Raw genomic sequence first — 60,948 nt, forward strand, 5'->3', positions numbered from 1 at the left:
TTGTGGCCAGAATGCAGGAGAACAGTAAGTGCCAGTAGCTAGATGGTCCTCATCCCACCCAGTGTGTGTGTGTGTGCACATCTTCTGGTGCACACATTTTGTGTGATTGTGTGCGTGCGTGTATATGTATATGCGTGTGTGGTGTAGTGTCCGTCGCCCCACCTCCTCCCCCCATGCCCCAGCTGACTCCACAGATCCCTCTGACTGGCTTTGTGGCCAGAATGCAGGAGAACAGTAAGTGCCAGTAGCTAGATGGTCCTCATCCCACCCAGTGTGTGTGTGTGTGCACATCTTCTGGTGCACACATTTTGTGTGATTGTGTGCGTGCGTGTATATGTATATGTATATGCGCGTGTGTGTGGTGTAGTGTCCGTCGCCCCACCTCCTCCCCCCATGCCCCAGCTGACTCCACAGATCCCTCTGACTGGCTTTGTGGCCAGAATGCAGGAGAACAGTAAGTGCCAGTAGCTAGATGGTCCTCATCCCACCCAGTGTGTGTGTGTGTGCACGCTCGCTTGTGTGTGTGTGCGCACGTGCACACATGTATGTATGTATGTATGTATGTATGTATGTATGTATGTATGTATGTATGTATGTATGTATGTATGTATGTATGTATGTATGTATGTATGTATGTATGTATGTATGTATGTATGTATGTATGTATGTATGTATGTATGTATGTATGTATGTATGTATGTATGTATGTATGTATGTATGTATGTATGTATGTATGTATGTATGTATGTATGTATGTATGTATGTATGTATGTATGTATGTATGTATGTATGTATGTATGTATGTATGTATGTATGTATGTATGTATGTATGTATGTATGTATGTATGTATGTATGTATGTATGTATGTATGTATGTATGTATGTATGTATGTATGTATGTATGTATGTATGTATGTATGTATGTATGTATGTATGTATGTATGTATGTATGTATGTATGTATGTATGTATGTATGTATGTATGTATGTATGTATGTATGTATGTATGTATGTATGTATGTATGTATGTATGTATGTATGTATGTATGTATGTATGTATGTATGTATGTATGTATGTATGTATGTATGTATGTATGTATGTATGTATGTATGTATGTATGTATGTATGTATGTATGTATGTATGTATGTATGTATGTATGTATGTATGTATGTATGTATGTATGTATGTATGTATGTATGTATGTATGTATGTATGTATGTATGTATGTATGTATGTATGTATGTATGTATGTATGTATGTATGTATGTATGTATGTATGTATGTATGTATGTATGTATGTATGTATGTATGTATGTATGTATGTATGTATGTATGTATGTATGTATGTATGTATGTATGTATGTATGTATGTATGTATGTATGTATGTATGTATGTGTGTGTGTGTGCACGCCGCTTGTGTGTAAAAGCGCATCGCACACATGTATGTATGTATGTATGTATGTATGTATGTATGTATGTATGTATGTGCACATCTTCTGGTGCACACATTTTGTGTGATTGTGTGCGTGCGTGTATGTGTATATGTATATGCGCGTGTGTGTGGTGTAGTGTCCGTCGCCCCACCTCCTCCCCCCATGCCCCAGCTGACTCCACAGATCCCTCTGACTGGCTTTGTGGCCAGAATGCAGGAGAACAGTAAGTGCCAGTAGCTAGATGGTCCTCATCCCACCCAGTGTGTGTGTGTGTCTTGTGAATGTTGCATGCCGCATGCCGCATGCCGCATGCTGTTTGTCTTCTCACTCGAGTGTCTGTGCCATAGAGGTGGCACACTTCATCTCTCCTCTAGCTCTCACTCCATTTGGTGCGCATGTGGGTGTGTGTACAGTAAGTGTGTGTGTGTGTGTGTGTGTGTGCTATAGTTATGTGATGGATGCCTATTGCCATAGTACTCCCTGCTGACCCACTTAGCGAGTGAGTGGTTGCCGTAATCCAGAACAAGGAGAGACTGCTGAACTTTCCTCACACACACACACATTGTAACAGTCTTGAATCATCCAGTGACAAAACCGCCTTTCATTTTGATAAAAAAAAGTGTGTGATGTTTACGTAATGCTGAAAGAAGCTTACTCTGCCTCTATGAGCGAGATTTCCCACATTTTATTTACCGGCTGAAACTAAAAAGCTCTTATTGTTTTCTGTTCGGGAGATTACATGTTTGAATACACGTGGAAATGAACACAAAAGGGCCTTGGCAATACATCATGGTGATATATCCATCAATCCATCCAGTCTAATTCATTCATCATCTCAAATCTTTCCACCAGAAAAGACTCAAATACACATGCTACTGGGGAATCAAGTTTGTGAGGGGCTGTAATGCTTAGCTGATGCAGTGTGAGCCATGCTTATAGAGACAAACTGATGCAGCGAGTCGAGTTTTGGATGAAAATCCACTGAATGCCAGCCTCTGGTGGGTCGGGTGAAAGCCAGTCGATTCATCGCATAGAGTTCCCACAGAAACGGAGGAAATGAGCCTGGCAAGCATTCAGGATATCTAGAGAGAACAAAACACCACCTACAGGGGGGTCAAAAGGCCCGTTTATCTTTAATGGGTTGGTGGGGGTTATCTGAACCTGCTCCACAGAATAAGATGCCGTAGATTAGAGTTTGAGGCATTGCTGGCTCTCCTGCCCTCTAGTGGTCAGAATCATAACACAATGGCTAGGGGATTAGGGAAGCATGTGGGGCTGGTAAGAGGTCAATCAAGAGGAGCCCAGTTAAAGGTTAATACAATAAAATATCTGAGTTGCAGATACAAGTTTAAATTTTAAAATCATTCTCCATCATGTGATTCTATAGATGTAAGTTGGTAAAGAAGAGTGAATGAAATGTAGGTCATCCGCAAAATACGCACATTTCATGTCTCTCGGAAAAGCCCCAAACCAAGAGTCTATGAAGCAACCTGAAGTCCTGCATGCCAACCCACTTCCTCAGGCCATAAGAGTACATTTCCCCACACTAACCCACTTAGAGCTCTCCATCAAATCACCAATGCATGGGGTTTCCTCCACATCTGAGTGTCAGAACTCATTAATCGACAAATGGAGGTTTGTCCATCAAACTACCATAAAAAAATAACCCACATGGTTTTCAGAATACCTGAATCCGAGAACACACTAACCCAAGTTGTTTCCTGCATGGTCCACTAAGTTGTTCCGCAAGGCAAGGGGCTGCATGCATTAGCCCTTCTCCCTCCCTGTGTGTGTGTGTGTATGTGTTTCATGATTTCTCGCTCACCGTTATTTCTTTCGGTGGCTTGGCAGTTGCCGACACCCCCACGCCTCCCCCGCCCCCTCCCCCGGATGAGATGCCCATGCTGGACGACTCGCCACCACCACCCCCACCCCCTCCAGTAGATTACGAGGACGAGGAGGCGGCTGTGGTGCACTACCAAGACCCATATGCCGACGGAGACCCCAACTGGGCCCCCAAGATCTATCTCGAGAAAGGTGAGATTTATTTTAATTAATTTCATGCTGCCGTTCTTCAGCATTAGTAGTGAAGGATACTTCAGTCAGTCCTGATGCCAGTATGACTGAACTTTACTACTGCATTGACACACACACACACACACCCACCCTTCCTGTTTTGTTAATTTCCCCCTTCTCTTCCTCAGTGGTGGCCATCTACGATTACGCCAAGGACAAGGATGATGAGCTGTCGTTCATGGAGGGCGCCATTATCTACGTCATCAAGAAGAACGACGATGGCTGGTTCGAGGGGGTGATCAACGGCACCACCGGTCTGTTCCCTGGCAACTATGTGGAGTCCATCATGCACTACGCCGACTGAAGGGACACACATACACACACACACACACACACACACACACACACACACACACACACTCTCTTCTGTCATCTCTCTCTCGCTGACCAAACTAAAACTATCTTCCTATTCCATGCTGAGTATAGAAAAGTGCATTTAGATATGATTGAATGTTTGTTCCTTATGAATGGCAAATAATAAATGAACAAATAAAAGTAAGAAAAATCTATAACTTTATTTTGGTGGTATGGGTTAATGGGGCAAGGGAAATACAAGTGTAAAGAATGTGGGTGAGGGTTATGCTTGAGGCCAGTGGGGCCAGAGCTTCAGACATAAGGACACAAGTAAGTTGTGTTTTATACAGACAGTGGCTCAGCCAAATGACTAACTTGGTGAATCAATCAAAATGACCCTAAGAATGCTATCCAAAATCTTGGATGGGGGTTTCCATTGACTTCAGATCCCTAGAGTGATTATGTGCCATTTGGGGTGGAACCCCACCCCTCCCCTATCATATTGAATTTTTGTGCCCACCCAGTTTCTTTTCTAATTTGATCTTCTCACTGGACATCCTTATATGTTGAAAGTGTTGATGTATGTATGAAGCATGCACAGTTAAAATGTCCAAAAGGATTTGTATTATATAATAAACTCTACTTTTAGTTCCATTTTTTTAAAAACAAATATAAAAAAACAATATATTTACACTGCTCAGTTTAGTTTTCTGTTATTCTAATGCTGTCATTTGGGCTCCCGAACAATTTTGGACTTTCTGATTGTCTGTATCTTCTTTAGACATTCTTAATTTGTATTTTAAACATATTTTATATAATTTTGAATTTGACCATTTTGTGTTCCCTGAAACCCACAAGGTTTTGGACTGTATATGATAATGAGGCTTTTTTGTTTTTCTTGTAATGTAAAATTCAGACGCTGGATTCTAGAGCATGAGAACCCCCTCTCTATCTACCCACCTTATTTCTGGGTGAAAAGCCACAGACGGACAAAATAATTTACTTCTACCACCTAAATATCTGTAGATAGCTTTAAAGTTCATATAGGCAAGAGTGTTAAGATGCTACCTGTCAGTACCAATCATGGCTATGCTGCGCTGTAATTAATGCAACATTGGACCCAAACGTTTTTTGCATTACCCTTCTTCTAATTGTTTCAAATCAGCAGGGGAAAACACTGCCATATTGCATCTCAGTCGCTGTGGAGACCAAGATAACTCCGATACCTCCTTTCAGTGTATGACTTGCAAATATCATGCTATTGTTTAAAGATTTATTTTTCTGTAATGGGCTGATCAGGTTGTGTGTGTGCAACCTCCTGCAGACATTACCGCTCATAGTATCCTCTACCCCTCTGTAGAAGTCAGAGCAGGGTTTTGTTACCTGGTGTCAACTTTAAGAGCGGTCTATATGACCTCAGAGGTGCGTTCAAATTTGTCAGTGACAAAACAGTGGCAAACGTTCTTGGTGAATGTTTTCTATGAACAGCTAAATTTGAACAAAACTGTTTGCAAACGTTCGCCTATGTTTGTGAATTTGAACGCACATCAGATCAAAGTTGTACTAAAACACAAAGACTAAAGACTGTAATCATGGCCTCCGATCAGCAAATGTAGTTCTTCAATGATTGTTTCCACCATACTGTTAAAGATTCTGTTGGAAATTCAAGTGCATCTTCATTTAGGCAAATTATTTTATTTTAACCTTTCAAAAATCATCGCCCTCCAGGCTCACATAGGCTCTACAGAGTTAACTGTGCTTGCCATAGGCCGCCATGTCAGGAGGATATGGCAGCTAATGCCTTGATACTTTTAACAGGTTTATGCTTTGTTTATGGTTAACATTCATTGTGATCCAGCTGGATTTTTTGCAGGGGCAGAAATATCAATGCTTGTGTCTCTGCCCATCAATTTGTATTTATAATATGTTAATTGAAGAAATTAAATGTACAGTCTTTTATAATAAATCCTTCTCCTATATAAAACATTGTCAACGTGTGATGACTGAGGACCACAGTAGGGACGAGATGAAGCTTAACTTAAAAAATATTGTTTATTTTTTTGTGTACATAAGGCCTTGGTGGTTGTTGTTGAGCACTTACAGACGAAGCACATATGAAACAACATCCTCCGTCAGACTTATTCTTCATGATGACAGTTTGGCCTTTTCTGTTTGTTTGGTTGTGGTGTGGACGGATATTGGGGCGACAGGCAACATGTCCACACACACAAATAAGCTCAAGTGTACACACACACTTTATCAGGGTGATACCTCAACTTGTCACATTTGGAATTACAAATGAACTTTAAAAACACAGATCCTACCCCCATCCCTTCCTATATGGCTGTACACCAAGACGGTTATGAGCATTGATGGGAGCAGACATCTGCTAATACAGTACAGTAACAAGCATACAATTGTCAGCAGTGTAAATAAATCTCATTCATTTTGCTCTCTCTGAACCTTTTTTGTTTTTTTAAGTGTTTCAGGAAGGAACCCTCTGGTAATGTAGCCACTACACCTCCATCTTCTCTCCTCTCCCTTTCCCCTTTGGCCTCTTGCGGTTCCCTAGAGGTATAGCTGCCTGGAAGGGCGCCCAGTGTTTGGAGATGGTAGTCAAGGTGGGGCGCCTAGGGATCACTTGTCTCGGGTCAGGACCAGCTCGGTGAGACGGATGAGGGCGTCGCGCTCGGGCGAAGGTTGCAGACGACTGATCTGCCTGATGGCCTCCTGGCAGTAGTGCTGGGCGAGGTAGTTTGTCTGCTTCACGCCATCACTCTGAGGGACAAGGGAGAGAGAGAGAAAAAATGAGACTGAAATAGGTCATGCAAGGTGAAAATAATGCAAAATGAGGGCTTAAAATAAGGAAAATGTCCGTTACGTATAATTATCTTTTTTCCATACTTTACGTATAAAGTAAGGAAAAAAGCTGTTACGTATAATTATCGATTTTCAAGACTTAAAAAGGCCCAGCTTACATCTGAAACCTGGCTTTGTGAATATGAACGTTAAGCTCTGCATATTTAATACTGTAAAGGTAAATAAAGCAAATGAGGTCATTGATGAGACATAGACAGCATACATCAGGGGCTTGCACTGTACTTTTCTGTAACCGCTGACGACATCGCCATCTTATTACTTAAGACACAAAATGAAGGTGATAAAGACAACATTTTTGTGCAAGCTAGACAGCCCTTGGCTCTTACCTCCATGACGTACTGCCAGGCACGGTCCACATCCCCACTGGTGCTAAACCGCCTCATGATCATGGCATGGAGTTCAGGGAACTGGAAGGAGGACAGAGAGTGCCCACACTGTCACATGCTCGTTACCTTACAGCTGTGTGCACTAACTCTAAGCCATGTGCTCAGACGCTGTTCCAAACACGTAGGCCGACTGGACACTCTGCCCTCACAGAGCACATGACTGAAAATAGGAATGTGGACCACAGCCAGACACACAGAGGGTTTCCTCTGTGTGTAAAGGTCGCTGGCCATTTAACCTTTAAACTTTGCCAATTCAATTCAAGCTCTTGGTCACTTAATACTAAGGTAGTGTTAATGAGGATAGCTCCTAGATTGTAAACTGCATGTTTATATATCTTAAAATTGTTTCATTAACGAAGCAGACATATATTTTGTATGTGTTTAATACCCGTTGTATTAAAGGTGCAGTCAGCGATTGTGCAGGAAGTCGCGTTCGTTTATGTTTATATTTAAATTTGTTAGCAGATGCAGTTGTCCAAAACAACATACATTATATTTCAACCAAGGACCAAACGAAACACGCCAGAGAGTATGCTCACTCCTACCTTCAGTATTCCCAGAGAAACTCCAAGTAGGGTTTTGTTTTTGTTTGGGGGACATGCTGTCCCCACTTTGTTTCCAGTTTTCGGAGCCTGGGCTGCCTACAGAGACTGTTTTTTTACAGTGTACTCACAGAATGGACAGCTAGCAGTCGTGAAGAGATGATTGCTGAATGTGACACACAATGTTATGGGCTTGAAATCATGTATGATCGGTGACTGCACCTTTAAAGGCATCAACTTTGAAAACGTAAGACCCCCCCCCCCCCCATCATCCTCTGTACAATTTAACTAAATTGAAACCAGATTGATTCCAGTGGCTGCTCACCTGCTGACAGGCGAATAAGACGGGCCCAGTGGCCAGGCCAAGCCTGAGGTCTGCTGCGGAGGGCTTGCCCAGGTGGTTGGCAGAAGATGTGAAGTCCAGCACATCATCTACCAGCTGAAAGAGGCAGAGGTGGCAAGGCATTCAGACCTTGATGGCAAACAGTCATGTTCAGTTTCTTGATTCGGTGTGTGCCAAGTTTGGGGTATATTGTAGAGAGTTTGAGGTATGTGGACATTTTTGGAAGTATGTGGAATTGTGAGTGTGTGAGAGAGATCAAGCTATAACAGCTATACACAATCTCTTCTGCTTATGTGGGCCTGTTATTCAGTCTCCTGAATTAAACATAAGCCATTAAAATGGATGATTGCATGTTGTGATGCTATTTAAAGTGTATTAAGAAACTTAAGAAAGCTTCTCTCAACCCTGCTCAAGTCGAAAACTACCGCCCTGTCTCACTCCTGCCTTTCCTATCCAAAGGCATTGAACGAGCAGTCTCCAAACAGGTCTCTGACTTCCTTTCACAGAACAACCTTCTGGATCCAAATCAGTCTGGGTTCAAAGCGGCCACTCTACCGGCTTGGCTCTGCTGTCTGTAACAGAAGCCTTAAAAGAAGCCAGGGCTGACCGCCGGTCATCAGTACTCATTCTGCTTGACCTATCGGCTGCCTTTGACACGGTTAATCACCGCATCCTTCTCGCTATACTTGCTAACATGGGAATCTCCGATTCTGCTCTCTCCTGGTTTGAATCCTACCTCACAGGCCGCTCGTTTAACGCATCATGGCTTGGTCAGCTATCTCCACCTCACCATCTCACCACAGGGGTCCCCCAGGGCTCAGTGCTGGGCCCCCTTCTCTTTGCTATCTACACCACCTCCTTGGGACAGATTATCCGTTCGCATGGCTTCTCATACCACTGCTATGCAGACGACACACAGCTCTATCTGTCCTTTCCCCCTGATGACCCCTTAGTTTCAGCACGGATCTCGGATTGCCTCTCAGGCATAGCTACATGGATGAAGGCACACCACCTCCAGCTGAACCTCTCAAAGACTGAACTGCTGGTCCTCCCAGCTAAACCTACCATACACCACAACATCAACATCAAATTTGACTCCCTGTCTGTTTCACCTACCAGGACTGCAAGAAATCTAGGAGTTGTTCTCGACAACCAACCAACTAAACTTCTCAGATCATGTTGCCTCAGTCGCCCGGTCATGCCATTTCGCACTCTACAACATACGGAAAATCAGGACTTACTTGACTCAAGATGCTACCCAACTTCTGGTTCAGGCAAGTCATCTCACGACTCGACTACTGCAACGCCCTCCTGACAGGTCTCCCAGCCTGCGCAGTGAAACCACTTCAGATGATCCAGAACGCGGCGGCGCGCCTGGTCTACAACCAACCCAAAAGGGCACGTTACCCCGCTGCTCATCCAGCTGCACTGGCTACCTATGGCGGCCCGCATCAAATTCAAGGCTCTAACGCTTGCCTACAAAGTAGTCTCTGGTTCTGCTCCCACCTACTTGAATGCACTCATACAGACATACGCTACCTCCAGACCGCTAAGGCCCTCAGATCTAACGACGCCTAGCTCTACCACCAGTACGCTCAGGCCAATCCAAACTTTTTCTCATCTGTTGTTCCTTGTTGGTGGAACACACTGCCAGTTCCTACAAGGGCAGGGACATCCCTCTCCATTTTCAAAAAACTCCTGAAGACCCAGCTCTTTAGAGAACATCTCCTCTCATAGCAACACTTACAACAAGTCTTGCTGATGCTAGCACTCACCAGCCATCTTAAACTGACACATAACTGTTAAAAGCTGCACTCACTGATGCACTTATTTTTACTGAACTCTAATGTTTTTTAAATTGTCCTAGAATTGTTGAGAATTGCTCCAAAACTTAAACTGTTTACCATGTTGTTAGTCGCTTTGGCTAAAAAAGCGTCAGCCAAATGTAATGTAATGTAATGTAATGTAATGTAATGTAATGTATTGTATTACACACAATAAAATCTGTTAATAATTTATTATCTGAAATTATTCAGGAACCACATGCACTTATGACAGAAACAGGAACAGTGCCACACCTGAAATGCAATGCCGACGTTCCTGCCATACTGGAACGCTATCTCGTGGACTTCAGGGTCGGAGTTCACTAAAATTGAAACCTGGAGAAGTGGGAAAGAGAAAACGCAGGCAAACACGCTCAGTGGCTCTCTTTCACAGGACAGCTTCACCGCCAACCTTACAAATGAGACAGAACGTACATACTGCTTTACAACTGTTGGCGATGAGGCTCGCCGTCTTCTTGAATGTTTTCTCGAGGTAGTGCTTAAATCTCTCATTTTCATTCTCCTTAGAACCCAGCTGCATGAACTCGCCTGGAATAGCAGATCAGAAAAAAGGATTCGGTTCAGTATGTGCAGTATGACGCAGGAACTTCTCTCAGATATTACTATGATTACGAATAACACATTATCAGCAAAAGGAGACACCACCCTTTTTGATCAGGGTTGTAAAAGTGAACAGCCAAACATCTTAGTATGTCTATGTTTAACTTCCCAGGAATCACTTGGACTCTTACATCCCTCAACTGACTGATGACACAATGGGTGGATTTCAAGTTCAGAATCAGTAGCCTTGTAATTTTTGTAAAGTCCTCCTTCAATATAAATGTTTTATGTCATAACTTTATGGCTGGCAGCCTAGATTCTGATCATTCTTCTGTGTTTTAAATGGCTCACCAACTGAGCTTGTCTTCTCCGTCCTGCTTACCTCTGACCAGATCCTCAATGACCTGTGCCAGCACCGACACCACGGTATTGTTGCCAATCCGTGCCAGTGCCATAGAGGCTACCGAGAGGATGAAATCTCCGGCCAGGATCGCCTGCAGAGAACATAATTTCAAGAGTAAGAGGCTGCAGTTGTCACCTGCACAAGTTAACAATGCTGATGCAATATGAAGAGGCTAACATGTTTGACCAGAAGGCTTAAGGACCAATCCTTCAGGGATTACCAGTCAAACGTGAAGCTGCGGTCTCACACAATGCAACTGGTCAGTGCTAGTATAGTTCAGCTGCTTAAGCCAGGTATGAACACCTACAAGGCCAGGGTTGGATTCCCACAGGAAGCACATATGTCTGTGCTAACTCTTTTCATAAGCACTGTGAAATGTACTGGCCGCTTGAGTACAATTGAGTTTTACTGTATTAACTCTGTTTTCATAAGCATTGTGAAATGTTTTGGCAGCCTGAGTATAACAGTGTTTTGCTGAAGACTAAACCTGGCACAGCGATCAGCTGACTAGCTGCTGCCTTGAAAGTTACGACCCCTTGTGAGCCTCACGAGGTGACAAGTTTGCTGGTAGGCTAAGCAAGGCTCACCTTCTTCTCCCCCCACATCTCATTGATAGTGGTCTTCCCCCTGCGCTTGTCAGAGCCATCAATGACATCGTCGTGCACCAGGCTGGCAGTATGGATCATCTCGGAGATCATGGCTATGGAGCGCTGCGCTGGTAGAAGTTCCCTATGAGCGAGAACAAAACAAGAGCACATCATCTAGACCGTTACTGATAGAGCTAACGATGTACATTATAGCAATCTTTCTGTGCTCACCTTTTCATTTACATTATTTTGCACTTTTATTATTATTTCTCAAGGGCAATATCACATCTGATTAATGATCACTTAAGACAATTCAAATCCAGTATAGACTATGTAGACAGTTTAATTAGCAAATGCATGCAGTTTTACCCAACATTAATAGAGCTCTGTACTAATGACCTACCCGGCTCTGTTGCTGTGGATGTTACAGGCCCGGGCCATTAGCACCACGATCATTGGTCGAAAGGCTTTGCCTTTGCCATCAAAATAATAATCACATAGTGACTTCAGCTCTGTCGTAGAGACAAAAAGCTCCTGCAACATGAATAGAAAAGAGTGGGTCAGAGACAGCTTGACAGCAAGTATTGTACATTGTGGTGCAGGTTGATTGCCATTATAACAATTGATAAGTCATAACAATGACATTTTACATATGTATGCAGTCCGGACAGTGTTTAATTAGTTTAAAACAAATAGTTAATTGATGGACAGCAATTGCTTTTGTATATTTCATATTCAAAACATGCCATACCTTTTTAATATCCTCATATATGTTTTTCAAGTCATTCTGAGCCAGAGTGAAGGGCTCTTTTAATTTGGCGTCACTGTGTATCCTTCTGCAACAGCATGCTCTTGGTGTGTAGTACAGCAATGGAGATTTGTGCCTATAAGGAGTGTAGTTAGTACACTGGTGTCAAAAGGTCATTGATTTCATTGAACTGAAAATATGCAGAAATCTGTTAATGGTCATACCTTGATAGAATGTTTGATGTAACTGAATTTAAAAACACAGGCCTGCCTGGAATCTGTTCCTGCAAAAACACCACACCCCGCCCATCATTACTACATTAATTGAAGCACTGAATGTAAAACAAAACAAACAGTTCCATGATCAGATGACGTATGTTTTCTCAGGGAGGTTGGTAACTGTTAACGTTATCACAACTGAAAAGCAAACAAGTTATCAATTAAATGCAGTATTTGATTCCACTGTGTGAAGGACATAAGGTAACGTTCGTTCTGTCTACCTGTGGAGTGATGTTTAACATTAGGCGTTCGTAGCGTGCAGAAGGCTGGCTAGCGAGCCAACGTTACCGGTAAGATGACTGCTTCTAAAGTTACTCCACATCAATGACAAGCATACTTGACCTCTAACTGCCATTAGTTAAAAGTGCATTAGCTAAGCTAAACAGTTACTTTAGTTATCTTGGCTATACAGCTAGTAGGCAACATATTCGCTCGTCAAAGAAAGTCTCATTCTCGACAAATTCGTCAAGTGGCAACGCTCCATGGATGCAACTGAAAGGCTTCAGAGAAAATCACTACATCCTGAAATATAGTGAGACCTAACGTTAGCTAATTCATTCAAACTGTATGGGCAGTGCAGGAAGCAGATTGCATACCATCACCATGACCTTCTTGGGGTTGACATGCTCAACTAGCTAGCTATCTCTGAGCATAGCTACTAGCCATTATTACCTGATTAGCTACGCCCCCTAAAGTGTCGGTCCTCCTTATCGATGAGGCAGCAATCGACATGGGTCTTCCATTGGTTCCGCAAAATAATTCAAGTAAACTAATGCCGGTAGACCCTGCATTCCTCCTCCAACACTGCCTCCATGGTATCGCCATGTTCCTCCGGCACTGACATGCATTCCCAGACAGGTTATTACAAAACGTTCCGCAGGAACCGGAACCGCTAAAGTGACGATTACACTGATGTCACGAAAGAAGCAGGAAGTCATGACTAAAGTGAATCGCTGGACTTGCCTCAAGTTCAAGGTAAAGATGTGGGAAGATGTCCCAGAAGAAAATAAACTCTAACAAAACCATCTGCAGACTGACTGAGCATAAGATGAAAAGTAGACGACTCGCTCTGCTCGCATGGAAAATGGACATTACAGTAGACTTATTTCTGGTGGCACTTGCAAACTGTTTTCTGTTATGCTTGAACTGTTCAGACTTCTGTGGAAATGATAGATGGCGACTTTACTCACGCAATGCCAGCAGTTCTTGCTTTAGTGAAAGGAGACACAACATTCCTACACTGTCATGCAAAAAGCTGATGGGTAATATGATTCACACACCTGCAGCAACAATATGTGTAGCCTATGTTGTGTGATTGTAATTGGCTAAAGTTCTTCCTTTTCATTTACAGAGGCATTCCCAACAGATGAAATCGATGTCAACTACATACGCACTGTAAAAAGATGTGTTTTTTCACAGTCATATCCCACTCCCCTGAAAGGCCCTCTAAAGTTAGCAGCTGTCTCAAAGGTAATTAACCTGTGAAGAAGAAAAAACGAAAAAGCCTGACAAGTTGTCTCACAAACTGTGTTTATGACCTCTTGCCTTCAGGACGTGCTTGAAAGTGTTTTGGATGTTGATGTGTCTGTATCACTCTCGGAGGACTTTGTGTTGTACTTCAGTGGGGGCAAACTCTTCACTGGCTCAGTCCCCCTTGCCCACAGATATGGAGGACACCAGGTAGGCTATTAATCCCCATGCATGCACTACAAAGACATTAGGGTTGTAGATGAATGGATGCCCCAAGTTTTGTTAATGACTTTATCTGCTCTTGAAGTTTGGCTACTGGGCAGGTCAACTTGGGGATGGAAGAGCTCATTTGCTGGGTCAATACACAAACAGGTCAGTTGCAACATCACTGCATCACCACTTAAAACCACCCTTGCTGTTGGGCTGAATTTGTAAGCATCAAGTGAAAGCACTGCAGTAGCCTGTCACAAATTGAATCAATAACTGTTTCAGGAAGGGTGAGACATGGGAACTTCAGCTGAAAGGGTCTGGAAAGACACCCTATTCACGGTAATTGAAGCGTGTGTTGGCATACCTAACAACAGAACATAACTTTCATGTCATTCTGTGTTATGAACTTTCAGTGCTGCTAATCTCAGTTTTTACTGGCCTCTAATATGTTTAAATATGCTTTCCGATTGTACATGCTTCTCATTTTCAGTTGATCGCTCTGATCTGTGCCGTAGGTCTGGAGATGGGCGGGCAGTTGTGCGCTCCTCTGTTAGAGAGTTCCTCTGCAGTGAGGCCATGCATCACCTGGGGGTGCCCACCTCCAGAGCTGCCAGGTAAGCTGTTTATCTCCAGACAGGCAGTCAGGATATCACAGTTTTACTTTTTACTTAAAGATAGATATCAGTGCTTGTTTCCCAACCCCTTAATCAAAATGTTGATCAAAAAGGATAACAGCAGTGCTTATTACAGTAGTGTAAAGTGAGATTCAGGAGATACCTTAAGCGTATTGGATTCAGAACTTATGATTTTTATATTCATAAGTGGTTTATGCCCTGATGTTTCTGTTATGTGTTCTTCCACATATGAGATGACTCTTGTTATTTCATTCTGTTACTGTACTGTCCCTGTGTATATCTGGGTGTGACTATGTATTTAGAGATAATAGGGAATATTATGGATTTACAGTGTTTCACTGTTCTGCATGGCTGCGTCAGTAGCTATCTGCTTCAGGTTGCCACTAATCAGAGTCTGATTCAGTGTAGTCCACGTGATATGGGATGACCAACGTCATCTCCTGTCAGCCTGGAAGAATACTTAAACCCATAACTATTTCCTTGTCTAGTTAGAGCAGCTGGTGGATCTTTAGGTGACGTCATGCTGTCTCTCCTTTGATACACATTATTATAAATAAAACTCATACCATTGGTCTGACTAGGTATCAAAATTACCATCAACCTGTTTAGTGGGGGATGACTGATGACTGATTGTGAAATTCTGGGGTAATACCGATACCAGTGTTTAGAATATTAATTTGGCCAATACCAATACTTGCTTGTTTACTTCATTATTGTTGTTAAGGTAAGGAAACAAAAAATATTCATTCAAAGTCGTTCAGGCCTTCATAGCACTATCTCTGAGTGGCCCAGTCTGCGCATAAGACAACATTCAGCTTGTGTGGACTTGACTACGTAGGTTCCATCATAGAGTCTGCTTGCCTCTCTGTCTTTTTTAAATCTGCCAATGCTCCTCTACTGTTCTTGTGATATTTGCTTACACTCACGTTTTCTCTTCAGTTTACTTTAATCCAGCTGGCCTCTGCTGAATCCATTTCAGACATATGGGTTTAGCTCATAATTCAGGGGGAAACTAAAACAGTCATGGAATCTGAATAGCATGAGGCCAGGAAGAGAAGGTGCAGAGTGGATGGCTAATATCAACACTGTAGTAGAGTAGCTGCCATGAGACGTGTGAAAGTGCTGAGGTCTAGCAGAAGGAGTTGTTGTTTATGTTGCCCTGGGTATCCAACTGAAGAGAACAGGGCCCATGATCATTATCCATTTACTGAGTCAAATTATGAAAGGACTTTTGGTAAGTTAGGTTTAGTTTGAAGAGATTAAAAGTGTGTCTGTCAAATCTTCAAAATCCCTCTTTTATTCTTGGGAAGAAGTCATGTTGTTATCTGTGTTTTGTACTTTAAGCTTGTGTTTTATTGATTCACAGCCTCATAGTAAGTGAGGAGCCAGTCTGGAGGGACCCGTTTTATAATGGCAGTGCACAAAAGGAGAGAGGTGAGGTCAAAGTTCATATTAAACTGTAATGCTATGGTATGATATTATTGTATTCCATGATAGTGTGGTATATACAGTAGTATAGTACACATGTAATAGACTGAAATAAAAATGTATTTTTGCTTGGTTAAAGTTGACTTGGCTTAAAGCTTCTGTGTTCTGTTTTTGCAGGAGCAGTGGTTCTGCGTTTAGCCAGGTCTTGGTTCCGTATAGGGTCCCTTGAGATCCTGACTCGCTCTGGAGAACTGGATCTCCTTAGGTCTGATTGGCCATAATATCCTCTGGGCAAATGCAATCAGTATCAATCCTCAGTGTAGCAAAATGAAAATTTATTGTACAAAGACCTTTTGCATTTTACCACAGAAAAGTATTGGACTTTGTCATTGAGGAACATTTTACAACTATTCAAACAGATGACCTAGACAAATATGTGGTAAGTGCTTATACATCACACAATTGTGCAATACAATACTTTTTAATATATTTTGTCTAGGGACATTTGAAATGGCAACTGGGACATACAACTTAGTTTTCTTTGTTCTATGTTCTGACAGGCTTTGTTCTCTACAGTTGTAAAAGAAACTGCTCATCTGATAGCTCAGTGGATGTCTGTCGGATTTGCACATGGTAAGCATATTCATGTTTATACGTGTTTTACACGTCATAAGGCCTATCAGTCATGTCATTTCCTTTTTTTAAAGGTGTGGGGAATACAGACAATTTCAGTCTTCTGTCTATCACCATAGATTATGGACCATTTGGATTCATGGAGGCCTATAATCCAAGTAAATTCCGCTGTGCATCTCTCTAAAATCTATGCTAGTAATCATTCCATTTCATGTTTCTTAGTTGAGTTATGTCCATTATTATTTTCAAGTTTTCAGTGACCCTATTCTATGGTTTGCCTTCAGATTTTGTACCTAACACCTCAGATGATGAGGGGCGATATAGTATTGGAGCTCAGGCAAATATGGGCCTTTTCAATCTGGAGAAACTTCTGGAAGCTCTGTATCCTGTACTCAATCCCAACCAGCAGTCATGGTGAGCTCCTGCTAATTCCTCATGGAATATTGGATGCCGTGTTTTTGTTTTGGCTTGAATGATCCTAAAACATAAATAACACTAAATACATGACAGACAGTGTTTGGAGCTGATTTGTACGATCATGACTGACTATGTCTGTTACTGTTGCAGGGCTAAACATATATTAAAAGGCTTCCCCCAGATATATCAGAAACGGTACTTTATTTTTAAATCGTAAGGAATTGCCATTTGAAATGTTTGACATTACAAAGTTTTGTGCTTGGCCCTTGTCTGTCTGACCTTTGTATATTTCTTCTCTAGATTTCAGGAGTTGTTCAAAGCCAAGCTTGGTCTAGAAGGAGAGGAAGAGAGTGATGATGGATATCTAATAGCATTCCTTCTAAAGGCAAGTGGCCACACCAAACCATGAAAGCAGAGTGCTGGCTTACATAAAACACAACAATGTCAGGCGTGTAGGGTATGATGACTTGTGTAGCATATGCTTCCTTGTTTTTAAAATAAATTTCACTCTTAGAAAAGTCTGTGATTTTGTGTTATACAGGGGCTGGTTGTAAGAGTGGCATAATAATCTGCTGTAAAGTTAAGTAGTGTTCCAGTTGTGGCAGTTTGTGTTTGGTATGTTCGTGCTGATCAGGGCTTGTCTCCAGATGATGGAGGACACTGGTGCAGACTTCAGCATGACCTTCAGACATCTAAGTGAAGTTTCAGCCCAGCAGCTCCACAGCAGGAGCATCCCAAAGGTAATCACCCCATAGACAATAACACTAAAGTGCCCTCTCATAACCGTTGCACTGCACTTACTCTCTCATAAGCACTGCATACTAATGAATATGTTTAATCAGTTCATTTGCATAGAATATAAAGTGTCAGACAGATTTACTGATAGTAAGGAAGTTTCCGTAGGCTATTCACCAGGACTGGGAGCAAATAGGTTCTTCATTTTGCACCTTTTGTGCATCTTTTGAGTACCACATAAGCATGAGAGCTTTACTGAAAGCCCTGAGATAAAAGTATGGGGATCCTGTATATCCATAAAGGAGCTGAAGAGGATATGGATTTGCAGAACACTGCAGCCATTGCATTGTGTTTAGTTGAGATTGTGTTCTTTGTCTTGTCATAGGCAATGTGGGCTTTGCAAGACCTCTCTGATCATGAGTACTTCTCTGAATGGGTGAACATGTACCTGCCAAGGCTCCAACGGTAACATTGCAGTTAATTTGCAAACCCTTTTTGTACATGTTTATTTTATGCTTTCATATTATATAGCCATTAGCGTTCTAGACTTGATTCACAGGCTGGAAATGGGACTTTCATTCTAAAGACTATTTTTTTATTATTATTATTATTTTTTTGAAGATTCTTATGTAGTTCGTTAGCACATAATGCCTCAAACGATGCCTTGTTGAATTTAACAGCTATTTGTGAGGCCCTGTGAAATAATCAGACTGCAAAGCAGTCATTTGCTTTGTATGTGTATTGGCTATGATAAAGCACAGCACCTCTGAACCAAGATGGTGAGTGGTAGTTCAGGGGGTCAGGTAAAGTTCCATGGAGAGAGTGTGCCATGTTCTTGCGAAATCACTTGAGGCTTTATAGAACCCCACTGTTCTGATGATAACATCTTCAGCGCTTTTCAGTCAGTGTTTTTTTTTGTTGTGTGTTTGTGTGTGCCTACACGGGTCATTTGAGCCAAGCTCCCTTTGGAAGCTCTTGGGCCTCTGAGGGATGATGACTTCCCCAGCTGAGGTCAGGCTACACACTGACCCTAACTGTGCTCTCTCTCTCTCGCTGTTCTCTGCCAGGGCACACCGTTCAGACGAGGTTCGCCAGCACCAGATGAGAGGTGAGTGTTCAGCGTGATACCGAAGTTGTGTTTGCACAAGCCCCAGGGGCTGGAACAGGATGGGAAGAACCGTAAACTGCGCCAGAGAGTGAAGGAACATGCAGTACTACTTGCATTTTTTATCATGATGGAATCTGAATCTGTGAATGTGTGTTAGATGATTAGATCAGTGTGAGATTAAGTACCGGTAGCTATGGTTGGCATGTTTGCCTCATCATGCCACATTGGCCTTATGAACAATGTGGACTGTTTTTATAGCATTGTAACATTTTGTTGGTTAGATCTGATTTGTTGTTCAGTGCTGTTGTTTGATGTTGGGTTTTGTATTGCAGGGGTCAATCCTAGGTATGTCTTAAGGAATTGGATGGCAGAGTCTGCTATTCGGAAAGCAGAGAAGGATGATTTCTCTGAGGTAATATTTTATTTTTATGCTTCCTGTCAGATACCTCTTGCAGTGGGTTGTTGACAGTGTATTGTTTTGCAATTGCAAGCACTGCACCAACCTCATGCATTAATGTAAACCATGCAATGCATTTCGAGTAGCACAATTCAAAGCATATACACTGCTCAAAAAAATTAAGCGAACACTTACAGTTTTCCACAATTCTTAAAACACATTTTTTGAAACCTTCCACCCTTTTCTCCATTCTCAAACTATTCACAGAATGTCTGACAGTTCTTAAACACTCGCCTGAAAAGTTTTACTTGTACTCAGAACCAAACAGTGTCAGAGTACCGATCCAGTGTATGATTGAAGTGTTCCCTTAGTTTTTTTTTAACAGTATACATAAAAATGTTGGAAATAAAAAAAAAATGAACTGAGAGTTGCTTGATTTATGACTAAACATACCCTGGCAAAGCTGGATAGGTTGGCTTTTCCTGTGTTGGCTTTGATATGTTATTTCCTTTCATGGTAATTGATCTGATAAAACTCCAGTTGTGTTTGCTTTTTCCATTCCATTTGAAATAATAATTATGGAAATGGGAATTTTCTCTTTCCAAAACATTTGAATATTTATTGAACATTACAAAGGAAACCGCTTCTCTCAAGTCTCTCAGTGCTATCAGAATGATATTGGCCATCATCAGGAGTATAATTTGGTTCCAGCTTTTCACTGAACTCATCATGTGCCTTGAGTGTAACTGTACCCTCCTGTGTTTGTATATTGACGTCACCATAACCCATGCAGGTGATGTTGCTGCAGGACGTCCTGTCCAGGCCTTACGTGGAGCATCCCCAGGCCGAGGAGCGAGGCTACGCCAGCCCACCTCCTCACTGGGCAAAGGGGCTGAAGGTCAGCTGCTCCTCCTGATGGACGTTACAAGGTCAAAGATTAAAAAGCACCTCTTTACCCAGGATGAACTGTTATAGCCCACTAAGGAATATCAGTCAGTACTACTATATCAAGCAAGTCTTTGGGGAAATGAAAGGTCAGATGGACATATGCTAGTTCACCTCACATAATCACACTTCCTTTATTTTTTACGTCACTCTCAGGTCTTATTCACAAATAAGCATGTGTTATTGCAGGTTAAAGATACCATGATTCACCGTTCATGACAGTGCTGTTCCTCCATACGCCATAGGTGTCATGAACGGTGACACCATGAGGGGCGGTTGTGGTGTAGTGGTTAGCCTGAAAAGTTGTGGGTTCAATTCCCGGCTTCCACAGTTGTGCCCTTGAGCAAGGCATTTAACCCCAAGTTGCTCCGGGGACAATGTAATCCCTTCTAATGTAATTGACATGTGTAAATCACTATGGATTAAAAGTATAGCTAAATGAATAAATTATGAATAATGACACATAGTATGCATTATATTGCCAACAATGGTCAGTGCATATTCTAACCACTTTCAGTGGTCTGTCAGATCATTGAAACATGATGTTGTAGCCTTAATGCTGGTTTTACCTTTTATTTTGGGAACATGTGAGGGTCATATACAGTTTCTTTTTATTTTGGCATCAGAATAAAATATGTGAGTTTGTAAAAGTCATTTTTGTTTGGAATCCCCCCAGAAAATAAATTACATATTTCCCAGGAAAAATATTCTTTCTTATGCATCAAATAAGGTGCAAAATGAATACAACATATAGCCAAGACATTCACACATTTAGAAATAATGATTTCAATATAAAAATTTACTTTCGTCAAAGATTCTTCCATTTATATATTAGAGCACTTAACACACTTTGCAGCATGACTCATTGTCTGGTTCCTTATGGAATATCTCCTACATAATCTGGAGCAATGCTTTGGGTCTCTGGCTTGTTTTAGGATAAAATTGGCTCCAGTCAGGTACCATCATGGCATGACGGTGGAGTTATGGTAAAAATGGCATCATTGACCTTCCTGGTTAAAGATTCTTTTTAGTCTGTAGAAATGAAATACTTCATAACCACCAACACCTTAGATAATCATACTTCCTCTACTCTGCTTAAGAGATGTTCTGTGTTTCACAAAGTTTCTTTGTGATCCAAACACGTCAACCTACAGTAGATATGTCAGTTTACAACATACTGTAATTTAAATCATCTTCCACCAAGTATATCTTTCCTTTTGCTTGTTTTAGTCTTTTCCTTTGATGGGTCTGTCTCATATATGACACTTTTGTTGAAACACAAAAAACACATTTGGAAGATGTCATCAGTTTCTTACCAATTTCTTGCATAGTATACCCTCAATATCTTTAACACTGGTTTGTTTCAAAGTTAACCAGTTTTTACCATTTCGACCATTTTTATGTTCAAGATAAATCCAAAGAAGGCCACATTGCTTCCTTAAACAGTACAGCACTCCGTGGCCAAAAAAACATAAGAAGAATAGGAAATGACAAATTAGCCATTTAAACATGATATTTTAGGATTAGCTAACCGAATGTGCAAACAAGAGAGATGGTAGGTGTAAAAGGCTTATTTTCTGCTAAATTGAGATTTGATTAAAAAATCAACCAATTCTAGTTTTAATAGTCATTTACAACATTAACATACTGTAACACCTAACACCTCTCTGCATTATTTTGGACTGATTTAAGGTTATTTGAATAGAAACTAGATGTACCGCATAGCGGTACAAAATATGACCTCCGCTCAGTCCTGTACATCCGTTCCGCGAAAATAAATCACACTTCGATTTGTCTCCATATTTTACTCCATCCCCCACTCTGGAAACTTTTGTGTATGCTTGTTTGGCATGCCTGAGTGTGTGTGTGTGTGTGTGTGTGGCTTCACAGAAAGTAGCCTACTGGTGCTGAAAAGGTGAATAGATTGTAGAATAGCCAAAGAAGATGTAGCATTGTTATAAAACCTTTAAAATCTCTAAACATAATCACAAGTAGGGCAGTTCATCACAGTTCATCCATTGCAACTGGATTGATGAAAGGTCACTTACACCTGTAGGCTACATTGTATTTGGGAAAAGCAAAAGGTATCAGCATAATGTTATTTATTTATTTATTTATTTATTTATTAATTAATTAATTAATTAATTAACTAACAAACAAAACATCTCTGTCAGTTCCATGTCGTTTTCAACAACTATCAAAAAACAAAGGTCATTTTTGGATGGATGGATTTTTTTTTGTGAATGTTTCTTCTTCTACATAAGATTTTAGTCATCTTTAGTTCATGTAATACTTTATTGTCAATGCACAAATTAAGTAACAGTAGTCTGAAACGAAATGCTGTTTTACATCTAACCAGTGGTGCAAATAACTGACATGTCCAAATGGGCCTTGATGAAATGCGTCGCTAGACTGTTCATACACATTTTAACGGGCCAAAGTTGAAGAGCTGTTGTCCGTTATTGTTTGTGCAAATATAGGCTGATTCATGTTCCCTTGCATTGTGTAACTGAGGTCCATGGCTAGTCTGGCTTTCACCAGACCAAGCTCAATCTTTAAGAAATCAAAAAAATAAATAGCGGGCATATCAGGCTGGGTTCACCCAGCCTAGTCCATATATTGTTAATTTTCGATTTAGATATCCACGGGCTATTCTAAATGCAAAAATGCATCAGGGAGTTATGACAAAACTGTAACTAACAAACTAGATCCTAATAGAAAGCTGTTAGCTTCCTTTTTATAAGGTAATTTACAACATAAATTGTCAATAGGCTATGCTGGCGACACAAATAAAATCTCCTTTGGAAACTAATGGCTTGCCTTAATATAGTGGCGAAAAGTTGTAATAAAATTCACGCAGCTCCATGAGTCAAGGAAAGCTTGAATGAAGTACCGTATTTTCCGGACTATAAGTCGCACTTTTTTCATAGTTTGGTTGGTCCTGCGACTCAGGTGCAACACATATATATATATATATATATATATATATATATATATATATTTTATATATATATATATATATTTATATATATATTTATATATGTTTTTTTTTTCTCTTCATGACACATTTTTTGACTGGTGCGACTTATACTCCGGTGCGACTTATAGTCCGGAAAATACGGTAGCCACTTCTAAATGGGACCCACTACACAGTAGCTTAAGGTGTGTAGCTAAAGCAGCCATAATGAAATGAAGGTGTCATTGTTTGGATACTTCACACACGTGCTTTTTAATTTCACAGACTACAACTACCAAGCTTGAATCAAAGCACATCGATTCCCCTCACACCCTGCACGCAATTAAAACAAAATAAACAGGCGTCTCAGTCTCACGCATGTATAGGCAAAACTGTATCAGACCGGTGTAACGTTGGTAAATCTTCCATTGCACAGAATGATTTTTGTATAACAAATGACAGTCGAAAGATACAATTACAGTGTTGCTATTAATTTGCTTGATCAATCAAATTGGCCTCCATCACTCAACCAACGCTAACGGTAACATTACCTAGGTCCTTATTGATATTATAACATTAACGTACCTGCAGTAAAAACCAAGCATGTCCGATAAACATCCTCAGATTTATTTCGGCTTCAAGAAGAAATGGAAATTACATTTCATGTGAACATCGTCCTATCCTTATTAGACGTTCTCTGCGGTAAACTATAGTCCTTGTAAGTGTCTATTGTTTTTCCAACCCACTTTTAACTTCCAACAAAATGATGTCTCACTGCAACGATGCGCCATCTAGTGGACAAACGACTACTTATCGCCAATACTGGAAATGCAGCCATGATGATGATGATGATGATGAATATTTATTTTGGCTTTCTTTTAATCCTACTGAATTTGTAATTATGTATCGGCCGTTCTAATACCGATAGTATGTGGCTGCCTGTGTGTGTGTGCATGTGTATATGTGTGCACCGCCATCTACAGGCCAATGAGTGTACAGTCACTAAATGTACACATAACCTAATTTTTTTTAGACCCCCCCCATGGATGAAATTCAATACACATACAATTTGGTGCAGTTCTGAACATCTTAACTGAAGATGGGGGCGATTTAAAGCAGAATAATATTGCATTTTCCTTTTTTTACGGGGTGCAAATCACAAATGAGTGATTATGGGCCAGGTTGATGTGGGCCCTTGAGACCAACATACCATAAAAGATTCTTCATCCTCAGTGCCATGGTTCAGGTAGTTATTTAGGAAAAACTGCTTTTTTTGCGGTTCGGGGGGCCCAGCACGGAGGGGGAGTGGCCCCCGGGGACAAAACGACATTTTTCTGTAAAAGTCTAGTGGGGCTACATACCCACCAAATTTCATGTGCCCCGGTGGTTCAGTGTCCCGGGTATCGTTGACCAAAAATTCAGGAAGTAGATGACGGGGAAAAAAAAAAAAAAACTTTGACAATCCCTATATGACCGCTTCGCTAGCGGCGGTCATAAAAAAAAGTGATTTTTCTCAGTACATAGTAGTGTAACCTTACATTGGGCCTTGAAATTTGTGTATTTTAAGTAACAGGTCATGCCAGCATCATTTTATTGGATTTTTTTATATATTGTTTTTTAAACCAGTACTTTTGTCACACAACAAAACATAAGATATGATAAAGACACATCTCCCAAAAGTTTAAAAATTGGCAATTTACAATCAATAGTTCTCTATTTGTACAGTACAGTTATCCCAGTAAAGCCTTCTAGTTGGGAAAACGTGGTATGTCCATTCCCACAGTTGCTTACTATTTCTTTGTAGGCCTATTTGTATAATGCAAATCATAGTGAATAAACACAGTTACATCGCACGGTTAAACTGCAATTTAGCAGTTTTAGAAGTCGTTGGGTTTAGTTAAGCACTATAGCAGACACATGACAAGTAGCTTCTCTATTATTGTATGACTTCTCCAAGCCTTGAAAAGATCTGCTCAGTATCTGAAATAAATCATAGCAGTTGTCCAGTCACAAGTTAACTTGTAGAATCATTTGGAAAAGATTGGCACCTGGAACTGAACGATTCTACATAGAACCTTTTTCGAAATATATGCTTTCAGTAGCCACGTTTACATGGACACTTCTATTCCGATTAGAAATGAAATTTGAATTGCAACGAAAGAGGTGGTGTAGTCCACTCCTATTCCGAATGAACACCAATGTACGGTCATGTAAGGTCATTCGGATTGACTGCTGTATCTTCTCAAGGAAAAGTAGGCAACAACGGCTATTCCGATCAAAGATTCTAAAGTGCTTGATAGAATAGAATGTGTAAACAGATGGCACAAATTTTTCAATCGGAATAGTTTAATCGGAATGACAAAAAACTGTCCATGTAAATGTGGCTACTGGTTTATTCTTTTCCTTTATCCAAGTAGATGACAAAACAAATTCAATAGTAAGTGTGTTGTGTGCTGTGAGTGAGAAGTCCTGTTTAAAGATAAAAATACAGAAAAAATTACTGGTGTTACTGTTGACCACGTTTCTTCTGCATGGCCAACATCAGTTCAGACATAAGATCAGGACCAGCAGGTGCAGCAGAGACAGGTGTAGTCCGCTTAGGAGGGGGCGGGCCGGGTTTCCTGACCGAAGGGCGGGGGGCCGTAGCTGCTGGTGGGGGAGGGGGTGGTGGTGGCGGGGGCTGGTAGAGAGCCCACAGAAGAGCCTGCGGGAAGGGACACTGGCGGAGGTGGAAGGGGCAAACTGGGATCTGGGGGTGGCGGAGGTAGTGCCCCACCACCAGACGGCGGACTAGGGAACCCAGTGGCTGGAGGAGGTGGCGGCAGGAAGTCTGGGGGCATCTCCCCGTCATCGTCATCCATCGGCGGCGGGGGTGGCAAGTCATCCATGGGGGGTGGAGGGAAGCCTCTGCCCATGCTGGAAGGTGGTGGTGGTGGTGGTAGGGGGCCTTTGGAAAACATGGAGGCAGGTGGAGGAGGAGGCAGCACTGGGCCAGGAGGAGGTGAAGGCAGCATGGCTTTCGCAGGTAGTGGAGGTGGAGGAAAAGCTGACTTGTGTTTCAAAACATAAAACATGAATGCACAGTTAATATCACACGCATTCAAAAATACTGAATTTATTACTAATCTGCAGTACCAAGTGAGATCATAACATTTCAGTGAAGTCCTTCACTGATTTCTGTCCTACAAAATCTAAAAATGTGAATGGGAGCACTAAAATGAGCACTTGGTGTCATTGCGGTACCTGGGCAGCTGGCACTGGAGCAGGCTTGGAAGCATGTCCATTGGCTGCTTTAGCTGCAATAGAGACAGATATGGGTGAGAATTCAGGTATAAATACAATTTAAGCATATTAACTACCCAAGTAAATGTACTGAACATACTCAAGTACAATCATGGTCAGCGTGCAGTGTAACATTGTGTGACAATAGTTTAATAGTCATTTAATAGTTTTTTGAGTGGTTTGGTGTTACTATATCAAATGCAAAGCTGAATGCGTTTATTGTGTATAATAAATATGCAATATAGTAGCATTGTATGTTATATTGTTCTCCATATTACATGATGGATTGTATATGACATAATTCTAGGAAATCAAAATGTCTCTGTAAAGTTCATATGTCTTCCAACCTTTGGGAGTTGGAGATGGAGTTGGGGTAGATACATTGGAGTTGATTTTGTCTGTCCATGATGTCGACACAGAGATTTTGCTGACTGCAGTTTTGTAGTTCTCGTAAAGAGACATTCCATACTATTAAAACAGACAATTGAGTGTATTATTCTCAGCAGTGAAAAAAATTATTTATTGTAAGACTTTTAAAAAAAAGGTGATACAGCTACAGGCTGTGACTATTAATCACATCAGTTGCTGTGACTATTAATTAGGACCTACAGAGACTGATATGCTTACCTTTGCGATGCGGATTCCTGTCACCCAAAGTGTCATAGTCCACTTGTCATCACAGCACAAGTACTTAATGTACTGTGATTCCTTTTGGATCTGTGGGTGCTGTGTGAGAGAGAAAAAAGTCTATGTTTAGAGTCTAAGCAATAATACTCTTAACACTGCACTTTTAAAACTAACGATTAACACTAACTCTCTGCAAACTATTGTATATCTCTCTTTGTATTAGCCTGTTCATGTATGCATGAGCATATGTTTTAAATACAAATATAACAAGACTGGGTGCAAACACTGTCAGAAGGGACTGAGGGTTATGCAGAGATATTGGAATCAAAGCTTGTGTGTTTGCGTGGTTGGAATGGCAGTATACGCATTGTGTGCACATGTGTTTATATATGGCATTAGAGTGTGTAGATCGGCGACTATGATTGTATTGCTTTCAACTCAATATGTTTAACTACAACCAGTAGATTATGTCATGGACACATAACTCATTTCAGCATATTGAACCCAAGGGCTGCTTGTACTCCTAATAAACTGCAAAGTCCATCGCATGACTGTTCGCTCTACATCTAGATTGAGCTAATCAAGTCAAGCTGGTACTGATCAGAGAGAATGCAGGTGCCTGAAAAACAAAAGTGTTGTGTTGGAAGCCTGGAGAGGTCTGATGTATCACTGGCTGATAGAACCATGGAATCGCCTGCCTCTGCCAGGGATGACGGAGGCAGTTTCCTGGACGCCTTTCAAGGCTTTTCAAAACATGAGGTCATTGCTGATCTGTTATTCTCTCAAGACATTTGGAGGTAAGATTTATTTTTCTGTCTATGACCGCACACTATATCACTGCACACACAAGGTTGCACTGTCCAACTTGCAGTACCAAAGTACAACCACAAGGTGGCATAGTGAAATTAAACTCCACACAAAAAAGGGAGCCTATTTCTCTTTGCGCCATACGGTTGTTGTTGCGGGTCCAATTACCTCCAGCCTGAAAATTAACAAATTTCCCAAACTACTGTAAAGCCCTCAGCACAGACGTGAATGGAGCACAGCTGTCACAGCCCTATAGTGCCACAACTTCGAAATGGTAGTCATTCGGCTCCTCTTTGAGGCTAGTCATTACAATAATTACAGAGTATTAAGGACAACGGGCGTGGAGCAGACACACACACTCGCACACCTTGAAGTAATCTGACTAAGATTTGACCTCAGGAAGGTGAGCTGCACCTAGGATTTCACAAATGGGAACTGGTTTTAGGATGAACTCTTTTCTCTCTCTCCCTTCCTCTCTTTCTCTTTGAGAGAAACAGGGAGAGTATGTGTTTTAGGGGTACACCAGAGAAAAGACCAACAGTGAGAGTGTGAGTAACAGAGAATACAGCATGGGGAATATAGATGGCTGTCCTCATTTGGAGATAGGCAAGGAGGACTTGCACTCTGAGAAACAAGTAATCACAAAAGGTTGGTTATTAAACCACTGTATTTAGTTTTTTACATATTTTTTCAAAAGTTTTTTGAGGCAACACAGTGTGCAAGAAAGTGCAAAAGTGCTGTACAAACGTTTCAGTCAGTGAAGACTCAATGGCTGGGACCACAGGGGAACCTCTATAGAAAGACGTGCTAAGCTATTAGAGGGAGCGCTGGGTGAGATCATCGCTGACTTGACCACTGGTGAGTCACTTTCTCACTCTCAGCCTCCCTCTCTCCATCTCTCCTCCCCTATTTGGTCTTTCTAGCTTTCTTTTGAGGGGCTAATATCTCTCAGTGAAAAGTGTTGTACAGTAGCCAATAGGGATGGGTCATATTGTATCGTTGTCAATACATCAGTAAAATTCCTCCCCATGATAAGAATGTGTCATATCGCCATATTAAACATATAGGTGATGACATGTTTATATGTGCAGCAAGATGGCCAGCTCACATGTAGAATGATAACAAAGATAACTCAATGCAGAGTTCAAACTGTAGACGAGGAAGTAAGAATCTTTGTGTTTGCACGGCTCTCAAGACTAAGGTGATGTGTCTTGAGGCTGGGAGAACTGTGGTTGATAGTATCATATCATTTTAAGACTATATCGCCTATCCCTAGTAGCCAAGACACTTGTCTTTCTAATCACCTATCTTTGTGTTAAACGCTGACAAGACTTCAAGACTTTCCATAACCACCAAAAGTAAAAAAAGTTTCAGATCCCCTAACTCTTCACCAGGTTGGGCTTCATTTCTCTTCTCAGAGCCGACACTACTGGTTTTCATTTGAACATTCAACAGAAAATACTGACTGAGTGGCCTTCCCCTCGGCAGCCATGACAACCCAACTGGCTGCCTCCAAACAATGCAGTTCAACTTGACCATGTCACCTGTATGATTTGGAGGAAGTTACACACAAAGAAGTTACAAAATACCTTTATTTACTTCAACTCTCTTTTTCATGGTAGTGGTTAAAGAAAAAGAAGCTATGAGGGTACCCGGTATTTCCCAATGTTAAGCCCGCTGACAATTCAGCTTCAAGCTTTTAACCATGAAACTTTAACCAAGGAACTATCTCATAGCACTGTCAGATTATGGACCACAACTTAATTTCTGCATTTTATGAATGTGGGGTGACCATTGCCAAGCCTCAAGGACGCATTTATCATTCTCTATGCAAGCATTTGCACAGATCTACTCTGGCAGCAAACATTTTGCATGACAACAGTAGACATATTCTTAGTAAGGGTTTATAGACCTCAAAATCACTGCTTGCTAACTGCTTTAATGGTCTTCTCATGTGAAATTTGGTCTAGCTGGGTGACAGGTAACCACAGTGGGCTCAGTGTGCTTTTATAGGCTACCTTTCACCTTACGAATGCTAGAATGATCTGTATCATTCATAGTTATCTTCAGCTACAAGGGAGACTCACACACCATTAAAAAGAGCTAAATAAATTGTACTTTTCCTGCAGGAGAACCCTTTTTTGAGCCTTGGAGCTTTGAATTGAAAATATAACTCTACCCAGAATGGTGTAGTTCCCCATTCTCTGAAAACTTTAGCTTGGCTCTAGATAAGTACAAGGGGTCTCGCCAGAATGTCTCTGATACACACACCATATTTGTTTGGTTCATATAGAAAGCCAAATATAAATACAATGACAATGACAATAGTTCAGAGACAGGTTCACCTCGCAACTGAGCTTGCTGTTTTTTTTAGTTTGCTTTGGTTTCGGTACGATGTCTCTGGCGCCTAATTTAGCATTCTGGTGTTCACCGTGAGACTGAACAAAGATGTGCTCTGAAGAGAAAGCCGCCCTCCAACAGCTGACACACTCACCTTGAGGAGAAAGCAGTAGTCAGTTGGGGCTTTGTATTTGTTCTTGTAATCTTTACCGAGGTACACGTTCACGTTATCAAACTGCACCAGACACACCAGGTCACGGGACGTCTGGAGAAGAAGGATAAAAAAAATCAATGGACAGTTAAATTCAGACCAACCCCGGAGGTTACACAAAGATATTCCCCTATTGACAGCCATATCAGGCAGCAGGCCCAACAGACTTGGCGGACATGCGTATTTATGGACACTGAGCTGCAATTGAGATATGTGCGTGATTGTAGGCAGTTTGCAGGGGTGCCCCTGGCATATTTTTAGATGGCCAGGGTGAACTGGGGGACGGTAGTTTGGAGGAGAAGGTAAACACAAGAGACCAGGCCTGGTTGGCCCTTCCATTATGGGTTCGGGTTGACATTGAGCCAATATTTGCTCAAGTTTCTTTTTTTGTCTTTTTAACCTCCCCCCTTCTTGCCTCATTTTTCAAGGGAGCGAGGAGGAGGAGGGGTGGTTGCATTTGATCACCTAGCAACAGTATATGTGTTGGATGTATATCTTGTGTGTGTGCGTGCGTGCATCTGGCGTGCGTGCCTGCGTGTGTGTGTGTGTGTGTGTGTGTGTGTGTGTGTGTGCGTGCGTGTGTGCATGTGCATGTGCATGTGTGGTTTTAGTAGTGGTTATTTGTCTGAGTGTGCCGTGGCTACTGTTTACTCTAAAGTCACTCAGTAGGCCATATAGGTGTGTGTGTGTGTGTGTGTGTGTTTTTCACAGTCTGAGGCTACCTCGGGGAGTACACATTAGCATACTGACCTTGGTCTTCCCTTTGGGCACAAAATACATTCCAGACGCCCGCAGCAGGAAGAGGCGTGGCTTCCAGGACCGCTTCCCATCCTCCTTCAGATGGAGGAGCCCCTCAAGGTCCGGCACGATGATGGAGGTCCCGCAGAAGTTCTCCTGCACACACACACACACACACACACACACACATACGAGGGAGCATGGAGATAGTGAAGAAAAAGCATAGAAAGGTAGTCTCTCTCTCTGTCTCTCTCTCACACACTCTCTCACTTCTCTCCATACCATATCTCTACATTCCAGGTCATAATGATACAGTTGTGAGTCTTACCTCCAACAGCATCTCTTTCTCCTTTTCTTTCATATCTTTTAACATATTCTTGTCCTTCTTCCAGAGATAAAAATTCTGGAGGGATACATAAATAAAAGAAATATGTGAGGTCTCACAATGGCTGGATTTTAGACCACTTAAACTGTCTCTGTGAATAAATGGGTTCTGATAACACAGGCCTGACCCATTCTGACAGCCCGGTTCTCGGTTCTAAAAAAAAAAAAAAACACCCGTCAGTGTTCCCAAAAAAAATCACACTGTTTTTATCTAATGGAAAATTCTCCACTCTGCCAGCAGTCCGTACACACATTAATTCCCATAGATTATGATAGGCCTGAGTTGTAATAACAAACATAACAAAAAACCCCACTGCGTCTATGGGTCCACCTGTCCTGATGCGTCTGCACCGAAGACATATGGGTCTGCCTCTGAACCTTCGGTCAGTGCTGACACAAAATCAGTGGACAAACTGAGACGGCGTCCAGACGGCACAGGACGGAAACTATGCCTGAATTTAATTTTATATGAAAACAAAGAGGAGGGCCAAGACAAATGGTCGTCTCTCTCTTGAGCTGGCTGGGCCATCATGGGCAGACCCCAATGACTGGCCAACACAGCAGCACTTTGCCCCCACTATGAATGTCCAGCAGACATTCACACACAGCGCAGATAGCAGGAAATGTCTGAGCTGGGTAGTGGGTATCATGTGACTTAACACATCCTGACCATGACTTAGGATGTGGTTATCACTTATAGATAAAAATGTAATGGACTTATTTGGGTGTTCCTGGCTAGTCTAGAATATCTCTGCATTTTAACTTTGTATAATAAATACATTTGACATTTTTGTTTCTGTGAATTTTTAGTTTTTGTTTCTGTAAATTGAATGAAATGTGGATTAATTTAGCAGGGCCAAGTAAATTTACCAGTACCAGAATGCTTACTACTACAACTTTACCTATCTGACTCATATGTTTTGGGGAAAGGTATTTAGCATGAAAAATGAGGAAGTGTGACGCCCCCCATTACTTGAATCCAGTCATCTAAAACACTTAGTGTGTAAATGTCCTGTGTCGCCAGTTGAAGTCCAACCAAGCTGAACAATACACCAACAAGACTGCGCACTGAAAAGTGGGAGAACACACGTTTATGACGGGCCATCAGAGGCCACAGTAAGAGGTTTCACCTGAGGGTTTTTGAAGACGGCATACTTGTCCTTCCGCTCCCGAAACATCACTTTGTTCTCGCTGTCACGCGTCCAGGCCGACAGCGGCTCCACTATGTTCTCGTGGTCCTCGAAGCCCCTCTCTGTGGAGAGAGTTCACACTGCAGTCAGATTCTAATCTGGTTTCCTCAGACTCACTTCAAAAAAAGAGAGCTAGGCCCCCGCGGGATAATCAGATTAGGAACAGGGATGCATTTTTGTTTGCAGTGTGGCAAAAAAAAAATAGTTTGGATTAATTACACTCTGGTTGACGTTTTATTGCAAATAAGGAAGGAAAAGACTGTATCAAAGCTGCATTGTTTCTGCTGACAAGACTAAATTGATTTTGATGGGAGATAACATAGGCATGCTTGTGAAGCAATGGGGATGTGGTTTGAAGTCTGGCTTCTCATCCACCCATTCCATCTCCACAGTTCCATTACACGGACAGACGACTTCTATACTGCCACATCCACTGCGGATTTGTGGTCTCATTTACGGTCCTCAAGTGGGTAAAGAACAGAGACCTCACCCAGACATCGCTCGCTACTGCAATAATTACATGCTCACTGACTTCAGCATCCTGAAATGTAATGAGCATGTAAAAAGTGGAGCGGAGGACCGAGGGACTCCTACAGCCAAAAACTCAAAGGCTGGTCTGTCTGCCAAGCCAGTGGGGACTCCACACACACACACACAAACTGTGTCTTACCACGCCAAGTGCCCACCCAGTCTGCGAGTATCACACTTCCTCTTTCATGTCAGCTCCGCCATGTCCCCTTGCATTTAAGGCTCTTGGCTCTGATTAACTTTATGGAGGTGGGGTGGCAAGCTGCGCCGGAGGCCTGCGGCTTCACCTCCTGCACGCGTGGCGGTGGGCTTTAACGGTGACAGGCAGGCAGCCCCGGACCAGAGCCCTTTGAACAGGAGCTGCTTGTGCCCACCACATCGTAAGGTGCGCCCAGCTCCACGGCTGTTAACAGCCTGATGGAGCGGCAGAGTTGATCCACGCGGAAGGGAAGCCGCCTTTCTCCGAGCATGCCAACTCCATATTTGTATGGCAAAATGAATGCTTTAACTTTGCTCTGTCAAGAAGCACAGATATGTGTGCTATAGGCTCAGGCGTAATCATTGGTTAATAGCGTACTGTGGGTGTAGTCATTCGTTTCATGAGACTTGAATGGAAGATGAGCAGCAAGGGCCAGATGGGGAGTGAACTGTCGGGGAGAGTCAAGCGTCTCCAGCGTTTTGCTGCAGCCATGAAGAATAAGGAGAGACTGGGGAGCGAGATCAGAGGAGCAGTGGCCAATTTCTGCCTGACAGCCAGGATGACTGACAGTGTCCAACACTGCAAATTAAACCCACCTGCAGTCTTTCTCTCCCTGTCTGTGTGTGTGTGTGTGTGTGTGTGTGTGTGTGTGTGTGTGTGTGTGTGGGTCTATGTGCATGGGTGGACAGGGAATGTGTCAACTTGCCAGTAAAAACACACCCTGTATTTTGCAATCTGGGTTGAAGGTACCTTGAAGCTGTGTGTTTCTGTGTATGCTCCTTCATGGAACCGTGGCTCTGTGTGTGTGTGTGTGTCTATGTGTGTGTGTGTGTCTGTGTCTGTATATCTGTGTGTGTGTGTGTGTGTGTGTGTGTGCTCCTTCTTACCAGTCTGCAGGTCTGGGTTGGTCTCATACAGGCACCAGTCAATGTTGCAGTCGCAGTGGGTTTTCTCAAACAGGTTATCCAGCACGTCTCTGACCGTCTGTCTCTCATCCACCATCAGAGTCTTGGCACTGCCATTGCTCATCTCCACCTTCACCACCAACTACACACACACACAAATACATGTGACACATGCATGGTAGTGAGGGATTTAAAAATGAGTAAAAGATAGTGAATCCCTCAGTCACTCAGACCATAAAATCAAATGATCTGTGCGTGCTTTGTGTTATAACTGGGAATTGAGAAAGAACAGAGTTTCTGGGAGACTAGCACAAACCCCTTTCCCCAACACACAGGTGAAAACAGAAAGAGAAACGTTTCATTGTCTTAAGCCCTCATCCATCTTGCGGCTGATCCACCTCAGTGGCGTTCGCGTGTCTCGTACAACCAGAGGTCCAGAGAGAGGCTCAGACGCATCGCAAATGAAGCCTGCAGAAGCCTCCCGTAAAACCCCCAACGAGAGCAGACAGAGACGGAGCGCGAAACTCCCGCTGGGACCCTGCTTGGCTTCCTGCCGCCAAAGATTCCCCCTTCCTGTCGTCTGGCAGCGAGAGGTCTTCATAAGTAGTGGAGAATACGAATGATTTTTGCTCTCAAGCACTTATCCCTCATATCTCTCTCTCTCGCTCTCTCTCTTTATCTCTATCTCTCTCTGTATTTCTCTCTGTCCTTTCTTTACTGCCTTCCAGACAGGGCCAAGAATAACGCTGTCAGGGGGGGTGGTTTCACCAACAACAGAGCACTACAGAACAGCACAAACCACAGTGGCCAAAATCTATTTTTCTCTTCCTTCCTCACTATCTGTCTGAAACATCCACTCAATGTCTCTCAATTCCTCTCTCGGCTCACCCTATCTCCATCGCTCAGTTGCATGTACGCACATTCTCTTGTTTTGGGTGGATGTTGCACCAACTGTCTCTAAACTCTTTCTCCCCCACTCTAAGATAGATAGATAGATAGATACTTTATTGATCCCCAGGGGAAATTCAAGAAAACTCTGTCATTATCCCTGTCACACACTTTTTCTCTTTCCACCACCAATCTTATTGCATCAGTCCATTTGAGGAGACATTATGGTGACAACTCCATCTGTCATGAAAGCCTACAGTCTAGAGTTTGCTCATCCAAAAGCCTTTGGTTGGACTGGATGGTTAAATAAACACTTCAAAAATATGACCGTTCTTATAGCAGTGATGAAACTCATCCAGTTTACCACAGATGAGTGGATGTGACTGCTCTGTCTGCCATTGCCGCTAGGGCTAAGCCCAGGCTCTGTGTGTGTCCGCTATCTGAGCAATCCAAATCTGTGTTACCTGTTTTAATTCAAGAAATGACTGGAATTTCTATACTGATTTAAGTGGTCAGTATGTAAACTCTTAAAAGGTGCTAAACATACTGTATAAGAGGTGATAAATATACAGGCCAGTGACGCATGTAAATGGTTGACTATCACGCACATCTCTCTGTCGTGCTGTTAAACCCATCCAAGGAGGGGACCAAAGCAGGGGGCCGATGAGCGGCGCCAGGACACTCTCTCCTCCAGTGGACTTTGGAGCCGGGCCATATGGACCTGTGGTTTCTATTCCACGCTTTTGGAGATGTGAAACTGTGCAGGAAACTCCTGCATCTTCTCTTCGAATTGTTGTTTTTTCCTGTTGTCTTCTCCTTGGAGTAATACTGGCAGACTTAGTTTTTTTTTTTTTTCAGAGAGTTTTTCTTTTCTTTTCTCTCTTTTTTATTGATGTTTCTTTTCTCTCTTTTTTATTGATGTAAAATTGACGGGGTAAGAGAGAGTTGGAGCTTTGTCTCAGAAGCGTGTGTTTACCCAAATCCTCCCCCAATAAAAACAGAAACAGCATCTCTCTAGCTGGTCACATCTATCCAAGAAGAGTGCACGAGGCAAGAATGCCACGCGCAGAGGACATCTCTCACTCACCTTTTTCACTTTGGCTTCTTTCAACTTCTCCAGTGCTAGTTTGATTTTGTCTGCTTTTAACTGGGCTTCAATCTCCTCCTGCAAGATAACACATAAAAACTTACATACCCACTCACTCTCCAAATGTACAGAATAGTAAAGAAGAAGCAGTTCATGATCCTATGGATGATGAGTAGTGCCCATCCAATCTGAGGTTCATGACAATTTTTTTGCACATTATTTAATGAGAAAATGGCACCCATATATGCAAAAAGTGTCAGCAAAGATCCTTGATTACTAGCTCCGCTTTAACCCTCTCTGGTGTCAGGGTGTAAGACAGAGAAGTTGAAGTCGCCCTTGGAGCATCTCAGGGGACTTGATTTCCATGCTGTGTACCTCGCAATGAGGCCAGTAAAATACAATGAGGTAATGGGTCAGTAAAATACATCTGAAAAGCTCCCTTCTGGCGCTGACACGTTTCTTTCTATGCCGTCTGATGAATGTCTGATCGCTTCCAGACGATCGGCTCCATCACAGTCTGGTCTAGTCTGCACAAGCACCCACCCCCCTTACCCAATCCCCAAAATTACACACATACGCGCACACACACACACACACACACGCACTCACACAGATACACTCATGCTTGAGCATGCACACAGACACACTCAAAGATGTAAAAGTCCGGCTTCAGAAAGTAGAAGTCCTGCAATGTATTGGTTCTACCTGTGTGCTTAACACAGGTGATTTCACTAATTACATGATCTACCTGGCTTAAGAGCTGTGCTAATTAGAATCAGATGATTAAGTGAATGGTTGGAACAAAAATGTGGCAGGACTTTTCCTTTCTGAAGCTGGACTTTTACACCTCTGGACACACTCATGCTTGAGCATGCACACATACACACACACACACACACACACACACACACACACACACACACACACACACACACACACACACACACACACACACACACACACACACAGTATGCCTTGGACATGGCTTCCGTCCCATCACATGCAAGCTTCTACAGATTTCTCTAATGTCTTCCCTACATATTTCATCTGCTGCTTTAGCTGTCTGATGCTATCTGCATGTCCACTGGATTTGAGTGTGTTTGATGCTCAGAAATTAATCCCATGATGTTTGGATTTATTCAAGCTATTATGCATGTCTGGGAGAATTCTATGTGCATTACTTCACTAGTTTGAACTGTATATGACAGGCCTATATGGTTAAGGTTATGTTATTGAAGAAACTGTGGGATTCTGTAAAGTCACAACCATAAGTCAGACCAGATTTGGAGACTCAGTGGCACTCTGTTCATGGCTGTCTTCATTTGAGTCTGTGTGGGCAATGACAGAGGGCAGAGACTTGCCTTAGACAGAAATTAGCATTAGCTAATAATAAACACCACGATGCATGCATCAGATAGCTGTATTCAGTTTGTCTATGTATCTGTATCTGTCCCTATCAAATAAACTCTGATAATAATAATAATGATGACAGAAGGCAGAGACTTGCCTTAGACGGCTTGGAGTTTTGTGGGGGTGGATGAGGTGAGGTAGAGGCTGTCGGCACCACAGGAGCAGGAGCAGAGGCAGGGGCAGGAGCAGGGGCAGGGGCAGGGGCAGGGGCAGGGGCGGGGCAGGGGCTTGAGCTGGGGTGGGCGTGAAGGCTGTAGCTGCCGTGGGAGAGGGGAAGCTGAACTCGTTCAAGGTTGAGGTGGCCAACGTGGAGCCCGAGGATGGGTGGTATGCGGAGCCGGACCTCTCGGCTGCCATCTTTTCCTCAGTGGCGTTCAGGTCGGCCACCAGGTCGGCCATTAGAGCGTCCAGGTCATTGTCCTCCAGTTCGTGCAGGGATGCTTGACAGACCACAAGGGGGATGAGGTGAGAAACAGATGCTGAAGTTTTCCCTAATATCTGTTAAAGCAGTGCTACTGTAATTATGCAAATAAGTATGCATACTTTTCCATGCCAGTTGGCCTAAACTTAAATGGTGTAGCTAGATCGGGTCATTGTTTGACTATGATTACCATTTAGTACTATAGTATACTGTTATTACTATGACTTGATTTTGGAAAGTATGTATCATAATATCACCCTCTGCTTCTCTCATTCAATATCTGTGGAAGTTCCTAAATAATAAGAAATACCCACTTCTCTGTATTGTTTGCTGACCCCTTTATCACAAAGTCGCAACACCATTCCATTACACATGTCAGTTAACATTTCAATAACACCTGGAGCAGCATGAGGAAGCAGGAGATTATATACAAAACAGTCTAAAAAGACCTGCACTTCCACAGCGAGCTCTGTTTACCATTCAAATCGGTGAAGCCAATGGAGTAGTTCTTTTCCGTGGTGGTGCTGGGGGGAGGTTCTGGAGGCAGTGTTTCAACCCCAAGGCTCTGTAAGGGGCAAGGGTGAGGGTTGTGTGGAGGGTGGGGGGGGCACAAATGAGGAACGATGAGACAGAGATCACAAGGCCAAAGACATTATAACCGTTTAGCAGAAGAATAACAGGAACTCTCCGGAAAACCACATATACATAGTCTGAGTTGTGGTGGAATGTGGCTGTGGGCCCTGCCATTTAGTGGAGACCTGTCTGATTCGAAGTCTAATTGACTTGCATAGGCTGTCACTCAACCAAGATCAACAGATGTATGCAAAGTCTAGCACTTTGAAAGGGCAGCTGAGGTTCTCCATTTCCCTTTTCCATTTAGTATTTATACTAACATTCTGACATGCTAATTTAACTAAAACAGCAGAGGAACATTACTATCAATGACAAAAATGTGAACAAATAGTCAAGAATAAATAAAAGTGCAGCCTATTTGCACCAGCACTATGAGTGACTGCCATCACTGACATGATGCTAATAATGTTAAACGTCAGAGCCTCAGGAGGGGTTATTGAGTGGTGCAGATAGGTTGCCCAGTGACAGAACTGAAACACTTCATTTCTCCAGCACCATCCAAAGCACTCTAACTTTCGTCTCCTTATCTTCTCCCCACCAAGTAAAGCACTATGGCATATCTACTGTATTTAATAATACTAACAATGGAAAAACAAGAACCATCTCATTTTAAGTTTGTTACTACATGTTTGGAGTTGCATAATCGGTCTGCTTGCTTCTGAGTTCCCCCTTTCCTCGTCCCTCCCCTACTGCCCCCACCTCTCCTCTACCCAGCCAGACCCAGCTGATGGGTCTCCCTTATGAGCTGGGTTTGGTTGAACTTTCTCCCTGTTAAAGATAAGTTTTTCCTTGCCATCATTGCTTTAGTGCTTGCTCTAGGGGCCTCAGGCTCTGTGCTCTATCAAATGCCTCATGACAATTTTATGGCATCAGTTAGCTGCCTTAATAATGCAAGCGTAGATTTAGCGCAGAATCGAGAGCGTAAATACAGAAACTGAGGGGTGCGCTCGTTCTTTATGCGCTCGCATGATTAAGGCAGCTAGCTGACGCCATACAATTGGGGGCCAAGCAGCGAAGCTGAGAAGGCACCCATTGTGTTTCTATGTTTTCTTCCCTATTATTATTATGCTTCTGTCATTGAAGTCAATGACAGCCCGTAGAACCGTCTGGTGAAAAGTTGTGAAATTTGGCACACTGATTAGGGACAGTCCCATGATTAATTTCACCAAGTTTCATGTTGGCACCTCCAGGGCTCTAGCGCCACCAACAGGCCAAAGTTGGACGTGAGTTCACACACGTAACTTTTGACCTGTTGACCCGATTTTGGAAAATGAGGTACCATTGAAATCCTTGGACCAGGCCGAGTTCAACGCACCCTATGACGTCATTTTCCGCCATGATGGATTTTCCGCCATATTGGATTTTAGTGAAAGTGAAACTAAAACTTCACAGGTCACAAATTTTGTCCAATCATCACCAATCTTGACACACATGATCTTCAGACCAAGCCTCACAAAAGTTGTCGTGTTTTGTCTTCGGAACTATAACCGTTCACCCGTAATATCCAATCGAAATTTGGCGAAGCCGCCAAACAGGAAGTGAGATCATATCTCAGCAACCCATTCATCTATCATAACCAAACTAAGTACATGGACTCAGGACCCAATCAGGGGGACGCTCCAAAAATCTGGTGACCTTTGACCTCTAGGGGGCGCCGTCATTTGGAACATGCCTTTTGGCCTGTAGCTGCTGTTGTGCTTAGAATTAAAATGCACTAGTTGTGTCTGGTAATACTGTTGGAGGTCCTTAGGCCGACCCAAGCCAACTTGTGATGTCATCGTAATTGATTCGGCCGCCATATTGGATTTAATCAAAAACACGTACAAGTTTTTGCAGGTCACAAATTTCAGCGGATCCTCACCAAAATTGGCGGAGACCATCTTCAGACCATGCCTTATTAGTGCATTGCTTTCTGGAACAATTGACAAAAGCATTGGTCTGTAACAGCCTATCGAAATTTACGGCGAAGCCGTCAAACAGGAAGTGAGCTCATATCTCAGCAACGTTTTCATGTATCAAAACCAAACTTGTACATGTACCTCAGACCCCATCGGGAGGACGCTCAAGAAATTTGGTGACCTTTGACCTCCAGGGTGCTCTGTAATTGGCAAAAATGCATTTTGGCCAGTAGTCGCTGATGTGCATTATTCTGCAATGGAAGTCAATGGCAGCCCATAGAACCGTCTGGTAAAAAGTTATACAATTTTGCACACTGATTCGGGACAGTCAAATAATTAATTTCACCAAGTTTCATGGCGGCACCTCAAAGCTCTAAGCGCCACCAACAGGCCAAATTTGGGCGTGTGTTCCGCGGGGCGTAACTTTTGACTTCGTTGACCCGAATGTCAAAATGAGGTATCATTGGAATCCTTGGGTCAAGCCGAGTTCAACACACCCTATAACGTCAATCTTTGACCTCTATGTTTAAATCACAGCAAGTGTGATCATATCTCAGTCGATCTTTTATTTTTGATGTGAAACTGATTACAGCAAGTTCTATCGAGTTCATTCTAATGCATGCGTGCAAGGGTGGGGCAGGGTGGGATGGGCAGGGGTGGTTGTGGCGGTGGGCTGGCTGGGGGAGGGGGCGCCGACACTCAGTCCTGGTTCAGCCCCACAAAATCAGCTATGTTTTGATGTGAAACTTGAACTTGTAACTCAGCCAATCTTGGGTTGTTTGGCATTGAACTTGCTGTGACAGCTTAATGCTATATGTCTGATGCAACAGCCTTGAGTTACATGGCAAATCTGGCCTGCTGATCTGCCTGCTTGGCCCCCTCATTGCTGCTTGCAGCTATATTTTCAATAGTTATTTCTGCTATAAATAAATTAAACTGAAAACTGAAAAATGAGAAATAAAGAAACAGGCAGAGCGCTGATTTAGTTGATAAACAAACTACAACATTGATAATTCATTAAAAAGAAGACATGTAAGGTACATGTTTTTGTGAGTATTTCTCACTGACCTTTCCCATTAAAAATGTTTCACATGACAATGTCATCTAAATAATGTGATAATAAATCCCAATGTAATTTTATTCAATGAAGTGCTCCATATTTCAAATAAAAAGGCCTCTGTGTTGTCTGTGTCAAACAGCCTGTTATGGAGACATCAACACATTCCGTGCTATATTTCCCTGTTGAGTGGTATTCCTTTTTAAGTTGTGTAACTCAGCAGGGTGAGATAGATGTGACAGCTGCACTCTTGCAGTGCTCACGCTGGGCCAGGCGTGGAGTGTGACTTCGATAGGGTTCATGAAAGGGTCACAGCTCAGAGGGCGCAGGGCCGAGGAGCCATCTGAACAGCTCCCCTGTCGTCTCACAGAGCTCCTTAGGACTTTAGCTTACATGTTTTTTTTTCCTTGTTTTTTTTTTGACTGTTTGTTTGTTTTTTTGTTGTCTTGCTTTGTTTGTGTTGGCTTTGTAAAGTGACCTTGAGTCTGAGAAAGGCGCTATATAAATAAAACTTATTATTATTATTATTATTATTACGTGTTGATCTAAGTGAAAAGTACCCAGAGCTGCTCAGGACAACAACACTGTCATGGCATCAAAATGAGAAAAGTGCTTGTGAAGGACACTATTTTGGCTCTGTCAAAATAAGAAGTGAGGTGGAGAGATCTTGAAAGGTAGCCTATAGCGGTCATTAATTACAGTATACCAGTATTCTAAATGGACACTGGCAACATTGACAGGATCGACAAATGTTGTGTTTTTTTTACATTTTATCACTTTCGCTCACCACCCTCATCTACATCTGACTATCTTCTTTAGCGTGTGTTCCTCGTCTATGATCGGTCCATACTGCTTAGCAACAGCCCATCTCAGCAGCAGCAATAGTTGTAGCAAAGTGTTAAAGCAGATGTACTTAAACCTACAGCTGAGTTGCTCAAACTGAAATGTGGCTTTCATTTCATGATGGGATATCAATGCTGCATTAGATTTTGAATTCTAAGGTGTTTATGGGGAGGAGGTAGATGGTTTCAGTGACCATTTTGTTATATGGATGCTTAATGCTGATTTCTGCTACAAAGAGAAGATATCCAGATTTCACATTTATAAGCCGCTGTATAATAGTATAAAAGTACTGTTTATTTAATATACTGGGAATAACATCTGAGATATATATGCACATTACAGAATGATCCATGAAAGTGGTGTTATTTGTTCTGTGAGATATGGTGATATTTTGCCCTTGGACTCACCTGTGTGAGCAAGTCCATCTCCCCCAACAGATCACTAAACATGGCGTCTATGTCCTCCATCTGCAACAGACAACACACAGACACACACACACACACACACACACACACACACACACACACACACACACACACACACACACACACACACCAAAATAGTCACCAGTGATGTCACACAATATCTTACAAATGATACTAAAGTGGTCAACCATGTTAACCATTGTTGTATTTGTATTCATGACATACTGTATATCTATATCAATGCATTGCACAAAAGACCTACAGCAGTTAATGTGGTTTGAGCATAGTGTGAGCATAGTGAGCATCTCAACACTCAATATATTACATGATTCATATGACATCAAACTTAAACTAAAATGGTCTTGATGAAGAATTGTAATATATAATTATAACACAGCAATGTTTTGTTGTGACACTCAGTAAATAAATAACAAATAGAGACTAATTAACTCTTTACATGACTCTGCCCATATGCTACTTTATTCAAACAAACCTGCTTGATTGGTTTACTAAAGTGCAGTGCAGTATGGTACAAAAATACCTCGCCTAGAGCCAGTACATATTGCACAAGATCCAGCAAACAGGCAGGGGATAAAAGCAAGGTTTGCATAACTCTCCCAGGCATTCATTCTTTGTCAAGACATGCCGTTACTGTCGACATGCTGCTCCAGTCACCAGAGACCAGCAGCCTAGCAAACACTAGAAACACTAAAGTAATTTCCTGTGTATTAGCCACATTGTGTGCAAGCTGCAGGACAGTGTTTTATGCAAGTTAAAAGAAACAAAACCATATTAATACCGTATTAACTGCCCCTGTGTATTAACCTTATAGCTGAAGAAATTTTGCAAAATCAATGTATAAGCCGTGGCTAATTGGGAAATTACGGTACATCATGTCTACCTCTGTTACTTCCACAATACCATGATATCAATTCACTGAACTTATTTAAGCTAATGACAGTCTCATACATTCATAGCCAGACATGTCTGAGAAATGTCAAAAGGTCACAAATAGGATAATACCAATCTGCAGTAGCCATGCTCACATCAGTCTCTCAGGTATTTCTGAGCCCTCATAATTAAGTTGTGATGGAGGGATAAACGGTTTTAGTGCCCTGGTTTACCATTTCAGCCTGTACACAACTATAGCACATACAATTCTTCTGCTGGCTCAGGTCTTTGTTGTGTAATTAAATGGAAATATGTGCATCTTATTAAACTCCTAAGTATCAACAGAGGATGGATGTTAATTGGCATTTGGACACTGGAAGAGCTCCATCTCAAATTGTGCATTAAAATCATGGCAATGATGTGCATTTCTCATCTGGTGGAATGTTTCTGAGCAGGATATGGAAAAGCAATAGAGATGGCTCTTTTGCTTGCCCTGAGTGGACACTAATACCATGCTTATCCTCCTCCAGTTTTGGTCAAACGTATTACTCACATGTCCCTGAATCCACCCCCTCTCCCATCTCAGTATATGCCTGAGATCATCAGATTCAGTTTAGCTTTTCATGGAGACAATGCTTCCAACAAAGCACACCAAAGTGGATTGTTCCCAATGTTCAGAAAATGTATACATGTAACATCATCCTCCTCCAGAACAACAACAAAAACATCCTCAACAACAACAGTGACAACGACAACAACCACAACAGCGACAAAAAACAGATGTTTTATCCAGTAAAGAGCTGTGGCAAAGTAATCATGGATACAGTCCTTCAAAAGCCGACGGGGGTCATTTTAATAAACCAAATGCTATGATGTCACTGGACTGTGGCGTCCAAACACAAGATAATTTCTGCTCTTTTATGTCTGGGCCAGTGAGGTCACCTCGGCTGGACGTCCAGAGTCTGGCTGTGAGGGAACAGGAAAGGCTCAGAGGAGCTGTCCTCACACCCTCACTTTCCCCTCCTCTCTCTCTCTCTCTCTTTCTCACCTTCACGTGTCTTTCTATCACTTTTTTCATTCATTCACACACTGTTAAAATTAATGTGTTGAAAATAACACATCTGTATGTCCAGATATAGACAACACAGTTTGAGTTGTTTCCACACACACAGACACACATACACACACACACACACACACACACACACACTTTTTTTTCAAAACATTTCCACACACTCTTTCCCCTCCTTTTCACACTCCTCCTCCTTTCCTTTCCTTTCATCCCTCTTTCCATCCCACTCTAGACCACATCTCTGTTTCTTCCTTCCTGACACCCAAAATCCCCAGCGTCCTAGAATACTCCTTCGCCACCCTCTCATCTCTTTCCTATCAACCCAATATGTGTGTGTGTGTGTGTGTGTGTGTGTGTGTGTGTGTGTGTGTGTGTGTGTGTGTGTGTGTGTGTGTGTGTGTGATACCATAGGCCAGTCTGAGCGTACATGGTCACACTAGACCAGTGTGAGAGGTAGAGTGAGACTGACTGGCGGGGAGCAGTGTCCCCTTTCAGCCAAAACCATCACATCTGCTCGGCCTTGGGGCAAGGGGGGCTTAATGCACTGGACACGCGGTGAAAATGGAGTTAGCATGGTAAGGAATACTAGCGCTATACAGTTTCCTGCATCACTGCTTCCCTTCTTTCAATTCACTTCAATTTCAACTGTAGTCTACCAAACCATGAACAGATGGCTTTGAAGACCTCAACTGCCAGCACCTGGGTATGTGTGTACGTGAGTGAGCGCATGCGTGCGCGTGTGTGTGCGTGTATGTATGCACATGTGTGTTCTTCATCTTTTTCTCGGTCATGCTGTGGCATTGGCGTGTTCACTTCTCTGCATGGGGAAGTGGTTAGGGGCAACTTCCTCTCACTCGATGTTGAAAGCGAGCAGCGTAGTTTCCAACAGGAAACACCACCGGTTATCTTTCTATAAGGCCTGCACTTTTGTCTTTAAGATGAGTTTAAATGTGTGGATCGCAAAAGTAAATAACAATGTAAAATGGATGGATAAACAAGATGCGATGTAAAGTAAACCATGAAATATTGTTGTATTTCCTTAATTTGCGTAACACCACTAGAGATAAGAAAAGACAACACCAGAATACACAAAATAAGAAGTGAAACTTCAACTTCATCCAAATTATGTTATTCTTCATTCAAAAGGGGTTCATCCCAAATAAAAAAAAAATGCACAACAGGAAGATAAAACAAGGCAGAACAAGAAGTAGACAGGCCTATTTTTGCTACTAAGTGAAAGGAAAACTGGTGAAGGGCCTTTTCCACTTTTGCAATACTGGACCTTACATGACAAATTAACCAAGCTACAACATACATTCCCTCTACACATTTCCTCTACACTGTGCTCTCTCTTTATGATTTCAAAACTGGCTAAAAAAATCATTGTTTGAAAATCGATTTGACTGTAGTAGCTCATACATGATGGCCGCTTTCCATTTATTTCTGGGTCACACCAGGAAATAATTACTATGTTTCCTCTGGTGGTCGTCTCGACTCCCTGGAGTAATCAAGCTCATCTCCATGATGAGGGATGTTCCCATAACATCAGCAGTATATGCCATCATGCATGAACCTTCTCTATGTGTTGAGCACAGGGTGATGATATCTGTAGGGCGTGTTCCCTCTCACAGACATAAAACATCTGCACTCCACACCCAACGCCATATCACAGTGACAAAATGCAGTCATAGTTCTGAACGTTCCAGTGTTTAACTATAGTAATCATAAAATAAAATGACTCAAACATTCTGAATGAGCATGAATTGAACATGATTTCTTTCTCATGCATATACATGGCCATGTTTTTAGGCAAGCAAGAGCTGTGTTCAGAACTTGTGGGGAATTTGGACAGGCCTCTGCCCACAGACAAACAGGACAGCACAGCAGAGGGCATCAGCTAATAAACATAGTCTTTTGCAATAACAACTGTAGAACCAGTGGTTGGAGCCTGTACCACACCCTAGTGTCAGAGAGTTCTCACAACAACTAAACAAATACAAAGCAACTCACTGCCTCAATAACAAAACAACAAACACACACACAAACTTCACACCATCAAAATCTAAGACACGCCTATGATCAACAAATATGAATCCACTCTCCACAGTACTTTCCAGATTCTCAGAAATTATCAGAAAATATCTTGTCAGGGCAATGCTGCTTCTTCTAAAACCTCATGAATGACAGCCACTTAATTTCGCCCATCACTGGACTTTCATAGAACATTTTGGCCATGATGACTCCAGGGTCTTTTGGATGACAAAGTACATTTTTGTGACCATAAGAGGGACAACAATACACAAACTGGACCAAGACCGATTGCGGAGGTGGGATGATTGAATAATAGACCAATCCACATCATTTGTGAGAATAGTTCTTGAAAAGCTTTTTGACATCTGAAGACGACTGGGAAACAGAGCTGCATTTCACGATGGGACTTTGAAGCACCATCTTGACTGAATTACATATTTTTGGGGGCGAGGGTGGGAGTAGACACAGAAAGAAAGAAAGAAAGAAAGAGAGGCAGAGAGAGAGAGAGACTTGTTTACACGCCAGGTCATTTCCATGGCAGACTCCAACTCTGTAGCTGGATCCCTTTTCATCGTGGATTGGACATGGCTGTCAGAGGGACCAACGGGAAGCCATTAAGGGAGCTGCTGTGCTATAGATGAGCAGCTCCAAGCGGAGTCACATTAACCATGCAGTAATGGACAGGAGGAATGGTAAACAGTGACCACAACGCAGGATTCCTCTCCTCTTAATGACGACTAGGCCAGCATGCTGTGTTGCATGATGCTCATTGGTATGCAGTTTGCTGTTGTTTTCAACAGAAGATAGAACAATAACACACAATAACGTTTTTTCACTTGCCAGAAATTTGTGTGTACTTAGAAATGGGCCAAAGGACCTCCAGAGAGTATGCGCAGCAAGCATTTTCATGTCAGTAGAGATACCCACTGATAACAATGGGAAAACAACATGAAAATTAGTTATTAAATTGATTAAGGGGAATGGGATGATGAGGCTGTGTGGATGGAGCTTCATAATGACATCCCTTAAAGTAAACCCACACTCCCTCTGCCTGTTAACATACACCACTCAAAGTGTAAAGTGTGTGGGTTTCTCTTAAGAGGCTCTTGACTCCGCATGGTTGTTCTTTGGGCTCATTTGCGTACAAACATGAGAAGCCTCCGTGTGATCCTTCACCAGTGCTTAAGTGAACACATGTTCCTGATCTGCGTCCAAACCTAGAAACATCTGCCGTCCAACCAATGAACTGTGCTCCTCAGGAAAACAGTGTCCCGAGCCCTACGCTATCCTACAGATATACGATAAACAGTGCAAATTGTACAAATGGTAACTCAATCGAACTCCAATTCCAGAAAGATGTCTTCAGCTTCACGTGTGTATGTGTCTGTCTGTCTGTCTGCCTGCCTGCCTGTGTGTGTGTGTGTGTGTGTGTGTGTGTGTGTGTGTGAGAGAGAGGAAAAATGTGATCATTGCTGATGATTGTCTTCAGAGAACTCTCAAAGGAAAATTCCAGCCCATGATTCCATCTCCTCCTCAGGTCCACACTGCTTGCCTCTCAAGTCTCAACGTCCCTTTGAGGAAGATGCCCTGCTGCTCACAGAGGGACAGCTTTGCCACTGAGCGCAGTGACTGGCCATTCAACCAGACTTGACGACTCACTCTCACAAGGCTGTCACATGTCCCCAAGGCTGAACACATTGGTCTGACCCCCTCCAAGAACACCAAGTGCCACCAAGTCTCACCCCCAAATGCCCAACCATCCTCTTAAGATGTTCACACACCATACTGGCTTAACATGATGTTAAATGAGTAAGATTTATGAGGCAACAGTTCTGTGGTTTTCAATCTAGCTTCAACTGGGTGGAGTCTTTGCGATAGTTAAGGCATGCAAGAATGTACTATGCCACAGTGAAGCAGCTGCCAGTATGGAAGTTGTTCAAAAAGTTACCACAACCACTCTAATTCCATATGTTCTTGTAGAGTACAACTTTTAAATTCAGTATGAATAAAACATTAAAACATACAACTTTTTTTCACAGCCACAAAATGAACACATTTCAGGTAATGAAAAGAATCATCTACAGTCTCTGGCAACGGATAAAGCACTACACTTCACTCTCCCACAAATATTAACCTACCACTAGCACAAACTTTACATACAGAATGAAAGCAGAACGTATGAGACAGAGGCCAAAAAGACTCAAGGATATATGTATAAATACACCAACGTCACAAATACACCTTCTACTGAGTCTTACGTGTGTTACGACCAGAAATTCAAACAATCTGAAATTTCAGTGGTTCATGAAACGGCTTGTTACCTTGATGTTGATATCCCCTCAATTCAGAGTTGAACTATTCAGAGACCACCGCTAATCTGACATGCACTCTTGCCTCTTGCTATTTTCCTCTTTTTTTTCTTGTAATAAACTGGAACAAAACCCTTAGATGCAAGGAGGGGTGCTGTCACCACAGTGCATCTGACTCACTGACAGTTACTTTGCTTCCTGCTTCATGCGGAAGCACAGGTCCAGACCTGCACAGCGCATTCCATGCAGGGCTCTGCAATAGTATGCCTGCATCTAGATAGGACAAAATCTGTACTAACAGGACAACTTCCCAACTTTTCACAGTTTAGCACACATGGTATTAAGTCATCCTTATCAGCTATCAGCTGGAGATTGGAGAATAATTTTCAGGTGCAACTTGTAGCCTGTTTGTGTAATATCAATAGCCTGTTTATGTTCATATGTAGATGTAAATAAATACCTTCACAATCTGATAAAAAAAGACCTGAGATGTAGAGTATATCTAAGTATGTCATCATTTTAAATATTAAAAAAAAAAAATTAAACCAAGGCTTTGAACCGGTTCATGGAAAACGAGAACCGGAAACTTTTGCCATTTTACTAGGAACAAAAACGATTTTTTATGTTTTTATGTTCTGGAACAAAAACGATTTTTTAAAATAGTGGTAACTGGTTAATATCGGTTCTTTTTTGTTCCTGGGAAGGTTTGTGTCTTCAATGAAATGGTGAGGGTCACCTCCTGTCATTCAATGAATGCAGACAGACAGAGCTTGCCACTAGCAGGCAATCAAAAGGCCTATTAAGTCTCCAAATCTCAATGATTTCATTTCACCTGTTTTCTCTTTTTACTAGGCCGTGATGAACATTGTTGGAAAAAACTAGCATTAACGTTAAGGCTACAGCTTTAATTTATTTGGAAAAACTTAATAGTCCTCATTTTGGCATTTAGACAATGGGAAGTCATCCAAGAATCCAATATTACAGTACCCACCAAAAATATACTGTATATATGACAGCATTTTTTGTTTGACCAGGAAATTATTCAGGCTAAAGGAAGACACTGGGGCAGCTTGTATAAAGCAGAGGCCTAGTGTTTTATTATGTTTTCTGTAGGATAGAGGATACATATAGAGAGGATAGAGGATAGATACATTTTTTTGTCCAACAGCTGACATGGAACGTTATTAACCGGTTCAGGAACAATATTTTTTTGTTCTAACCGGTTCGGGAACGTCAAATTTAGGGTGGGAACCAAAATCGGAAACTTTAAAATACTGTTTCTGTTCAGAACGAACCATTTGGCAAATTCAGGTTCAAAGCCCTGTTTTAAACATTAAAAACATTTTAAATAAAAACAAAAATACACAATAGATACCACAAAAACTTTAGCCTAGCAAGTTTGTGACCTTACATATCACTCATTCATTACTCCTGAGAGTGCATTCTCAGAATGTACATACACTGTATATAGATAAAGGATCTTTGCTTGAAATATTCTGATCCTAAAATATCACATATACAGTAAATCCACTCTTACACTGTTCAATCCAGGGATCTTTCCTTAAAAATAAGTTTTGTGTGTGTGTGTGTGTGTGTGTGTGTGTGTGTGTGTGTGTGTGTAGAAATGTAGAAAGCTATTTACTCTGGGATGCTCTCCTGAACAGAACACCAGCCGTGACGACCACAGAGGGAGGGATGAGGATGAGGTAAAGATATCTGGCCTTAAGGCTTCCTACTCCCAGAGCAAAGCTATGCTTGAGTGTGCCATCTGCTCTGCTCACTCACACAGCCCACATCAGGCAGCCTTCTGGGGCAAACTCCCCAGAACCTAACACCCCCCCACCCCCATGTCTTCTTCAGAACTTTTTAAAGTGACCCGGACTGCAGATGGACCTCCCTGGGAATCCGCTGAGAAATTCAGTCCTGGCAATGCAGCCCAAGATGACTTCTTTTACCTTCCTCTTTAGCTCTTAGTCAGAATCTTCTTTCTCAAGACGTTCTTTTTGGTTCCCCTTGTTTCACCTCAGTAATTACGAACGTGCTGATAAGTTTCTCCTACGTGTCACTTCTGCTTTTTTGAATGAAAAAAATAAACAACAACATGTGGCTAGCAGCAGAGTGATGTTGTGCCAACATTTGCTACCTATTAAAGGACCCTTATTAGTTGAGAGGCTTTTCTCTGAAGCACTCCTCCTTCATTTTTCCAACCCACCCCCTCAGAAGACTCCGAAAAAAATACTCTGTCCAGAGGCGCAGACCACCCTCCCCGTGGCAAAAGGTTGTCAACATATTGTGTGGCGGCACTCCCACAGGGGAAACCAGAGCGCTTTGAGCTGTGATGTCTTAAACAAACGTGGTGACGTGGAAGGCAGGCAGGCAGGCGGGCACCCTCAGCCTCCCTCACTTCCCCTTCCCATGCCGACACTGGCAAACACGTCCTCTTGACAGGGGCTGATCCCAATTAGCACCTATGACATTAAATGATCACAGACACAAACACAGACACAGACACACTCTTGCTCAGATTGAGGTACTGATTCCTATGTATGCTGTGCTTACTCTATTTTATTCCTGCTGTCTTTTATGTGGTATGTGGCGTTGAACTGTTTTGTACAGTATGGTAAGCAGCTGTAGCACTGTATGCCCAAAACAAAATTCCCTTCTGGGACAATAAAGTTAATCTAATCTTATCACACGCACAGACACACACACACACACAGCTTTACCAAATAAACACACTGCTTTGCAGTCCATACCATATTATTTAACAATTTTCCAGGTAAGCCTATACGGTCACAATATCTATAAGCTTGCGGCAAAGTGTGTTCTGGCTGGTGCTCGCCCTTGGGGTTGGGGCCTGTCTCGGCTGGCTGGCCAGTCCTGGCTTCTGGTCCACATCTGGTTGACTGTCCAATATCCTCAAGGTTTGTCCCACAATGTATGGGATGTTGAAGTCATTGGTGAGACTTTGATAAAGTCACTGGTGAGTATTTTGGGGTCTGATGATGGAGATACTACACTTGTTTGGGCATGGTTTTCTTGCTAGATACTGGCTCTACTTTACTATTAGCAGAAATAACTAGCTTTTCATCTTTAGCTTTGCATAAAAAGCACCTATCTCAAATCTCTAGGCTGCTGGCAATGAGAAAGCTGCATGTGGCGTATAAGGTGACGACATCGAGGCCACTCAGTTAACTCAGAACAGGACAACTGGAACTTGAAAATGAGCAGACATACCTTGCACTTAAAGGGTTTCAAATGACTCCTGGTCCATGTGGCTAGGTGTGAGCAATGGTGTGAACATTGGCCTACTATAACATCAAATGCTGACATCTTTAAAAGCCATTAGTCTCAAGTATGCGCCTTACACTCTCCTGTACATTATAGCAGAAACAGTCTGTACTTCAATGTGTCTTTCTGACCGTAGCCTAGTGATCAAAATATCTCAGGACATTGACACCCTTTTATGAGAAATAAAATCACCTTACAACAACTGCTAGGAGTGAAATAGCGCCCTCATCTGTTCGGAAGTGAAACTTAAATGTTTACTTTGTGGGTGGTGAAATCCCTCTTGGGTTTTATAATACTTATGCATTAAAGCCAGACATCAACTGCCGCGCACTTAAAATCGTTTTCGGGAAGAAGTAAGAAATGTTTTTTTTTCTTTCTGTTTGACAGTAGTGGGTAGCTCTCTTAAACAGTTTGCATTTATATTTCCAGCACGGAAACACTGAATGGAAATGAATGCAACATGACCATGTTTGCATTTTTATTCCTTCAAATTGAAGTCCATATTGTATACTAATTCGTAACTGGTTGGTTTTGAGTTCATGAGTCAAAAATATAGCATAACTCACTTGCTGTAACGCTATGCCTACTCAATTCAACCACGGGGTTACTACTAAACAGAGGACCGACTGCAAACCTTTGCTGAAGAACTAAAGAGGAAGACCTAGTGACAGGAAATGAATGAACCGACCTTAACAACACAAGACAATAAAACACTTTAATAATCAAAAGCTAACAGGGTCACATTCTTGACTTTCGTCTGAGGTCGCTGCCACAATGGCATGCCTAGCTGAACTCTAACAAACAAACTCTGACCTGTGTTGACTTGGCTACTTCTACGTGACAGCTCTTTGGATGAAAGACAACAGCTGTCCCAACAATCAAGACATCCTGCACAAAACTCATCTGACATCCAACAACTCTGCTGCTGACAGAGGGTCGGACCGACTAGACTGCTGCAGTTTCAATAAACCCTCCTGTCGTCGAAATTTGTCTGGAGTCTGGATCAGCTTTGTCTGGAGTCCACCTTAATGATAACCCCCCCCATACATTTGCTTATTTGATGTTCGTATTAGAAAAGGGACTTTTGGCCATTCCAGACAGCATAGGCCTATAGCCTATTTTGTGGCGATACTAAAATGTGTTTTTCTGATATTACTTTTGTTATAAATGCATCTTGACTTTCCAGTGGCAAGAGAGAACGCAGAAAGTGACGAATGCGAGGGTGTCCTGTTTGTGTTCCGGAAAAAGAGATCAAAGGCTGCGGGAAGCCACTGTCCTGCCACAGAGGGGAGAGCGAAGGGTTAAACCGAGGCTGGGGAAACCTGATGCTAATTAAAGGCTTTGGAATGCCACACACTGACATTCTATTCCAGAACCGAGTAGAGTGTGGGTCGAGCGGCGGCTTGAGGAGGGAGAGATGCATGTCTCCCGTTACTCTGGTCTTTAATGACATTCAGTCGGGTTACCCAAGCTGTTAAACACCAGCCACAGGTAACATTCCGCCACTATTTGATGTTTCAGACAACTTTTTTCATAGTGACCGATTGATTGCATACTGTAGTCGTTCTCTCAACTCTCGAGGAGCTTATTTGAATTTTGTTCTGGTTTGTGTTCACATCTTTGTAAATTATGCATGGATTTATTTTGCGCATTAGTCTTATAAAGTGTCATGCGTTATTATGTTGTGACTGTACATATTTTATTCTAACAACTGCTAATTTACTCCCCCTTTGTAGACTAATTAGGCTGTAGTGGGGCAGCTTGATTGATTTCAGTCGATTGATTAATACTGCGCCTCCATCTCTTCACATAGACCGGATAAATGAACAGAGAATGCTGTCTTGCAAATCGACGCCTTTGATGTTGTGGTGCCTCTTATCTTCGCTCGCTATCGTTGGCGGTGTTGCAGAGATATGCCGAGGGACGCATTGTTTTGGTTCAGAGACAGGGGATCCCAGACCTTGCTCTGGACCTCACTGTCCAGTGACACGGTCGCACCGACCATCACGACAACACAACCCCACCACGCAGCTCCGATCCTCGCAGGTTGCCGCTTACCACCAGCCAACATATCACAACACTCCACCACTAAGTTCTGAGTCAAATCCTCTCGCAGCTCAGCGGGAGAGATTCGCGGATGTAGACCCGGATGGCGCGCGGACGGTGGGGTTCGGACCGGGTTGCACGGGAACGGATTGTCATAGCCCGCAGAGACATCTTCAAACTGCCAATGACACAAGGGATTGTAAAGGGATCGAGTGTAAACTGCCTCTAAGGATAAGACTCAAGCCTCGACCCAGGGCATGTGCAGGAGATGGATGCCTGTCTGGGAGTGATGATGATGATGTAGCCGCCGCCACAAGCCACCCCACTCTCGTCCACATGCCAGACCGAGCTGCCCAGTTTCTGGGAGACTTGCCTGACTTTGGAAACCCCGTGTCTGACCAGGGAAGCGCCCCGCTGGGCGTTCAACTTACTTGCGACATCAAGCCAGGTGATTGATTGTGCAAATTCATACTTTCTAATCAGTCGTATTTAGATAGGCTACGTGCATGGTTACAAAAAAAAAAACATATGGAAAGACAATGTGATTTTAATATAAAATAATACCATTAAGGTATTTGGATCATCCCCAAAGGCCAGTGATTTGTGGTGGATCAATGTTTATGAAAGAAATAAGTGACATTTTCAGCTTGGCTTTCTCTAGTTTAATCACTGTGCTTGAAATTGAAAAGTTCCCATGTGCCAGACAAATCTAGTGAGAGGTGCTTTGATAGTATACCCAAAAATGTTCATTGCAGACATGCATATCTGTCGGGAGTCAGGCTCTGCGTAGTTACTTTTAGGGGCAGAACAGCTAAATGGGAGAAAAGTCTGGCAGTCAATAGTGAAGAAAATTTACTCCGCTTTGATGTGTCTCCATATAGGAAAATTGCATTGTTGATTAACTTGTAATGCATCATTCATATTGGAAAATCGTATATGTTTCAGTAAGTCTGAGACCATTTGCATTTCTTTGTATTAGATTATCTTGAGTCCTTAGTCCTTTACTTGAAGTTTTTACAAAAACAGCTTCTGCAATGCTGCTAAAGTCCTTGGCTCCATATTGAGTGAAATCTAGCACCATTAAAAGAGGCACTTTCCCATCTGGGTGAAAACCCCTAGTGCCAGCTTACAGCTCACCTCCTTTCCCTGTTTAAACGGCAGGTGTGAGCTCCTTTCTCTCGATCCCGTAGGCTTCACTCAAGCTCTCCATCTTTTTCGTCCTTTTATCCCCTACGACCTCCTCACACTTTCTCTTTGCCAATAATTGTCACTGTCTATCACTCACTATTCCTTATGGTCTGTCTGACTTTTGCCCCCCCCTCCCCTTACACTTTCTCTCTCCCTCTCTCTCACACACACATTCCTTCCCCCTCCATCTCTTCTCACTCACTCTCTCTCTTACCCACACACACACACACACCTCCTCTGTCACCCCATCCCACTCGCACTCGTTCTGTCTCCCCCTCCCTCTCTGCCAGGGGAGAACGAGGTGCCCTCGGAGGATGCCCTTATCCTGCACCTGCAGCTGGCCAAGGGACAGGAGAAGCTGGTGGAGGCGCTGCGCTCGCAGCAGACGCTAATCCGCGACCTGCAGCAAAGGCTGGCCGACCAGCAGGGGGCACTGCTGGCACAGCAGCGGGAGATCCTGGACCAGCAGCGCCGCATGTCCGAGCAGATGGACGTGGTCAAGGCCCAGTACGGCCTGCTGGCCGAGACCCTCAAGCAGGCCTCCTTCCAGGGCCTGCAGGGGGAGCTGCAGAGTTACTTCGAGAGCCACCTGGCTGGCCTCCAGAGCCAGGCGCGCAGCCACCTGCACAAATCCTACGCCGTGCACAAGGTGGACGTGGACGCCAAGGTCATGGACGTCCCCGGGGGTGTCGCGGTACCCCTGCCCGGTCTCAGCCACCCTGAGCCCCCCCATGCACGCCACGTTCTGGCCTGCCCATCGGCCTGTGGCTCTGAAGAGTACTGTGACTTCCAGAGGGAGCCACCCAGCTGCGAGAGCTGCACCATGTGCCCGCCGGGCTTCTTCCTGGTGTCCCAGTGCTCTCCCACGGCCGACCGACTCTGCCAGGTACCAATCCGCCTCTCACTGTATCCCACAGGTCAATACAACCAGATGGGTTTTGAATGGAGCCTTGTAGTTTTTGTTTTGAGTTGGAACAAGTCTGATATTGTTTAGCAATAATTAGTTTTATTGTGCGCACATACATATGTAATATGCGCAAAATGTCATCCTAGTAATGACGTTATTGAAATGATAATGCCTAAAATAGGGGAGAATGTGTATTCATAGTTTTTTTGCATGGACCTTAAGAGTGACAGATGCAATTTATCTTCAGGACAGGGATGAATGCCTTGAATTACCAAAAGTGTGTGGGGAGCGAGTGAAATGTCTGAACACCCCAGGTGAGCATTTTTCAAACACCGTTCTTAAACACACAGTCACTTATTCATATTAAATAACGCTGTGTGTGTTCCAAGGTCACTCCCCGGACCTGACAGTGTTATTCATTAAGTTGTTTGTCATGCTGTCCTGGTGTTTGGCCTCACTGTGATGCCTTTTCTTCTCCACCAGGGGGCTTCCGATGCCTGGGTGTGTCCGAAAGGGAGGTGTCGGCAGGTCTCTGTGGTCACGAGTATTTCTATAACCGCGAGCTTCAGGAGTGCCAGGCCTGCTCGGACTGTGACGGTGTGCCAGTCGCCGCGCCCTGTACGGCCACTAGCGATACCGTGTGTGGCCCACTCGCCCTCTCCTCCGACAGCCGGCTCTCCCAGGTCTGGAGCGCAGCCTCCGGGCTACCCTCGCCCCGGACTCGGGCCGGACAGCACGTCTTTCCCGGGCTCCAGCTCAGCGTGCGTGGCGGCGAGGCCACGGACCTGCTGCAGTCCAGCCAGGACGGGCAGCTCACGCTCAGGCAGCACGGACTGCTGTGGGTGGACCACAACGTGGCCGTGAAGCACAGCTGCAGGAACTACCTCCAGGTGGGGGTCAGGCTGAATGGCAGCGAAGAGGAGGTCCAAGACCTGAGCAGCGTACGGCTAGAGCAGCCTGAGAGGAAACGCGTCCAGGTCAGAGGCCACAGAAAGACTTTTCTCCCATTGCAATGCTCTGCGAATGTTCTGAAATTATTTTCCTGCAACAGTTGGCCCACAGAGGTGGTCGGTTTCAAACACATGAAACTATTTAGTAAAGGCTGAAAATACCAGACACAAACTTTTAAGCTGTACTTTTGAATAACAGGAAAAATATTTAACAGAGAATTTGAAGATAATGCATTTCATATGGCAGTGTGTGTGTTTCCAAAAATATCACCCTTTTGTGACCAATTTGTTATTGTTTTTTTTTTTATTGATTTTCAAAAACAGGGTGGGGCAGATGGTTACAAATAGAGTACGTACAGTATATGACTGACATGGTAAGACAAATGTTCAGTCCATAGTTCTGGGCCTTCGTCGTTGTGATTTTGTGTTCCTCGTCTCCTGATGTCTCTGCAGGGTGTGAGCGTGAGTGTGGCGCTGGAGGTGGAGCCCAACCACACGCTGTCTCTGTTCCTGCGAAGCCCCAACCAGCACTGCAACAACAGCCGTGACCTGCAGGCCTTTGACCTGAGTGGACCGTCCCTCAGCCTGCTCTGGCTCTCCCACGACACGGGCGCCGTGGCCATGACGGCGCACATGACCGCCTCCGCCGCCCACTACCAGACCAGCTACCGGCCGTCATTCAGCGTGGCCGCCGTGTCGGATGCATACATGCTGGCGCTAGGCCATGACGGCCGGGGCGTGCGCTTCACCGAGGCCGGCGTGGTCAAGTTAAAGGTGCAGCAGGCTATGCGCTATGGGCCCTGCGATGCGTCGCGTGAGGGCTTCGCTGGTCGCCCTCGTGGCCAGCGAACGGAGCAGCAGCGAGGTGGCGCGCGCCTTCAAGTCGGGGGTCAACTACCGGGACACGTCGGTCACGCTGTCCGGGGCGGCCCGCGTGGGGGCGAGTGACTCGCTCAGCTTCGAGCTGCTCTCGCCGGCCCAGTGCAGCGTTCGCTACTTCGGCGACAGCTCGGGCGTCAGCATCTTGAGCGTGATCTGGATCCCGCCGGCGCTGGCCAGCGCGCTATCCGCCAGGATAGCCGGGCCGGCCTACCATCAGGCGCAGTACGGAACAAGGCTCTTCTCTTTCAGCAGCTGGACACAGACCCGGGAGTTTCCCCTCCGAGGCAGGTCCGACTGGCTGGCACTGGTGATGCCCATCCTGGACGCAACTTCGTTTTTGGGGAGGACGGCACAGCTAACGTGGCAGTGACCCTCAAGCTCATCCACTCATGCAGTGCTGTCAAGCTGACCCTCTACAGGCAGGACACTGGGGGACAGAGGGGACACGCGAGGGGTCAGGTAGGTACAGCCCCGTTGGCACAGCAGGTCAGTGGGCACATGCCAGAGGGGAGTGAGTGGGCCAGCGTGGGTCTCCGTACTTCCTTCACCATCCAGAACGGCACGGGCATCTACGTGACGCTGGACTGCGTCCGTGGGCGTATTAACCAGATTAGCCAGGAGGGTGGCCCTAACATGTCCATCCTCTGGGTGGCGCTGTGATCAGGATTGCTGCATGGATTGATTGATGTTTACCTGAAAATATTCAAAGGTTTTTGCACAACTGTTGTAAACCTGAAACAGACAAAAAAATCTTTTCTCAGACATTCTGAGATGTATTAATGACATAGCACAGGTGCTATATGGATAAATCTATCTTCATACATTTATGTTTTTAAAGTATATTATTAGGTTATACATGTTGTTACTTTATTGTCAGTGTACCCTTTTTGAGTTATATGATTTCAGTGATTCATTAATACGTGTCTCCTGATTGCAGGGACAGTGGAGTTTTTATATATTGACAAAAGTACTTAAAGCACTCAAGTACTTCGGCTGGTTGACCAGAGACCAATTTTTCCTTAGAGAGTGAGTTTAGAGTTTTCTGTGTTTTGATTTTAATTTCTGTCAAGTGTGTGTGTGTGTGTTTGTGTGTTTCTGTGTGAGTGCGAGTGTGTGTCACATAATGTTTTATTCAACTGTGCAGGAAATATTTGTCTGTCCATGGTAGAAAATGTTTCACAAAATGTGTGCTTGACATTTGGTTGAGTTCAGATAAGTTATTTATAACACTTAGATTTAACTGTATGGATATTATGTACTGTATGGCCCTCTAAAATAATAGCAAACACATGCCCTTGAACCTGGTAATTTTTAAAAAATCTGTCCAAATATGTTAATTTATATATACTATCACACATATCCTTTTTTTGTAGTGAGGCAACAGGTATGTCAGTTTAAGTTAGATGACAACCTGCATTTATATGAAGCGTATACGTATATCGGTGCGGTGTGTATATAAGGTATATTTTCTTTTACTGTACATGACATGTATGAAAGTGCATGTGGACATGATATTTGTTTGTCTGTGTTTGACTGCAAAAATGGCTCTGATTCCCAATGGGGCTGTGTTAAGTGTATACTGCATATGTTTTGTGTTACCCTGTGCAGCCTTGTGGAAGTGCTGTCTTAGCATACCATAGTTTAATTGTTCCTGTATGGTCCCCATTCGGCAAACCAATTAGGAAAAATGAAGTGTTTTCAAGAATTGGCAGCAATACAGTCACTGAAATGTCTCCTGCTATATAACCACTTCCCACATGCAAATGGTGATTGAATGAGTACTAGTTATTTCCTAAACCACAAGTGTATCAGTGTTGTAGACAGACGGGTGTAGTCTTTAAATGCAAAGAGAATGAATAAAACATATATTTTCCTTATAATGAAACACATTCCTGGAAGTCTGACAAAGCCTGTGGAGCTATGATGCTTTGTGGTGGACTACATCGCGTTGTTTTCCCCGCTTAACAGAAACACTGGCTATATGCCTTGAACGAGTGCAAATGTTCAAATGGATTAGATTTGAACTGTTCTTGGTATGCACCATTAAGAAAGCCACAATGGTCTCGAATTCCAACCACAATGTAACTCACCATCAACCTTTACTTTTAACTGTTTCATTGTCCTTTGCTGCGGTTCTTCTATGTCTTGTTTCACAATGTCGCTACAAATATGTTTTCCCTGTTCAACTTCAGTAAGGAAATGATCGATTAGATTCAGA

At 43.0% G+C, this 60,948-nt stretch overlaps 5 protein-coding genes across 8 annotated transcripts in view; 3 read left to right on the top strand and 2 right to left on the bottom strand.

Moving 5' to 3' along the window:
* The window catches only part of abi1a (abl-interactor 1a), a 50,690-nt gene extending 44,901 nt beyond the window's left edge, over positions 1 to 5,789 (top strand). The window contains exons 10-12 of one of the 2 annotated variants that reach the window (XM_048266235.1): positions 148 to 234; positions 3,287 to 3,472; positions 3,640 to 5,789. In XM_048266235.1, the coding sequence (XP_048122192.1) occupies positions 148 to 234; positions 3,287 to 3,472; positions 3,640 to 3,815 (449 nt within the window). In that variant the 3' untranslated portion in view covers positions 3,816 to 5,789. The remainder of the gene's footprint in view (positions 1 to 147; positions 235 to 3,286; positions 3,473 to 3,639) is intronic. The other variant, XM_048266236.1, reaches the window with a different exon arrangement.
* Positions 5,790 to 5,838: 49 nt separating this feature from the next.
* Positions 5,839 to 13,181, bottom strand: pdss1 (prenyl (decaprenyl) diphosphate synthase, subunit 1). Of its 2 annotated transcripts, XM_048266233.1 has the most exons (11): positions 13,029 to 13,181; positions 12,303 to 12,361; positions 12,082 to 12,214; positions 11,734 to 11,864; positions 11,331 to 11,472; positions 10,723 to 10,834; positions 10,219 to 10,328; positions 10,035 to 10,115; positions 7,939 to 8,052; positions 7,012 to 7,092; positions 5,839 to 6,583 (listed from the first exon to the last, which is right to left on the bottom strand). In XM_048266233.1, the coding sequence occupies exons 1-11, from the start codon at positions 13,179 to 13,181 to the stop codon at positions 6,443 to 6,445; spliced, it is 1,257 nt and encodes a 418-aa protein (XP_048122190.1). In that variant the 3' UTR covers positions 5,839 to 6,442. The 2 variants fall into 2 exon arrangements, with proteins under 2 accessions (XP_048122190.1, XP_048122191.1); XM_048266234.1 differs by lacking the exons at positions 5,839 to 6,583; positions 7,012 to 7,092 and adding an exon at positions 7,520 to 7,779.
* A 78-nt stretch (positions 13,182 to 13,259) lies between these two features.
* On the top strand, positions 13,260 to 21,136 carry LOC125309369 (protein adenylyltransferase SelO-like). 2 transcript variants are annotated; one of them, XM_048266230.1, is made up of 20 exons: positions 13,260 to 13,331; positions 13,511 to 13,618; positions 13,708 to 13,826; positions 13,908 to 14,036; positions 14,134 to 14,198; positions 14,319 to 14,375; positions 14,552 to 14,650; positions 16,038 to 16,105; positions 16,277 to 16,364; positions 16,469 to 16,538; positions 16,660 to 16,732; positions 16,807 to 16,890; positions 17,017 to 17,146; positions 17,300 to 17,344; positions 17,450 to 17,534; positions 17,797 to 17,889; positions 18,270 to 18,349; positions 18,952 to 18,992; positions 19,325 to 19,404; positions 20,183 to 21,136. In XM_048266230.1, the coding sequence occupies exons 2-20, from the start codon at positions 13,615 to 13,617 to the stop codon at positions 20,303 to 20,305; spliced, it is 1,533 nt and encodes a 510-aa protein (XP_048122187.1). In that variant the 5' UTR covers positions 13,260 to 13,331; positions 13,511 to 13,614; the 3' UTR covers positions 20,306 to 21,136. The 2 variants fall into 2 exon arrangements, with proteins under 2 accessions (XP_048122187.1, XP_048122186.1); XM_048266229.1 differs by having other exon boundaries at positions 13,279 to 13,618.
* A 3,741-nt stretch (positions 21,137 to 24,877) lies between these two features.
* LOC125309973 (amyloid beta (A4) precursor protein-binding, family B, member 1 interacting protein) lies at positions 24,878 to 49,624 on the bottom strand. Its single transcript, XM_048267106.1, is given in 16 exon segments — positions 24,878 to 25,971; positions 25,973 to 26,340; positions 26,534 to 26,586; positions 26,920 to 27,040; positions 27,200 to 27,298; positions 30,501 to 30,611; positions 31,308 to 31,451; positions 31,624 to 31,698; positions 32,810 to 32,931; positions 34,484 to 34,643; positions 36,477 to 36,554; positions 37,984 to 38,093; positions 38,096 to 38,326; positions 38,785 to 38,872; positions 43,146 to 43,205; positions 49,479 to 49,624. Coding segments are annotated over 15 exon segments (1,995 nt in total). The 5' UTR covers positions 49,479 to 49,624; the 3' UTR covers positions 24,878 to 25,796.
* Positions 49,625 to 54,008: 4,384 nt separating this feature from the next.
* nell3 (NELL (neural EGFL like) family member 3) lies at positions 54,009 to 59,390 on the top strand. Its single transcript, XM_048265880.1, has 8 exons — positions 54,009 to 54,248; positions 54,571 to 55,251; positions 56,282 to 56,877; positions 57,146 to 57,212; positions 57,382 to 57,875; positions 58,302 to 58,657; positions 58,695 to 59,018; positions 59,126 to 59,390. Exons 2-8 carry the CDS (start codon positions 54,591 to 54,593, stop codon positions 59,388 to 59,390), a joined length of 2,763 nt encoding a protein of 920 aa, XP_048121837.1. The 5' UTR covers positions 54,009 to 54,248; positions 54,571 to 54,590.
* Positions 59,391 to 60,948: the final 1,558 nt, after the last annotated feature.

Source organism: Alosa alosa, chromosome 16 (assembly GCF_017589495.1).
Source record: "Alosa alosa isolate M-15738 ecotype Scorff River chromosome 16, AALO_Geno_1.1, whole genome shotgun sequence".
Lineage (NCBI taxonomy): Eukaryota > Metazoa > Chordata > Actinopteri > Clupeiformes > Clupeidae > Alosa > Alosa alosa.

Coding starts and splice junctions, on each gene's coding strand:
- LOC125309369 (XM_048266229.1), top strand. CDS start 13,348: ATGTCCCAGAAGAAAATAAACTCTAACAAAACCATCTGCAGACTGACT. Junction 14,199..14,318: donor CTGGGTCAATACACAAACAG/GTCAGTTGCAAC, acceptor TAACTGTTTCAG/GAAGGGTGAGACATGGGAAC. Junction 14,651..16,037: donor CCCACCTCCAGAGCTGCCAG/GTAAGCTGTTTA, acceptor ATTGATTCACAG/CCTCATAGTAAGTGAGGAGC.
- nell3 (XM_048265880.1), top strand. CDS start 54,591: ATGCTGTCTTGCAAATCGACGCCTTTGATGTTGTGGTGCCTCTTATCT. Junction 56,878..57,145: donor CGGCCGACCGACTCTGCCAG/GTACCAATCCGC, acceptor ATTTATCTTCAG/GACAGGGATGAATGCCTTGA. Junction 58,658..58,694: donor CGCTATGGGCCCTGCGATGC/GTCGCGTGAGGG, acceptor CCTCGTGGCCAG/CGAACGGAGCAGCAGCGAGG.
- pdss1 (XM_048266233.1), bottom strand. CDS start 13,181: ATGGCGATACCATGGAGGCAGTGTTGGAGGAGGAATGCAGGGTCTACC. Junction 10,329..10,722: donor CATTGAGGATCTGGTCAGAG/GTAAGCAGGACG, acceptor CTGCTATTCCAG/GCGAGTTCATGCAGCTGGGT. Junction 10,116..10,218: donor TCGCCAACAGTTGTAAAGCA/GTATGTACGTTC, acceptor CCACTTCTCCAG/GTTTCAATTTTAGTGAACTC.